At 40.8% G+C, this 72089-nt stretch overlaps 2 non-coding genes across 2 annotated transcripts; both read left to right on the top strand.

Annotated features, from left to right (window-relative positions):
- The first annotated feature begins 49734 nt into the window (after nucleotides 1-49734).
- Nucleotides 49735-49841, top strand: LOC112449152 (U6 spliceosomal RNA). The gene has a single exon (XR_003037644.1). It is a non-coding gene; the product is annotated as a U6 spliceosomal RNA (small nuclear RNA).
- A 16709-nt stretch (nucleotides 49842-66550) lies between these two features.
- On the top strand, nucleotides 66551-66623 carry TRNAR-CCU (transfer RNA arginine (anticodon CCU)). The gene has a single exon. It is a non-coding gene; the product is annotated as a tRNA-Arg (tRNA).
- Nucleotides 66624-72089: the final 5466 nt, after the last annotated feature.

The following is a 72089-nucleotide window of genomic DNA, read 5'->3' as shown; positions in this document are numbered from 1 at the left end:
CAACATGCTATTCTTTTTCAATTTTTTCCAGCCATTTAAACACCTTCTTAGTCATAGGTCCATGCTAAAACAGGCAGTGGGCAGGGCAGACAATTACCAACCCCCGAGCCACACTACAAAATCCAATCTATTTTATTGGATTCTAGTTTTTTATGGATGCTAGTTGGTTTACAATGTTGTGTTAGTTTCAGGTGTACAGCAAAGTGATTCAGATATAACACACACATACACACACACACACACACACACATGTTCTTTTTCAGATTCTTTTCCCTTATAGGTTACTACAAAATATTGACTATAGTTCTCTTTGCGATATAGTTGATTCTTGGTGGTTACCTACTTTATTTATATAATAGTGTGTATCTGTTCATTCCAATTCCCTAATTTATCCCTGCCTTCATTCCCCCAATCTTACTTTAAAATGCAGCTCCGATCCAACATCTTCCTCAGAGCCTTCTTTAAGAACCTCAGATTAAAGGGACGTCTTCTTCCTCTCAGTTCAGTTCAGTTCAGTCGCTCAGTCGTGTCCGACTCTTTGCGACCCCATGAATCGCAGCACGCCAGGCCTCCCTGTCCATCACCAACTCCCGGAGTTCACTCAGATTCATGTCCATCGAGTCAGTGATGCCATCCAGCCATCTCGTCCTCTGTTGTCCCCTTCTCCTCCTGCCCCCAATCCCTCCCAGCATCAGAGTCTTTTCCAATGAGTCAGCTCCTCGCATGAGGTGGCCAAAGACTGGAGTTTCAGCTTTCGCATCATTCCTTCCAAAGAAATCCCAGGGCTGATCTCCTTCAGAATGGACTGGTTGGATCTCCTTGCAGTCCAAGGGACTCTCAAGAGTCTTCTCCAACACCACAGTTCAAAAAAGTACATCTAATTAAGCAACTGACAATTGTTATTATCAATATCTTGCCTCATGTTCCCTCTTGTTGCCTGAATCTTCAAAAAGATTTAAATACTTTACCAGTTTTATGTTTTTCACATATATAAATTTTGTTTCCCTAAACAAGCTACAAAATTCTTGAGAACAGAAGCAATGTGTTACATTTGTTTATCCTCCTTGATGCCTTGTAGATTGTAGGTTTTCAATAAATCTTGGTTTGTGATATGTTAACACTAACAACATATTTTAAAACACCATGTCCTTAAATGAATGACTGGAGACCTAAGGATCAGCTCTATATTAGGTACTGGCTAAAAGCTTTCATATACATTAATACATTAATCATTTTTTTCCACTTATGCTCACAGAGTTATAGGTAGTATTATCCCCATTTTACCAAAGAGGAAACTGAGACTCAAAGGCAATTAACTTGCCCAGATCATCCAGATCTGCTGACTTCATATCCCTGCTTCTACATTTGTTTCTGTTCAGAAGGAATAATGGAAGTCTCTTTTCTATAATTATGGTAATCATCATCCCTTTTAGAACCCTACAGCCATGGATGAAGAGAGTGGAATCAAGTGTAAAGTCTGCAAGTGCTCGATGAGCTTGCTTCATCCTGGTTCTCCAACCAGACATCATGTCCATCCTTGACCCCTCTCTGTTCTTAACCCTCTAATTTTAATCTATCACCTACTGTTGCTTATTCAACCTTTAGTCCTGTCCACTTAACTCTTCTCTGCTAAACCACTTTAAAATATTCTTAGTTGGCCTCCCCACCTCAAGGCTGGCCTCCTTCCAATTCATTCTTCCCTCCATCAGACATCTTTCTAAAGCATGAATTTGCTTATGTTACTGTCCTGCTAAGCCCTTCAAAGATGTACCTTCACCTTTAGGAAGTGTCTACACCTCCTTGAAATAGTGGGTAAGACCCTCTGCCAGCTAGACCCTGCCTGAGCCCTAGGCCTCCCCTCGTCCCACATGTGCCCTCAAGCTCCATGCACCAACTTTTTGTAGCGCTTCAATCCCATCATGGTCTCTGTACTCAGCTTTGCTGGCTCACCCTCTAGGGAGTTTTCTATTATTCTCTTCAGCAAAGGGAACAAAAATGGAAGATCTGGATCATCAAGGGCCATGATAGAGAGCCAGGGCCCTGTGCCACCCAGCCCTCTGTATAGAATTTTCCTCTTTTTCCTCTTTACCTACCTAATCACCAGTCACCCTTCAAGGCTCACCTTTTGAATAAATGAATGAAGGACATCCTCTTCTCTTTTGGCCGTAACACCACCCTACAATGGACATTTCTTCATCTAGATTGTTTTCCCCATCCACACCTCTCTATTACCTTGTTTTGCAAAGAGATCTTCTGTCTCTACGCATTTAGTCACCTGGTTACTAATTGGATCCCCCAGTGTATATGTTGACTGCTTGAAGGGGCTGCTCTGTGCTTTCTCCAACTGTCCACTACCTACAGTCCAAGATAATCGATGGTGCACATCAAAAACTAGAAGAAAAACTCTGTATTTACATCTCCTAGATACAGCTTAGCCAGTCTACCTACCAATCAACTGTATTACCCACTCAGAATACTCCCTTACAACTTTCTCAGTTACCAGCGCCACCAACACCTCAACGTCCTTCCAGGATCTTAGGAATCCAGGTCAATGAAGTCAATCTCCTAGCACCTGTGATAGACACAAAGCTGAACCACCCAATCTCCTTTCAAGAAAGGATTTGCTGCCCAGCTCTAGGGGTATAACCAGCATATAGACTACAGCTGTAAACTTCTCCTGCAGAGAATGTCCTTGACTGAGGTCAGGACTTTGCCACAGGCTAAAAAAGGTGGGAATTAGAGGATGCAGTCATTTGTGCCCATGATGGAACAACTCAGTTTTATTCTAGAGCTCCCTGCTGGGTTAGCCAAGGCTTAACTGGGTCTCCATTACAACTTGATCTCTTCCTCTGCCCATTCCTGCTTTTCCCTACTTCCCTTTCTCAAGTATTAATTCCTAATAAACATCTCACACTCTAACCTTCATGCCAGAGTCTGTTTCTGGAAACCCCAATATGCAACACCACCTTATCAAAATACATCATCATGTGTGATGAGTATGGCAGTTGGTTCTAGGGTCCAGGGGGAGAAAAAGCATTCGTCTAAATGGAAGAGATCATTTGGCTCTCTTTCTAATATATACACACTATTCATCCCTGCCCAAAGTGAAAGGATCTCTTCAGGTGACAGAGATGATCAACCAGTGAATTTTCTCTCTTCAGTCAGTTCTCAGCATAATATGCAGTTTTATCACTCCCAACACCATCTTGTAGCCAAGACCTTTGCAACAATTCCCCACTCCATCCCCAAGGACTCTCACCTCCATCACCGACCTTATAGCATCAAATGAAAATTGATCCACTGGAAGAGTGATAGGCCAGCATAGTGGTCAGCGTGATTGACTTTCCCCTTCAGAAGGTGTGTAGGAGTGTGTTAGTCATGTCCACCATGCAAACACGGAGAATTCAAAGTTGGTTCCACATAGGGAAGGAGCTGGAAAGGTCACATTGAACAGACCCACCCTATCCCAACAATCTCAGAGTGCTTAAAATACTAACATGAATTAACATTTTAGGACTCATTCAGAGAACTTCTCATTTTCCTATTTTCCTATATGACCCACAATACCGACCTGGAACATGATACTTTTATTTGTGTCTTAAGGCTGCCATTCTCAAAGTGTCATGAACTGGGTGGCTGAAAACAACAGAAATCTATTCTTTCCCAATTCTTCAGGCTGAAGGTCCAAAATCAAGGTGTCAGCAGGGCCGTTCTCCCCTGAATGCTTTAGGGGACATGACTTACTTGCATCTTTTTGGCTTTTGGTGGCTGCCAGCTGTCCTCGGTGTTTCTGGGCTTGCAGCTGCGTCTCTGCCATCTCTGTCTCCACCGCCACATGACCTTCTTCCTTGTGTGTGTGTGTGTGTGTCTTTATGTGCCATTCTCGTCTCTGTGTATCTTTCCCTCTTCTTATAAGGACACCAGTTACATTGAATCAAGGCCCCACCTTAGTCCAGTATGACCTCATCTCAACTTGATTACATCCGCAAAAAAACTTATTTCCAAACAAGACCATAGTCACAGGTACCAGGGGTTGGACTTCCCAGGTGGCTCAGCTGTAAAGAATCCACCTGCAATGCAGGAGATGCACGTTCGTTCCCTGGGTCGGGAAGATCCCCTCAAGGAGGAAATGGCAACCCTCTCCACTATTCGTGCCTGGAAAATCCCATTTACAAAAGAAACTGGGCTACAGTCCATGGGGCTGCAAAGAATTGGACATGACTTAGTGACTCAGCCTGGTGGGCTGCAGTCCATGGGGTTGCTAAGAGTCGGACACGACTGAGCGACTTCACTTTCACTTTAGTGACTGAGCACTCACACACACCAGGAGTTAGAACTTGAACATATCTTTGGGGGAAACACAATTCAACTCATAAGAATACTATATCAGCAAAACCTAACATTCTTTGTTGGATACAATTCACATATTCTCTGTTTGCTAATACTATTGATGAGAGACTATAAGAAACACTCACACACACACACACACACATATATACACATATATACATACACACACATACACCATACATATACATACACATAATTACACAACACACATGCATGTACATGCATACACATACAATACACATACACAAACATTTTGGCCTCTACCTGAAAGACTGACTAGTTAGGCCTAGAATGAGGGAAGAGCTAAGTTTAGAAATATTTTAACCATAGTTCATCGATATTAATAACCATGTAGCTAGTATAATAATCTGAAGTAAGAATCACACCATGACATTTTATGGAAATTCTTGATGCCTCTAGTTCAATTCAATTCAGTTCGGTCACTCAGTCATGTCCGACTCTTTGCGACCCCATGAATCACAGCACGCCAGGCCTCCCTGTCCAGCACCAACTCCCGGAGTTCACCCAGACTCACGTCCATCGAGTCAGTGATGCCATCCAGCCATCTCACCCTCTGTCGTCCCCTTCTCCTCCTGCCCCCAATCCCTCCCAGCATCAGACTATTTTCCAATGAGTCAACTCTTCACATGAGGTGGCCAAAGTACTGGAGTTTCAGCTTTAGCATCATTCCTTGTTACAATTCATTAAATCTACCTGCCTGACCTTGGTATAGCTAAGCCAAGAAATCTACTTGAAATATATTAAAAAGGCTTTTTTTTTCTTTTTTTTACAAACCACATAATCATTAAATATTTCTAAGCTTTCTGGAACAATCTTCCATATACAATAAGCCCCCTACATATAAACCTTCAAGTTGTGAACATTCAAAGATATGTAACAAATGTGCGTGAGGTTATGCCATCACCATGAATGGACTTGGAAGAACCTTTGCTTGAAGCTCATTCACAATTTTCATGAATTTGAGAAGATGGTTGAGGAATCTAAAGAGGTCTTCAGCAACTTAGCGACTCTCAGCGAGACATTGGAGTTAGATCTACAAGAGGACAGCTTCACTGAACTCCTTGCTGTGCAACATGAGAAGCTGACTAATGAACTCTTGGAATTGGAAGCACAGAGAAAGGACAGAGAGAGACAAGAGGAAGATGTAATTGAACAACGGCAGAGATTCAGAACACAGAAAATGGCAAAGGGATTTTCTTCATCTGGGGAAGCACTGTTAGTTTTGAGGCCCAAGACCCAAACATAAAATGCACACAAAGGTTGCAGCAGCCAGTCAGAATCCAATCCAGCTCTACAATGTTATCTATGATGAGAAAAAAAAGAGCTACTACTTAAACATCACTGGATCATTTTTTAAAGAGGGTAGATAGAATTGGATCCAGCAAGAAAACAGAACCTGTGCCATCAGCATCTGGTGTGAGTGAAATTGCAGCTTGCCCTCCTTCTCCTGGTAGCTCAGTCAGTAAAGAGTCTGTCTGCAATGCAGGAGATCTGGGTTGGATCCCTGGGTAGGGAAGATTCCCTGGAGAAGGAAATGGCAACCCACTCCAGTATTCTTGCCTGGAAAATCCCATGAACAGAGGAGCCTGTTGGGCTACAGTGCAGGGGGTCACAGAGTCAGACAAGTGCTATAGACTAATATCAGTGCTCATTGTAATGCCCAGGATTTAAGTTTTCTTCAAAATCAGTGGCAACTTGGGATACAGGTTCAGCTGGAAATCACCCATGAATGATCTTCTAGGGAAAATACTTCTCAAAGTCTCTAGTTAAGCGAACCATTGATTTTGTTCCCATTGTCTATATTTTCATTTCATGACTTTATCTCTGGAACAGACCACTTGTATATGAAACCTGACTCTCCCACTAAGTACCCAGATGGACCCTGGGTGATGTTCTTAACATCTCTGAGTCTCAGTTTCCTCATCTATGAAATGAGATAACAATAGTATTTCAGAGGGCTAATTGAAGATTTTAAAAGTTCATAAAGGGGACTTCCCTGGTGGTCCAATGCCTAAAACTCGGAGCTCCCAATGCAGGGGCCCTGAGTTCAATGTCTAGTCTGGTAAGTAGATCCCACATGCCACAACTAAGAGCTCACATGTTCCGATTAACAATCCTGCAGGAGCAACAAAGATCAAAGAGCCTGAGAGCCACGGCTGAGACCATGTGCAGCCAAAAAAATTAACACTTTTTTTAAAGTTCATATATGTAAAAAGCTCAAATCAGTGCCTGAGAAATAGTAAGCAATCTATGTATTAGCCATCCCCAGTAAAAGCAGAACTTTTCTGTTTTGTTCCCAGCTCTGTAGGGAGCATGGAGAATATTGTCTTGTACACAATAAGCATGCTTTGATTTGTTTTTTGAAACTTAATGGATACTTGATCTTTATTAAATTTACTAGGACTTTACACTGGATACTAATGTTCTAAGAGCATAAATACATAAAATATTCAACCTTCCACATCACAGAAGTGACTTGGTTTTCACTAACTCTTGGGTACCAGATCATAACCTAACACATTGTTATCCATCACAGTAGATGTATGACCCAGACTGTATGCCAGGGATCATCATAGTTTCTTCTCTTGTGCCTACTTATGTGTGTATGACTACATTTCTTTGGAAAAGATTTCAGACGACTTCATAAACACATGCCAGTCAACCTGCCTTTGACTTTCAGTTCTAATAAACACTCTTAAATGATATAGAGACATTCTCCTACTTCTTAGGGAGATGTAAAACTTGTGCATATCTTACCTTACCTAGAGATTACTTGGACATATCTTACCTCTATCAACAGAGGAATGGATAAAGAAGATGTGGTACATATATACAATGGATATTACTCAACCATTAAAAAGAATGAAATAATGCCATTTGCAACAACATGGATGGACCTAGAGATCGTCATACTGAGTGAAGTCAGACAGAGAAGGAGAAATGTCACACAACATCCCTTGTATGTGAAATCTAAAAAGAAATGATACAAATGAATTTACAAAACAGAAAGAGACTCACAAACTTAGAAAATGAATTTGCAGTTGCCTGGGGGAAGGGACAGTTAGGATGGACATTTAAACACTATTATATTTAAAGTTCAGATCAGATCAGATCAGGTCAGTGGCTCAGTCGTGTCTGACTCTTTGCGACCCCATGAATCGCAGCACGCCAGGCCTCCCTGTCCATCACCAACTCCCGGAGTTCACCCAGACTCACGTCCATCGAGTCAGTGATGCCATCCAGCCATCTCATCCTCTGTTGTCCCCTTCTCCTCCTGCCCCCAATCCCTCCCACCATCAGAGTCTTTTCCAATGAGTCAACTCTTCTCATGAGGTGGCCAAAGTACTGGAGTTTCAGCTTTAGCATCATTCCTTCCAAAGAAATCCCAGGGCTGATCTCCTTCAGAATGGACTGGTTGGATCTCCTTGCAGTCCAAGGGACTCTCAAGAGTCTTCTCCAACACCACAGTTCAAAAGCATCAATTCTTCAGCGCTCAGCCTTCTTCACAGTCCAACTCTCACATCCATACATGACCACAGGAAATAATAACCAACAAAAACCTACTCTACAGTACATGGAACTCTGCTCAATGGTATGTAGCAGTCTGGATGGGAGGGGAGTTTGGGGGAGAATGAATACATGTATATGAATGGCTAAGTCTCTTTGCTGTTCACTTGAAATAATCACAATATTGTTAATCAGTTATATCCCAATATAAAATAAAAACTTCAAGCAAATCTAGAAAAACATGCATGTATTTTCCTTTTTAGAGGCCTAAAAGTTGTGAAGAATGGAGAGTGGAGATATTTAATACTTAAGAACAGGATGAGTGGAATACCTAGTGCCGTTTGGTAGCAAAGCACAAATTAGGAATGTTATTAACAAGGCATAAATTTCTGAATGATAGAACAGCCTTTCATAGAATGATGCTAACCGCATATGGAGAAAAAGAAACCTTTTTTCTAGTTTTGCACTTGTCAAGATGTGAATGAGAAAACCCACAGATCACTGAATAACTGGATGATATGGAAGATTTTTTCTTCATAGATGTATGAATTTTGGAAGAGACTGAATTCTGTCTACACTGTCATTCCATGTGAAATGACATAGAACGATATTACAAAGAATGAAGTCATTTCTACACAATATCTGTAATGTAGGAAAATTCTGAGGTTTGCCTCATACAGAATCAGAAATTACCAAAGAAATGGAAACTCACTATTACTCCAGTGATGGACTGGATTTCTCATCTTTCACTCCGTGTGAACCAGCCAAGCTGCACTGTACCACCCTTCTCCCAGTTCTCCGCAGCCCCTTCCTCAGTGGGGTGATGCCTGTCCAGATCTTCTCTTTCTCACCCCTCTCCTCTGCCTCCCTCCTGAGCTCTGAAGTGAAGAATTGAAATGTTCACTGAACTGCAGACCAACTTTATTTGGCAAATATTGAGCTAGATACAGCTGACAGAAGAAAATAACACACATACAAACCCACATTTTTAAGACGCATTCCTTGCTTCAAATCTTCCTGCACATGATTGAGAAAACATGAGGAAGAATGCTTAAAAAAAAAAAACTATACACTATAAGGTAGAAATCTAAAGAGAGCTATGTTGGTTCTCAGAGAATAAACACAAGATGCTAGTGGTATTTTCTTCTCACGGCTTCACATTCAGAAGCTCTTATTTTGCCACCTTTGGAAATGTTTTGTAGTGACATGGTGCCTTCCCTTTAGTTATTTTTCTGACGGAACTTTTTCACCACCAAATCCTTCCAAAGTGTTTAAAATATCCTTTTCAGTGGAAAGAAAATGAAGTGTGTTTGTTTTAACAGGCGACGATTTTCGTGTTTTAAAGGTAATATTTTAGAAAGGTAGATAGCAACTGTGGAGGGGATGTGTTGGAAAAGAGAAAAGTCAGGAGAAAAGAGACTTAAAGATGATTCCAATGTTTCTAGTTTAGCAAACTTGGTTTAAGCACAGTATTGCCATGAGGTGAGACAGAGAACACAGAAGGAGGGAAATTAGTGCTGATGGTAGAAAAACACATGTTATACTTCAGGATATGTTGAGTTCAAGACACCAAGAAGATATTCTTGTAGACATTTCTAGGAGGCTGATGAAAATTTGGGTCTGGAGCTCATTATATAAATTATATAAATTTTTAAATATAATTCATTGTACATATTTATATAATAAATATAAAATTCATTATATAAATCTGGACATACAGATTTTGGAACCACCCAAATATAGGTTAAGTATGAGCTTGGTGGTGATGATGGTTTTAGTCACTAAGTCGTGTCTGACTCTTCCGACCCCATGTAGTCTTCCAGGCTCCTCTGTCCATGAGATTTCCCAGGCAAGAACACTGGAGTGAATTGCCATTTCCTTCCCCAGTAGATCTTCAGAACCCAAAAATCGAACCCAGGCCTCCTTCATTGCAGCTGATTGCAGCTGATTCTTTACAACTAAGGAAGCCCAAGGACAAACTTACCCTTTGGCAAGAAGGTGTCAAAAGACAGCTCTTTTGAGAACAATGAAGAGCCCAGGCAGGATACTAAGAATAGCCAGAGAAGGGAAAAGAAAAAACACTTGCCACAGAATCTAAGTTTAGAGGCTGTTTCAAGAAGAAATTCAACCCCACAGAATGCTGCAAACACCAGGGAGAAGCAGCACTCATGAGAAGGCTTTTTGGCAGTTAAGAGCTCACTTTTGACTACCAAAAAAGCAATTTCAGTAGATGATAAAGTAGCTTCAGTAGATGATATAATAAAGTCTGATACAATGGCGCCCCACTCCAGTACTCTTGCCTGGAGAATCCCGTGGACGGAGGAGCCTGGTGGGCTGCAGTCCATGGGGTCCTGAAAAGTCAGACACGACTGAGCAACTTCACTTTCACTTTTCACTTCCATGCATTGGAGAAGGAAATGGCAACCCACTCCAGTGTTCTTGCCTGGAGAATCCCAGGGACGGGGGAGCCTGGTGGGCTGCTGTCTATGGGGTCGCACAGAGCTGGACACAACTGAAGCGACTTAGCAGCAGCAGCAGCATACCTCATTGAGAGGTAAATGTGAGTAAGAAAGTAAAAACAATTCTATAGTAACGTCTAAACCTTTGTCTCAGCTGTTTTTTTTCTATGATATTTATGTCAGTAAGTTTGCCTTACACTATAGAAATAGTCATTATAGGCTGATATTTAAAATACATTTATCTAGCTAATTGGTTAAATAAAAATATGGCAGGTACAAGAAATCAACATGATGGAAAAAACAAGACTGAGGGTAGGAACCTTAGGAAAACTGAAATAATGTTAGCATAAGCATATAAATAAGAAAAGGGCTGTTTTTAAAAAGTGGCATTTTAACCTCATTGCCATTTATCACGGGTTTACACTCAACTATATGATTTGGAACCACATTATGTTAAGGACTGCTGAAAAAATAAATGATTCTGACCTTCAGTCTTATTCATAAGATTAGAATTATCATGGAAGACCATGCCATTCAGATGCTGCCTTGTTAGGTACATAATAAGATATAAGCAAATCTACACATGAACATTTTTTTATGTTTTTTTGAACTTTTTCTTTTGTATTGAGACAAAGCCGATTAGCAATATACATGAACATTTTTCTATTTGTCTTTTGACAAATTCTGAGCACAGAAGCCTCACTTTAAAAAGAAAGGAAGGAAGAATAAATTTTTTAAAAAACAAAACTGTGGTGCAGGCAGAGAATAGAATAAGATTCCTTGATGAAAAGAGATGAGCTTTAAAGCCATGGGAAGACAGTTGAGCCACCAAGGAAGCTCAAGAATACTGGAGTGGGTAGCCTATCCCCTTTCCAGCAAATCTTCCCAACCCAGGAATCAAACCAAGGTCTCCTGCATTGCAGGTGGATTCTTTACCAGCTGAGCTACCAGGGAAGCCTGGGAAGTCATCAAGGAATCTTAAATGGACATTACTAAGCCAAAGAAGCCTATCTGAATCATACTATATGATTCCAATCGTATGACACTTAGGAAAGAGTTATGGAGAAAATGAAATGTTGGTCTCCAGGAGTTAGTGGAGGGAGGGATGAGGAGCTGGAGCACAGAATTTTGTAGGGTAGGGCAATGAAAGTACTTTGGATGATACTATGATGGCAGATACATGCTGTTATACGTTTGTCCAAACATAGAATATAAAACATCAAGAAGGAACCCAAATGAAAACTATGGGTTCTGGGTAAATGTGATGTGTCAATGTGGGTCCATGTCATACCGGCAGGGGATGTTGATAATGAAGGGCAAGAGATTTATGGGGAAACTTTGTCTTTTCTCTCAACTTTACCATGAATCTAAAACTGCTCGAAAGAAAAATCAAAACAAAAAGAGGAGGATAGCACTTAGGAGTAAAAACCTAAAAAGATGGTTGAACTGTCATATCAAAATATATCCATTTGTTCAGCTGACTTGTTTTTTAGCAAAGATGTTCTTCCACTCCCTATTCTGTTCCATCCACTGAGCTAATCATGGTAGAGGTGGGGACAGTGCAAAGCATAACACAGTCTTTAACCTCAAGGTGCCAGGCACTTTTAAAAGTTCTCTACATATATTAGCTCTTCAATTCTCATACAAACCCTATGAAGTTGGCACAGGAGCAGGCTAGGTTTAATTGCCCCTGAAGCTCACACAATTTGAGGAACACACTTTAAGAAAAAGAATACAATCAACCACTGTTATTAGTGTGTTCAATGGATCATTTTCCCCAAAAGAGTTGAAAGTCTGACATCAGAAGAAAATGAAAACACTAATTCAAAAAGATACATGTGGTATACCTGTGGTAGATTCATTTCGATATTTGGCAAAACCAATACAATATTGTAAAGTTTAAAAATAAAATAAAATTAGATTTTGCATAAAAAAAAGATTGCACATGTAAAAAAAAAAAAAGATACATGTGCCCCAATGTTCATAGCAACATTATTTCTAATAGCCAAGAAATGGAAGCAACGTAAGTGCCCATCAACTGATGAATGGATAAGAAGATGTGGGAAATATAATATGATGGAATACTACTCAGCCATAAAAAAGAATGAAATGTTGCCATTTGCAACAACATGGATAGACTTGGAAGGTATTTGCTTTTAGTGAAGTAAGTCAGATTAAAAAATAAATACCGTATGATATCACTTACGTGTGGAATCTAAAGAATAAAACATACTAGTAAATATAACAAGAAATAAACACACTCGCAGATATAGAGGACAAACTAGTGGTTACCAGTGAGGAGAGGTAAGGAAGGAGAGTGGCTGCTCACACCTATTAGCACCGACTATGTGCAAGAGAGTGCTTTAGGTCATAGGGTTAAACAAAGATCCTTGCCCTTGAGAGGTTTCCATTCTCAAATGGAAGACAAAAAATAAATATAGTGAATAAATAAATTATAGACTATATTAGAAGTCAATAAGCACTATTTTCAGAGAAGGCAATGGCACCCCACTCCAGTACTCTTGCTTGGAAAATCCCATGGACGGAGGAGCCGGTTAGGCTGCAATCCATGGGGTCGCTAAGAGTCGGACAGGACTGAGCGACTTCACTTTCACTTTTCACTTTCATGCATTGGAGAAGGAAATGGCAGCCCACTCCAGTGTTCTTGCCTGGAGAATCCCAGGGACGGGGGAGCCTGGTGGGCTGCCGTCTATGGGGTCACACAGAGTCAGAAACGACTGAAGTGATTTAGCATAAGCACTATTTTATACCAAAAAAAAAAAGGAGGGGGAGGAAGGAACAACATTATGAATCAACATATACTTCAATTAAAAAATATTTCTTAAAGAAATACCAAGGAAAAAAAGGACTGAAAGATAAGAGGGTCAGATGTTGGCAGGCAGTACAAAACAGCTCATAGTTTTAAGTTGCAAAATCAGGGTAAGTCTTGTTGCAAGGTGTATTTATGCAAAGATTTGAAAGGGCCAGGTGTAACCACGTGGATACCTGGGAGAAGTGAGTTCTGGGCTGAAGGAACACGTAGGTGTGTCTTCTAAGCTCAAGAAACAGCAAGTGGGAAGTAAGCTATTGAGTGAGCGAGCAGAGAGTAGCAGGAGACAAAGTATGAGGGATAAAGGACCACAAAAAAAAATCTGATTTTTACTCTGAGATACAGAGACATTGAAAGGTTTTCAGCGAAGGAGTGACAAGATCTGACTTACAATTTTGAAATATCATCTAGGCCCCTGTCTTGTGTTTGGGGTAGCCCAGACCTGAATGGCAGCAATACAGATGGTGAGACATGTTCAGATCTTAGATACACTGTGAAAGCAAAGCCAACAAGATTTGTTGGCATGTGATGACTGGGTATGAGACAAAGTGGGGAGTGGAGGCTGACTTCAAGAGTTTTGACCTAAACTGCTGGAAGGATGGAGCCACCTTTGAATGAGATGAGTAAAGATATAGGAGCAGGTTGGGCGGGGAGGAGGGAAATGGTTCATTTTGAGATGTGTAATGTTGGAGACATCTACAAGCTGTCCAAGTGGAGATAGCAACTAGACCCTTGAGTCCATGAGTCTGGAATTCAAAAAATGCCCCTACTGACGGAGTATCTGGAAGAGAGATGAAAAGCTGCCTGCATTAGAGGACACTCAACCTGAAATTTTCACATAGAGAGACCAGCCAATCTGAACTTCCAAAGAGATATTCCCTCAAATCCTAACCCCGGGAATTGTTGAGATTAGTCATTAGTAATGGGTTAATATGTCAAATACAAAATAATGTGTTACTCAGAAATGAAAGATGTGAGTGAACCGGGGACAAGAAGTGTCCTGAGAGGTGGAAAAGTGAGCTGGCTGACTTCATCCTTTACTTTGTCATCACTTGGTCAGAAGGAGGATGGACATACACATCTTTGCCACATGGAACTCATCTCCCATCCCTGAACTCTCCCCACATCTCTCTTCATTCTTCACCAGCCAAATCTTTCACTGAAGAAGCTGAGGTTCCACAATTCAGGACTCAGGAACTCTGACCTGCTCCCTTGGGAGGAAGATACATAAATCCCTGGTTAAGATAAGATGCAGAGTCCAAAGACAAGAGATATCAAACTAATAATTTGCTCCAGTGAGACCTGTAAATAATCTCCAATATAAGGGAGGCTCTCGCCTCACTTCTTCTATATATTCTCTCTCAAACCTACACTTTCTGGTAAAGGATCTGACAATCAGGCCTTGTCATATTTGTCCCTCTATTCATTTTCCATATGTTTGCTGGACGTGATCATACTGAAATTTTTGGTTACTTTCACAATATTCAAGACATGCTCAAACAGAAGATGCATACGTGCTCAGTCATGTCTGACTTTTTGCGATCTTATGGACTGTAACACATCAGGCTCCTCTGTCCACAGAATTCTCTAGGCAAGAAAACTGGAGTGGGTTCCCATGCCTGCCCTCTTTCAGGGGATCTTCACAATGAAGGGATTGAACCTGCATCTCCTGTGTCTCCTGCAATGCAGGCAGATTCTTTACCACTGAACCACCAGGGAAGACCTCTCAAACAGAACACAAGGCAAAAGTTGGGCACAGCTTAATGTAAATAGCTATTTGCCCCTATGATCTCTTCTCTGAGACTCTAAGCAAACACTCCATTTATATAATGCTCTCTAGTCGCATTGCTTGGGCTTCACACTGTGGTGGCTTCTCTTATTGTGGAGCATGGACTTTAGGGCACATGGGCTTCAGTAGTCTCAGCTCATGGGCTCAGTAATTGCAGTTGCTGGGGTCTACAGCACAGACTCAGTAATTGCGGAACATAGGCTTAGTTGCTCTGAGGGATGTGGGATCCTCCCAAATCAAGGATCAAACCCATGTCTCCTGCATTGGCAGGTGGATTCTTTACCACTGAGCCACCAGGGAAGCCCACTAGGTTGTTCTATTCATAAAGCATAAGTCTTTACTAGAGATGATTTTGTCCTTCCCCCATAACATTTGGCAATGTTAGGAAACACTTTTGGTCTTCCCAAACGGGGCAGTCAGTTGGAGGGGTGGGGTGTTATTGACATCTGGTAAGTAGAGTCAGGAATGCTGCTAAACATTCTTTGTTACATGGGATGGTGCCTATTTCCCAAAAGAAAAAATTATCCAGCTCTAAATGTCAATAGTTCTGAGATTGATAAACCTACTATAGATGGTCTTCATTTGGACCATTCTGGTCTTATAATATATCTCCTTTATTGATTCATTTATTGTCTTAGCAACAACAGCACTAGGAAAGGTTTGTGCCTGTCATCAAGATGTGTAATGTGTGTGGAAGAAAGGATCCCCCGAGGAATGGGATGGGGAGGGAGGTGGGAAGAGGGTTCAGGATGGGGACCACACATTCACCCATGGCTGATTCATGTCGATGTATGGCAAAAACCACTACAATATTGTAAAGTAATTAGCCTCCAATTAAAACAAATAAATTACTTTTTAAAAAAAAGAAAAAAAGGATATATTTTTCTCCCATGTCTTGCTTTAGCCAGCTGGAGTTCTTGCAAGAGTTTGCTTTCTTCTCTAACCAGATCTAGAAAACTCCTTCAAAAGAAAACAAAGAATCTGGTCCAATAATTGTATGGCAACTATTATTTTTCATCTTTCCCAATATTCTCTGTTAGTCCCCCACCCATATTCAGTATTTATCCCTTCTTTGAGTTTTCTCTCATGTTCCACCTATTGCTTGGCAATTTCTCCTTCCTGCTCTTCTTCAGCTCACCAAGTTCAACTGCTCCCTAAAGGCTTAACTCAAATGCTATTTCATTCTCTTCATCCAACTGCTCCAGGCAGCAGTGATCAACCAGCCTACTCCCATCAAAACATATTCCATCCATCTCACGGTAACCAAAGTGTTACTTTTTTGTGTGACTCCCCAGCTAATGACCCAGTGGGTAAAGAATCCACCTGCAATGCGGGAGACACCACAGGGCACATGGGTTCGATCCCTGGGTCAGGAAGTTCCCTGAGTCAGGAAGATCTGAAGGAAGAGATGGCAACTAACTCCAGTATTCTCACCTGAAAAACCCCATGGACAGAGGAGCCTGGAGGGCTACAGCCCATGGGGTAGCAAAGAGTTGGACACGACTGAACAATTAAGGATGCCCAACTAAATTATAAGTCCCTTGAGATCCAGTTTCCAATTAGGAAGAGTATGAGGGTTTTTTAAAATCTCATTTGACTAATAGTTATACAATCTTATAGCACAGATGAATGGAGCAAAGTGATACTACGTTTCAGAATAATAATTGCCATAAATATGTTAACTTTGGAGAATAAAGAACACTGATTTAGGAAGCTCCAAAGTCAGTCAAGGAAACTTCATATATCAAGTTCTGAAAGAGTCCTTTACCCTTAGGCTAGACCGAAAGAGAAAAGAAACATTCCCGCTTCTAAGCTGCTAGGTGAAGAAATTTTAAAAGTTTTATTTAAAATGTACATTTTAACAGGTTTATTTAAGGTAAGTGTGGGTTGTGGAAAACAATAAATTTTTCTGCACAAAAGGAGGAAAAAATCAGCTGTGACTTTATTAAAAATAATGGCTCACCATTGCTCACGCTTAGAGAAAAGCAAGATAAGTCTGTTTGCCCCACATTATTTCTTTTATCCAGATGCACAGAGAAGCTCTTCAGTTTGGCTTAGCCAACCAAGAATATCTAAATTTTCAGCATGACCAGCCACTCACTATCTTATCATTGAAAAGCCAGGCCAAATCCACAAAACACTTCTATTCTTCTGCCCTCCCAAGGTTAAAACTCATGGGAGCGGGGTTGTCGGAGCCCACCACGGGTTACATCAAGGAGATGGCTTTGGGATGCAGACTGAGTTGGTGCAAAACCACACTAGGCCAGAACTAGACATCCAGCTAAGTGTACAATTCCAGCTAATTGTACATCAACTAATTGAACTTGAGCAAGTCATTCATCTTTCTTAACCTATGGTCTTTATATTTCTAAGAGGCTCATCAAAGATTTAGTGAGATAATGTAGGTAAAGTGCTTAACAAAATTCCTGGTATCTCACAGGTGCTCAGAAAATGGCAGAGAGGAGTCTCTCTTCACTTTAAATGCACTTTCCCTCAAATCTATATTCCCTTCCCATAATTTGATAAATTTTCTCAAGATCTCTAGAAATAGAATTCCTCCTAGTTTGTTAAACATCCTCTGTCTCTCCTATGAAGGATACATTTGGCTTCCTTTTCATTGCCCATATCTTTCTTAAAATATACCTTGGGAGAGACAATGTTTAAAATGCAGTGAAGCAACCTGCTCATAAACTCTGAGGTCTGAACATAGTGAGAACATGATGAAGGAACATGAATTATGTGCTGAATTGCACGAGAGTTCCGAAACAGGAAAATTTGACTCTGCTGGGTGCGGTTCTACAATCATATAATGTGGTTTACAGTTTAAAATATCAACTATAAAACACCATCTCGAAGTGAGTTTTGGTTGGCTATAACCAGAGCAAAAAGAAAGCCCACTCATACTGAGAATGACCTTTATACCTGTTTGGGTTTCTTAGTAACTTATTTTAACAGATTGTCTATACAGGATGGAGTTTTATGACTGGTAACAGTCCAAAGGTGGAGAAAACGTGAATGCCATGTGTTTAGCCATATTTTTCTGTGCATTTTGTTCTCGTGAAATGTAACAACAGATGGATTCGTGGAGCGTGGAATTTTCTTTCTTTTTTGAATAAAATACCCAATAAGCAGAAACTATAAAATGAATGTAACTGTTCTTTCAAATGTCCCAACAGGGAAAATAGCCTTTAAAAAAGTATTTTCTCCAGTTGTCAAAAAATAAGAGCTTCCATCAAAAATGTCCTTTTCTCCGAAAGTCCCATTTGCTCTGTTTGCTTATGGTTTGACTTGATGAGCCTCTTCATAGAAGCATACAAGGCACAAACAGAGTGGAGAAAACTGCCAATCAGTAAAGATGAAAAGATTCAAGAAATTAGGTTCTGTCAAAAAATTTTAAAAATCACATTGGGAGACGAGAAACAGTGACTATTTCATCCTCTTTGAAAAGGATGCATATAAATTAGCTCTGCATCAGGTAGCAACTATTTGGGGCCCTTGTACATTTCAAGAAATCAAAGACGGATTCAGTGAGACCTCAGAGTTGGGAGGAGGGGCTGGGGAGTGGGCAGATAAGACTGACCACCCTCTGGATAGGAGCCCTCAAAAGCAAAAAGCTCTCCCAGATCCACTGTTACCTGCCTGGAAAGTGTAAACCAAGATGAAGAAAATACCTTAACCTCTCAAAAGCATGGCTTCCTCACACTAGAACCTTTCCAGGGTGAAGGAAGGGAATGGTTGAGTCAGTTCTGCGGGTATCTTGTTTGGTTTTGCATGTGTGTGCATCTGTACCCTCCTTTGTTTCCCTTGAAGTGGAAATTATCAAAATATCAAAAGAATGTCGAGTCTCACAAAGTTCCTCTCCACCCTGGACCAGGAAATAGGAAGAATATCAAATTGGCAGTTGTTTTGGAAAATTTGTAGAACAAAGAAAAGAAAGAAAAAACAGAAAAGATCAGATAAATTCCAATTAAGCAAACAAGCTTTATATTTATCCAAATTAAATCTCCTCACATGGATGTTTACCCATCACTAATTCTCACGTAATCGCATTGGGGGAAGAACACCTTCCATCAATGGCTGATGATGCTGGCTTTAGGAAAGTGAAATATTTTTCCTATAACAGGTCTGTGGTACGCTGAGACTAAAATTGGTTCTTGGAAAACTACTGATCAAATAGAGACCAGAGGACAGACCTGACCAAGACTTGAGGACCAAAGAAGGGAAGAATCAGAATCTGAAAAGCTACAAAGCCATCAAGTTTGTAAGACCCAGAGCAAGGGAAGATGACAATGACTGAAAAAGAAACCCGTGATTTCTTTTCTTTTCTTTTTTGAAGGGGATATTCCTTTCGGATCCATATTTTCTGTGAAAATGTCACTTAGTTGATGTCCCCAGAATTGCGAGGTGAGCACTCCGTGCAAACAGTTTCCTTTTGTCCCCCTTCATTTTATCAGGACTGTACTCTGGCCGGACAGGAGGAAAGCAACCCCAGTATCAACATGAAAAGAAGACAACCTTGCCTCCCACTTTGCTTTAACGATTTCCATATCCAGTATGACAAGTTTTCCTGGGACAGGCCTGCAAACACAGGTACATGTCTCACCTTGTTAGACCCAAAAGCAGGTAAAGCAACTTGAACTCCCCATGGAAGTGCTGGGCATGCAAACCTCCACCCACGCGCATTAGGGAAGGCAGCCAAAGTGGGCAAAACTTCCCACCCACGTGCCTCCGAAGCACATACGACTCTGGGGAAGGAGAGAGGGCAGTTCAGTATGCAGAGCCATGCTCAAACCTTCCCACGGACTTTCTCCTCTCCTGCTCCACACATACCCACAGGAATTTGAACAGGATGAGAGTTTAAACATATCACTTCAGAAGCTTCCAGGGATGAAAATTTACCTTCTCTTTTTAAAAATTCCTACTTTCCTCTCTGTTAAGGTTTCTTTTTTTTTTTTTTTTTTAAGCTAATCAGTGACATAGGCAATCCTTTCATCTCTTGCTACCCACACTGAAGGTTTCTCATCTCTTTCTGGTTGGTGAGGTTTGTTCTAGGACACGACCATCGTCTAGTTCTGTTTGTCACATTTTAACTCCACTCAGGTGGAGGAGGGGCCCTACACTCACTCATTCAGGCAACAAGCATAAAGTGTCATAGTTAACAATATGGACTTAGAATAAAGAAGAGAAATGGTTTGGAATCCCAGGTCCAACATTTCATTAGCTGTGTGTGACTGTAGACAAGTTAATGAACATCTCTGAACTTCAGTTTCCTCCTCAAACATGGATAGATTATATTGTTGCAAGAATTAAAGATGATATAACAGCCTATATAGAAAAAGAATCTAAAAGAGTGGATATATGTGTATATATATATATATGTGTATGAGGATATATGTGTGTGTGTATGTACACATGTATATATATACAAACTGACTCATTTGTCTATATAGCAGAAACCCATTGTAAATCCAATAAAGTTTAAAAAAAAATATTAAAGATGATATGGACCTAAATATTGTCGTACGAAATGAAGCAAGCCAAATAGAGAAAGACAAATATCATACAATGTGGCTTATATGTAAAATCTAAAAAAATGACACAAATGAACTTATTCACAAAAGAGAAATAGACTCACAGACACAGAAAACAAACTTATTTTACCAAAGGGGAAAGGGGGGTAGATAAGTTAGGAGCTTGGGATTAAAATATGCACATGATTATATGTAAAATAACTAGCCAACAGTAAGCTACTCTATAGCACAGGGAACCATAGTCAATATCCTATAAAAACTTATAATGGGAAATAATCTGAAAAAGAATATATATATATAAAACTTTGCTATACACCTGAAACCAACACATTGTAAATCAACTACATATCAATAAAAATTTTTTAACTAATTTTAAAAAATAAACGTTTTCAAGAGAAAGCATTCAATATGGCAATGTATACCAAGCAATTAGCATAGGGCCTGACTGGTGGTGAGCTGAGCAAAGTTAGCCATGACCAGCATCATCACAATCATCCTTGTAATTAAGCTACACAACTTGCCATGCCGAACAATGGGAAATAATGATGATAAGGTTTTAACTTCAACGAGCTCACAGACCACCCTGAGAGACAGACATGTGAACCAATAATCATACAACCAAATCTCAATCTGACCATCTGCCCCAGTTTTCCTGAATTCTTTGTGTTCAAAAAGGTTGAATCAAACAATGAACTGAAGTTAAATAGTTTTTACTCAACATACTCGTCAAACCTCTACGAACTTGATCTACAAGGTTTTCTTGGTGATGCTTTGTCATTCTTTTACTCTTAATTCCCCTAAATGGTTAATTGCTTTGTTTTTCTCATGGATGAGTACTACCCATAAAAAAATGGAAAGCTTTAGAAATCCTAAGAAGTTCATTCTCCTGGTTCAAATAAAAACATTAAAAATCACAAGAGCAGATTCAAGACCTCCCTGTCCCCCAAAGGACAAACAAATACATTTGCAATGCTATTGAAACAGGCAGCTTCTTAAAATCTGATATTAGTGGCCAACATTGCTGGCTCCCCAAATTGTTAATCATGTTAGCAAATGAATCATTCACTAAAGAGATCAGGGCTGGTATTCTGACACTAATTCCCAAGATGCAGAGTACAAAGCTGAATCATGTCTGCCATTTTTAGGTGACTCTGACAGTTGGGCTGAAAGTACTAAGTTTTGACAAAATACTGAGTTTCCCTATTCTGTGCCTTAAGCTTTATAGTACAGTAACAAGGCTATGCTTTTGTTGAAATTTAGCTGGAAACAAACAAAAAAATCTAAAAATTTTTTCCACATCTACATGCTCTAAATTTTATATAAGCCTTATGACTGTTACTTTGATGTATATGCCAAACAGGATAAACCATGAAAGGTAACACTGCTAATGAACACAAGGAACTTTATGTAATTGTAATAGCCAGTTTGGCTAGTTTTATGGGTGTGTGTACATTTAATTTTGAGTTGAGCAATATCCAATTTGGCAATGAAATAGAATAATATGAGTCTTTCAACTTGTTTGTTTTAATTACTAACAACCAGAGAAAAACTATTCACAGCAGCCAAAAGAATTTAAATCAGAAATGCACTCTACTATTTGCAGCCTGCCAGTAATATGCTTAAAATGGGTGTCGCTTATTTGGGAGTTGCAAAAGTCAAGAAGGGCAAATCTGAAGCTGCGATAAGTTAGGAAAAGGTATGCAGATAAATGCTGAGTTTTTTGAAGCATGAAGCAACTTTTCCTCTAAGCTGTGAAAGAAGTCCCAATACTAATCATTCACTCAATGATATTTTTGTGTGTTCACAGGCCAGGTCCTATCACAGGTGCTGGGGACACCATAATGAGCCAGCAAGCAAAGTCCTCTCTACACAGAGCTCACGTCCTGATGAGCAATACCCACAATAAACAAACAGACAAAGAATTAAAAGCATAATTTCATGTCATGCAAAGTGCATGAAGATAGCTAGATAGTTAGTCAGAGAATGGCTGTCTGAGGAGATGACATTTAAATAGAAATCTGAATGACATTCAAGGGAGGGGATGTGTGGCCATGCTGGAATCTAGAAGAACATTCCAAGCAAAGGAAACAGCAGGAGTAAAGGAATACACTACGACTAGACCGTTCGAGAAACAGCGCGAGGTAAATGGAAATGGAGCAGAGTGAACAATGGAGAGAGACGAGGGGAAGATCAGAGGTCTTGAGCAGGAAAGGGTATCCATACAAGGACTTGGGCGATGTGGAGAGGTGTTTCAATTTTAATCACAGGAGCCACTGAAGTGTATTATGAAGCTGAGTGGCAAGATCTGACTTCTGCTTTTATGATATTACTCTAGTTTCTGTGTGTTTATAGAAACTCAAGAATAAAAGCCATGAGTCCAGTTAAGAGGCTATGAAAGGAATTGGGCAAGAGATAATGGCAGCTCAGAACTGGGTGTTTTACAGGAGCAATGGAAAGGGCCCAAACCCAAAGATGTAAAGGTGGAGCCAGTAAGACAGGCAGTGGATTAAGTTTGGGGATGATCATTTTCCCTAAAACCATGTTCATTAATGGTTGTATCTACTGTACTTAAAATGATACTCAAAAATATGTCAAATGAACAAAGTGATCTAAGAGTCAGAAAACATAAATCCTAGTTCCACTCACTTACCATTTATTTGGTAATCGTTCTTTGCCCGTCTTACTTTCAGACACATGTGGTGGTCAAAGAGACAACAATGGGCATTGAAACACCATACCACAAGCTGTAGTGTTTACAACAACCAAGGCAAGGAAGCAGTGCAAGTGTCCATCAACAGATGAATGGATAAAGAAGATGTAGTGCGTATGTACAATGGAATATTGAAAGTGTTAGTTGCTCAGTCATGTCCAACTCTTTGCAACTCCATGGACCGTAGCCTGCCAGGCTCCTCTGTCCATGGAATTCTCCAGGCAAGAATATCAGAGTGAGTAGTCATTCCCTTCTCCAGGGGATCTTCCTGACCCAGGGATTGAACGCTGTCTCCTGTATTGCAGGCAGATTCTTTACCGTCTGAGCCACAACACTCAGTCATAAAGAAGACTGAAACAAAGCTATTCACAGCAACACTGACGGACCTAGAGATTACCATAGTAAGTGAAATAAGGCAGATGGAGAAGGACAAATATGCTATGATATCACTTATATGTGGAATCTAAAAAAAAAAAATGATATAAATGAACTTACAAAACAGAGATAGAATCACAGACATAGAAAACAAGCTTAGAGTTGCCAAAGGGGATGGAGAAGAGGGATAAATTAGGAGTCTGGGATTAACAGACACACACTACTATACATAATGTAGATTAACAACAAGGACCTACTGTGTAACAGGGAGCTATATTCAATATCTTGTTGTAATCTGTAATGGAAAAGAATCTGAAAAGGAACATGTGTTTGAATATAACATTTATACGTATAAAACTAGATCACTTTGGTGTACACTTGAAAAATAAGTAAATACATACCCGATCACAGCCTCCAATCTGGAGTCACAGTCAGGCAGTGACTATAATAGCCCACATTGGGCTTATCAGATCAGTTGCTCAGTCGTGTCTGACTCTTTGTGACCCCATGAATCGCAGCACACCAGGCCTCCCTGTCCATCACCAACTCCCAGAGTTCACTCAGACTCACATCCATTGAGTCGGTGATGCCATCCAGCCATCTCATCCTCTGTCGTCCCCTTCTCCTCCTGCCCCCAATCCCTCCCAGCATCAGAGTCTTTTCCAATGAGTCAAATCTTCGCATGAGGTGGCCAAAGTACTGGAGTTTCAGCTTTAGCATCATTCCTTCCAAAGAAATCCCAGGGCTGATCTCCTTCAGAATGCACTGGTTGGATCTCCTTACAGTCCAAGGGACTCTCAAGAGTCTTCTCCAACACCATAGTTCAAAAGCATCAATTCTTCGGTGCTCAGCCTTCTTCACAGTCCAACTCTCACATCCATACATGACCACAGGAAAAACCATAGCACTGACTAGACGGACCTTAGTTGGCAAAGTAATGTCTCTGCTTTTGAATATGTTATCTAGGTTGGTCAGAACTTTCCTTCCAAGGAGTATTCGTCTTTTAATTTCATGGCTGCAGTCACCATCTGCAGTGATTTTGGAGCCCCCCAAAAAAAAGTCTGACACTGTTTCCTCATCTATTTCCCATGAAGTGATGGGACCAGATGCCATGATCTTTGTTTTCTGAATGTTGAGCTTTAAGCCAACTTTTTCACTCTCTACTTTCACTTTCATCAAGAGGCTTTTTAGTTCCTCTTCACTTTCTGCCATAAGGGTGGTGTCATCTGCATATCTGAGGTTATTGATATTTCTCCCGGCAATCTTGATACCAGCTTGTGTTTCTTCAGTCCAGCATTTCTCATGATGTACTCTGCATATAAGTTAAATAAAGAGGGTGACAATATACAACCTTGACGTACTCCTTTTCCTATTTGGAACCAGTATGTGAATGTAAATGAAATAATAGTTGGCCTTCCTCCCAAAACCCCAATTTTTTTCTCCCCCACATCATACAGCTTGCAGGATCCTAGTTCCCTGAACAGAGATTGACCCATGCTTCCTGCAAAGGAAGCACAGAGTCCTAACCACTTGACTGCCAGGGAATTCCCCAGGGCCCCTATTTTCACTTGAATTGTATTTATTAGGTCTCCCCTTACCTACTGAATAGAATTTTTACTCCTTGGTAGGGCATTTCAAGTCCTCCATGATCCATCTCCCATTTTTCTTACTTCAAATACTCCCCTTCATATCCCCTATATTCTAGTGAAAATGAATTGCTCATGTGTAAGTCCTGCATTTTTCATGTTGGGAATTTCCTGCCCAGCCTCCTTCTATTTATTCTTTACAAGATCCACCTCAATCTTCATTACTTTTTCCTTAGCAAACTCTCCTCACTTCAAACCTTTTCATAGGCTGGATTCCTAAAAACTGCCCCACATGAAACTGCAAGGCAAATCTTCTCATCTGTCAATCAATTCACGGTTTGGGCAAAGAAGAGCCTTGCACACGTCATTGGCTAATGTATGTTAAGAAAAGCCAAGACATGAGCTTTTCTTCTTTTACTATCTCTGTCTTAACACAAAGGGTTTAGATCAGTGCTTTGCGAAACTCCACTCTTCATGTAAAAGTTAGGATAAAACAATCTACAGGAATAATCGCAGACCAATTTTCTTAGCCTTTCTGAAGTCATGGGTCTTAGCCTAAGTTTAGACACAGCCTTAAACCTACCCACCTTGTTTTTTCAACACAACAGACATCTTTATGGTCTTTGTAAGTTACTTGACCTCAGTTTTCTCATCTGTAAAAATCTGGGTAATCATTATACCTATCTTACAGAGTTGTTTCATGGATTAAGTTAGTTAACATAGATAATAGCGTCTAGCATATGTGTTTAACACTATCGTCTATATCAGGTCTTTTCTGAAAGGCGAGGGAGCCATGGACCTGACAACTCATAGCTGTTGATAAAGATGTTTGTTGTTTGTTGTTTTAGTCGCTAAGTTGTGTCTGACTTTTTGAGACCCCGTGGACTTTAGCCCATCAGGCTCCTCTGTCCATGGGATTTCCCAAGCAAGAATACTGGATTGGGTTGCCATTTCATTCTCCAGGGGATCTTCCCAACTCAGGGATCAAATCTGCATCTCCTGCATTGACAGGTGGATTCTTTCACCACTGAGGCAGCAGGGAAGCCCTGATGAAGATGCTGCTGCTGCTGCTGCTGCTAAGTCGCTTCAGTCATGTCTGATTCTGTGTGACCCCATAGACAGCAGCCCACCGGGCTCCCCTGTCCCTGGGATTCTCCAAGCAAGAACACTGGAGTGGGTTGCCATTTCCTTCTCCAATGCATGAAAGTGAAAAATGAAAGTGAAGTCACTCAGTCGTGTCTGACTCTTAGCGACCCCATGGACTGCAGCCTACCAGGCTCCTCCGTCCATGGGATTTTCCAGGCAAGAGTACTGGAGTGGGGCGCCATTGCCTTCTCAGTGATAAAGATGAATAGCCTTTTATTTGGTAGTCAGATGTTGTCCAGCCAAGAAAAGAGTGGATAACACGTGAACTGTGTTTGCAGGTCCACCTCATTTTAGATCCTAGACAGTAATGGACTTCAACACATCGCATAGGTCTGTGAACCAAGTTATATTCCATTCAGCCCAAATGTCCACTCTATCTAGAGCTACTGCTGTATAAGTGGGCACTGCTAATGGGCATTCCCAATGACTCATAAAACACACACACAATTAATCAATCAATCGAAACAGCGCAAGAGAGATCAAAGGGAGAAGCTAATTCTCTATGGCTTTTATCATGAAGGTTCTCATAGGCTGTGGCACCCTTGGCTGAAGACCCATGACCAGAAGGTTCCCACCCTACTCTCACGAGAACTCTGTTGCCAGCACTTGTCCCCTCAGCCAACCCTTTTCCATACTCTGGAATCCTATATAGTACACCACCTGTCAGGAGATATGTTTAAGCCACAAGAGATACACCCCCATGAATGAGTCACTCATACTATCTTGCAACAGGGAATCCTTGTAAAGGAGGCAGCACACCTCACTGCAGGGAATATGTATTATCTGATTTCATTCTCTTGCTTTTCCACTTAACCTCCTCTCATACCTCAAGCTATGAGTCCTTCAGTCTAGACACCAGTTCCTAACATCTATACTTCAAACCTCTTGTGTTTGATGATGATGATGGTGATGATACTGAATACTTACTATAAGCCAGAGACTGTGCTCGGGGCCCTATAAATATACCTCCTCACAATAACCCAATGAATAAGGTATTATTATCTTCATTAATATCATGCAAAAACTGAGGCTTTAGAGAGGTTATGTAGTTGGGTAAAGTCACAAAGTTAGGAAGTGGTAGAGCCAGAGCATAAGTCTAGAGCAATCTAGCTCCAGAGCCTATACATTTAACCAATTTGATCTACTTTCTTGCCTTCGGATGACCCCTTTGTACTCACATCCCAGTCTGCCATGTGTACTTGATCCCAGTCTGTGTGTGTGTGTGTGTGTGTGTGTGTGTGTGTGTGTGCGTGCGTATGAGTGAGTGGCTCAGTCATGTCTGACTCGTTGTGACTCCATGGACTGTAGCCCATCAAGCTCCTCTATCATGGGATTACCCAGGCAAGAATGCTGGAGTGGGTTGCCATTTCCTCCTCCAGGAGATCTTCCCGACTCAGGGATCAAACCCACATCTCTGGTGTCTCCTGCATTGGCGGGCAGATTCTTTGCCACTGAGCCACCTGGGAAGCCCTCTCAGCATGCCTACTGACCCTTTAATTTTGCATATCTCTCAGTTTGGGCACATTTGGCACATCCAGTAAATTCTCTTGGATCTAACCAAACAAAGAAGTGAGAATTCTGACTTCTTCCTCAGAGAAGATGGACCAGAAAATAAACAGAATTAGAAGTTGATGTGGAATATTACTTACAGGTATGCATATGTTTACTTCTGGGCTACATTACATTGAAGCTTGGCCAACTCAACACATGTTGAGTATATTTCTCTTTCCCACATCTACTATATAGGTTTAAAAAAAGGAGAGGGAAAGCTGTATAACTCCTTTTCTGTCCCTTTTCAAATAAGAGTTAACATTTGACACAGCTCTGACCAATGAGAAGTAAGAAATTTACAGGTTGGAAGGTGGACAAACTTCTAAAAAACATTTTCTTCAAAAGAAGGAAATAAGATCACCAGTACTGGTTCATTCCCCTCTTGCTGCCTAGAAACAAGGCCGCTATCTTGAAACAATGATTAAGCAGGATAATACAGAGAATGGTAGAGCAGACTGTTAGAAATACTTGGATTTTGAAGACACTGTTGAATTTCTGCTCACCCACTTATCTTTACTGCTTAAGCCTATAAAACAGCATATTTGTAGCATAAAGCATTCCTTACTGATACAATAGTAACAATAAATGGACTACATATATGGATTCAGTCATTTCTTATATATCCTTTGCTAGCTTCTAAAAATACCAAGTTAAGACTTCCCTGGTGGTACAGTGCATGACTCTGCCTGCCAATGCAGGGGACACCGGTTCAATCCCTGGGCCAGGAAGATTCCACATGATGCAGAGCAACTAAGCCTGTGTGCCACAACTACTGGACCCATGCCCTAGAGCCCATATGCTGCATCCATGGAAGCTCGTGCACCCAGAGCCTGTGCTGCACAGCAAGAGAAGCCACCACAATGAGAAGCCCGTGCGCTGCAACAAAGAGGAGCCTCTGCTCACTGCACCTAGAAGAAGCCTGTGTGCAGCAACAAGAAACCCAGCACAACCAAAATATTTATATGTATATATACACATATATACATAGGGGCTTCCCTGGTAGCTCAGCTGGAGACACCGGTTTGATTCCTGCGTCAGGAAAATCCACTGGAGAAGGGGCTTCCCACTCCAGTATTCTTGGACTTCCCTGGTGGTTCAACTGGTAAAGAGTCCGCCTGCAACACAGGAGACCTGGGTTTGATCCCTGGGTTGGGAAGATCCCCTGGAGAAGGGAACGGCTACCCACTCCAGTATTCTGGCCTGGAGAATTCCATGGACTGTATAGTCCATGGGGTCACAAAGAGTCTGACACAACTGAGTGACTTTCACTTTCACACATTTACATATCCATACTAAGTTAAACTAAACCCTCTAAAAATGGGCTAGGAGGAGCCGAATATTCTTACCATAAAGACTCCAGTAGCCGTGAGAAGACAAATCCTGGTAATCAACCCACAGAGACGGCAATCTGCTGAATTGTATATGATATATGATACCCAGAATATGGCATCTGGTCCCATCACTACATGGCAAATAGATGGGGAAAAAGTGGAAATAGTGACAGATTTTATTTTCTTGGACTCCAAAATCACTGCAGACAGTGACTGAAGCCAAGAAACTAAAAGACACTTGCTCCTTGGAACAAAAGCTATGACAAACCTAGACAGCATATTCAAAAGCAGAGACATTACTTACCAACAAAGGTCCATATAGTCAAAGCTGTGGTTTTTCCAGTAGTCATGTACGGAAGTGAGAGTTGGACCGTAAAGAAATGCTGAGCACCAAAGAATTGATGCTTTCCATCTGTGGTGCTGGAGAAGATTCTTGAGAGTCCCTTGAACTGTAAGAAGGTCAAACTAGTCAATCCTAAAGGAAATCAACTCTGAATATTTACCAGAAGGACTGATGCTAAACCTGAAGCTCCAAAAGCTTCAGCTACTGGAGCAATTTGGCCACCTGATACAAAGAACTGACCCACTGGAAAAGACTGATGCTGGTGAAGAGTGAAGGCAAAAGGAGGAGAGGGCAGCAGAGGATGAGATGGTTAGACAGCATCACCGACTCAATGGACATGAGTTTGAACAAACTCCAGGAGATAATGAAGGACAAAGAAGCCTGGCATGCTGCCATTCATGGGGTCTCAAAGAGTCAGACACAGTGACTGAAAAACAACCCAACCCAAAATAAAGCAAAATAGAAGAAAATGATCATTTCTATGAATTCAAGCCAGACAGTAGGGAAAAGTAGCAATACTATCCAGCACATAGAACCCTAATCCTGGATTCTGATTCCAGTCTTGGGCATATCATTTAAGCTCTCAGGGTCTCAGTAGTCTCATTTATGAAATAAGAGAAGTAAGGTAATTCTTCAGGCCAAGGCAAGTCTAGAACACTTTATTTCTTCAATGCTATATATTTTCCCACTCAAGGTGAAAGCCTATGACTTAAAGGTCAGTAAATTTTCCTCCTGACTATCCAGAGCATGAAATTACAACCTCATTCCTCTACCTTCTAGATACACTGAGTACAAAGGTAAATATTCGTTAGCAAATTATGTGGTAAGAATAGTAGCAGAAGGATCTGCTGACAGTATACATCATTATCCAAAGTTCAACCTAATCAGAAGACAGAATGAGTGTGTACTTCATTTAATGTGTTTGGTGACATAGGGCAACAAATGACTTCAGTTGTTCCATATCAAGGTGTGTGCAGAGGTGAGCCACTTGAGTGAGAGGTTACATAACTAAAATCAAATCTGCCCAAAGGCCAGCTCATAAAGTGAAACTTTTCCTTTGTCACTTTTGCCCTGTTACCCATCCTCTTCCATCCTTTCATTCTTTGCCTCAAACAAAATTAATTTCATCTCACTTTTTCCCCTTAGGTCACTGCCCTCTGCTTTCCAAGGCAATGTGATTCAGTTCAGTTCAGTTCAGTCGCTCAGTCGTGTCCGACTCTGCAATCCCATGAATTGCAGCACTCCAGGCCTCCCTGTCCATCACCAACTCCTGGAGTTCACTCAAGCTCACGTCCATCAAGTCGGTAATGCCATCCAGCCATCTCATCCTCTGTCATCCCCTTTTCCTCCTGCCCCCAATCCCTCCCAGCATCAGTGATTAGAATACCAAATAAACTAATTTTGTGTTATTACATCAAAAGGAGAGTTCTAGCCTCACAAACAAAGTTAAACCATGACTTCCCTGGTGGTCCAGTGGCTAAGACTCCAAGCTCCCAATGCAGGGGGTTCAGGTTCAATCCTTGATCAGGGAAATAGATCCCACTTGCTGCAGCTAAAGATCCCGAATGCCTCAGTGAAGATCAAAGATCCCAGATACTCAAACTAAGACCAGTGTTGTTGTTCAGTCGTTCAGTCACGTCCAACTCTTTGTGATCCCATAGACTGCAGCATGCCAGGCTTCCCTGTCTTTCACTGTCTCCAGGAGTTTGCCCCAACTCATGTCCATTAAGTCAATGATGTCATCCAACCATCTCATCCTCTGTCACCCCCTCTCCTCCATGAGGCAAATAAATAAATAAATATTTTTTAAAAGGAAGTTAAATCAATGGCCAAAAAAAAAAAATGATAGCATTTACCTGAGTGATAAATTCAATAAAATTAAAAATACTTAAATTCTAAAAGCCTATTATTCAATTCTCCATATTCTTTCTTCATATAACATAACACAATTCAACTTAATCAGTGGTTATCAAAGATGTTTTATGTTGAAAGCAGTTTTCAGACACTGTAAGAAGCTCACAAATGAGTAACACGTTCTCTGCACTCAAGGAGCTTACAATTTTTCATGGTAGTTATATCAATACCTCAAATACATGGCAGTCCCAAAGGCAATAGGGAAATGTTAAGAAGAAGGAATTAATTTCAACCAAAAGGCTTCAAAAAAGAATTTAAAACTTGGCATACACAATGGCTCATGTTTATGTTCTGTTCTGAAATACATGCTTTCTAGCTTCTGAACTGTCGAGCCATCAAGAACATAACTTAGATCAACAAGCAATATGCACTGATGGCGTGTTGAATGAGCTGGCTAGGCTTTCCAGTGCCAGGGCAAGATTCTCTTAAGGAAGTAGATTCTGCCTTTCTTACAACTGCCCTCTCGAGGCTTCTCTCCCCCACCCCCGGCCCCCACACAATCAAGGTCAGTAAGGAGAGATTGGAACCCAAGCTGGGAGCGCCAACGGCAGACACAGAGCCAGAATTCGCTTCTGCCCATTTCTACATCATCCTTTCTGCCTCTCCCTAATCCTACCAATGGTAGACAACAAACTGGGGTCCCCAAGTCTCAATCGTACCAGCAGTTGCTTCCATTCAGATGCCTTCTTCTCTCAGCTCCTGATTCCCACCCTCCTCCCTCTGCACCCCAGCCAGCATCCTGGCCTTTGCTTCTGAGATCCACCCTCTCAGTGCCTCCATGCATCTGTTTTGATAAAAGAGGACATCATGTTATAAATGGGACCATCTGACACTCAGGCAGTGAGTGGCTGAGGAGCCAGAAGGATCTGTTTAGAATCATGACCACTTAACAGGCACGCGGCCACTAGGACTTTCCGACTCTTAATTAGTTTATCCTTCCTGACTCCCTCGAAGGCATCCCTTATTATCCTCATTTGGTGAACAGAACAAAACTAAAACACGGTCTAATTGACTGAGTTGCAATAAGGGGAAGAAGATGGCAGGAGACTATTAAAACCAAGTCCTGTAAGGAAACTGGAAGTGTCTGAATATGTGCCTAGTTTTCCACAGCACATACAAGCTTTTTGAATCTGGAAGGAGATTCTTACAGATTCTCTGATTTACTTGCCTCCATTTTCCAAACAAGAAAATGAGTGCCTTCTGAAATCAAGAACTTATTCAAGGTCATGCTGTGACCAAGAGGAGGAGGTAAGACTTCCCCCTACTCCTACCCCCACCCAGGTCTCCTGACCCCAGACACAAGAAACCCAGATGCAGAGATGTGAAGTCACACAACTTGCTGATGGCTGCACTGCATCAGAACCCCAGGAGAGATGGAAGAACATGTGGCCATTTTCTGCTCCATACAAAAGGTGAGGAGGCAAGGTGGCCAAGTTGTCTGCTCTAGGAGGGGAGCAGCATCCACCCAAAAGAAGGGGTGTCAGCTGTTGCCACCCTAGGAAAACACCTGTAACATACACTGAGATGCCACAGAGACAAGCAGCTGCTCCCAGCCTGGGTCTCTTGACTCCCTCTTCTAGCACTGAACGGGAAAGATAAGTCATCTTTAGAGTATGGAGAAAAAAAAATCACCTAAGAATGATACCTGGCTTCTCATTCGTATGGCATTATTGTGCGTCCAGAAGAAAGCAATGAAATCAGATTACCTGGCTAACAAAGTGCCAGGATACTGCATCCTGCTCATAATCTAACACAGTAAATGTAGCACAAATGGTTCAACTTTATATTAATTAAATATGCTTTGGGCTTTTCAAAACATTCTTTGGAAACCGTGTGCCTTTAATCTGTGTGCCAAGTCGCTTCAGTTGTGTCTGACTCTTTGTGATCCTATGGACCAAAGCCCGCCAGGCTTCTCTGTCCATGGGATTCTCCAGGCAAGGGTACTGGAGTAGATTGCCATCCACTCCTCCAAGGGTTCTTCCCAACCCACAGGTCAAACCTGGGTTTCATGTCTCCTGCATTGGGTGGTGGGTTCTTTACCACTAGTGCCACCTGGGAAGGCCTTGGTCTAGGTCCTGCACAAAGGAGGATAAACTCCTAAATCTACAAGAAGCGCAGTCTCCTTTGTGTCTACCCTGCCTTGACTGCAACTGAGTCTTCATCCTGCCAAGACTGGCGGTGGAGGAAGAGGGCAGAACTGCTGGCTCTGGAGGTAAAGCTACACATTGGCTGGAGGCCTAGCTACCCGTTCTTTTCAAGAACGTGTCAGTACCCCAGCTGCAATGGTCCCAGTGGCCATGCCTCTATGAGAGTGGCTGCAGGAGATCCATTGGTATCCAGGCGCCCCCCTCTTCAGTGCAATATCTGCAGCAGTACAGGCTGGTAAGTGAACATGGGGACCAACCATGAAGGGAGGGTCAAAAGGAGCCTGAAATTTCTTTCTTGGCCAACTGGGCACTTGGCAATACCAGTAACCAACATGAAGACAGGAGAGAAAAGGGGAGTTTCAAGTGGAAGAAACTGAATTCTGCTTTGGAAATATTGATAACCCACTGGAAATGAAAGTCTGAAGCTCAGAAAGAGGCAAGGCAGAGCCAGAGGGGCAAGGATCACCATGCTCCTTCAGGACAGCTATCCTGAGGCTTCCTTCTCTTGATCTTTGCACTGTCCACAGAGCCCTTCATGTTTGCTAGAAGGAAGAAGGGGTGGGGGATGGCAAGCAAGACCACTCTCAACTGTGTTCAGTTCAGTTCAGTCGCTCAGTCGTGTCCAACTCTTCGTGACCCCATGAACCACAACACACTAGGCCTCCCTGTCCATCACCAAATTCCAGAGTCTACCCAAACCTATGTCCATTGAGTCCATGATGCCATCCAACCATTTCATCCTCTGTCATCCCCTTCTCCTCCTGCCCTCAATCTTTCCCAGCATCAGGGTCTTTTCAAATGAGTCAGCTCTTAGCATCAGGTGGCCAAAGTATTGGAGTTTCAGCTTCAACATCAGTACTTCCAATGATCACCCAGGACTGATATCCTTTAGGATGGACCGGTTGGATCTCCTTGCAGTCCAAGGGACTCTCAAGAGTCTTCTCCAACACCATAGTTCAAAAGCATCAATTCTTTGGCACTCAGCTTTCTTTATAGTCCAACTCTCACATCCATACATGACTACTGGAAAAACCATAGCCTTGACTAGATGGACCTTTCTTGGCAAAGTAATGTCTCTGATTTTTAATATGCTATCTAGGCTGGTCTTAACTTTCCTTCCAAGGAGTAGTAGTAGTAGTCTCTCAGTCGTGTCCAACTCTTTGCGACTTTGTAGCCTGCCAGGCTCCTCTGTCCATGGGGTTCTCCAGGCAAGAATATTGGAGTAAACTGCTATTCCCTTCTCCAGGGGATCTTCCCAACCCAGGGATCAAACCCAGGTCTCCTACATTACAAGCAGATTCTTTGCCATCTGAGCTACAGGGAAGAGCTACTCCAAAGAGTAAGCATCTTTTAATTTCATGGCTGCAATCACCATCTGCAGTGATTTTGGAGCCCCCCAAAATAAAGTCAACCACTGTTTCCACTGTTTCCCCATCTATTTGCCATGAAGTGATGGGACCGGATGCCATGATCTTAGTTTTCTGGATGTTGAGCTTTAAGCCAACTTTTTCACTCTTTTCTTTCACTTTCAAGAGGCTCTTTAGTTCTTCTTCACTTTCTGCCATAAGGGTGGTGTCATCTGCATATCTGAGGTGATTGATATTTCTCCCAGCAATCTTGATTCCAGCTTGTGTTTCTTCCAGCCCAGCGTTTCTCATGATGTACTCTGCATATAAGTTAAATAAGCAGGGTGACAATATACAGCCTTGATGTACTCATTTTCCTATTTGGAAGCAGTCTGTTGTTCCATGTCCAGTTCTAACTGTTACTTCCTGACCTGCATACAGGTTTCTCAAGAGGCAGGTCAGGTGGTCTGATATTCCCATCTCTTTCAGAATTTTCCACAGTTTCTTGTGATCCACACAGTCAAAGGCTTTGGCATAGTCAATAAAGCAGAAATAGATGTTTTTCTGGAACTCTCTTGCTTTTTTGATGATCCAGCAGATGTTGGCAATTTGATCTCTGGTTCCTCTGCCTTTTCTAAAACCAGCTTGAACTGTGTTACTGATCTATTATATCACAAACCACCCCAAACTTTGTGGCCTAGAGCAACGGCAATTAATTGTTTTTCACCATTTTAAGGGCTGGCTGGGTGATTCTTTGGCTCCCTGTTGGAATGCCTAGGATGGCTGGAATATCCAAAATGACCTCATTTCACATGGTTGTCAAGAGCTGGTAGATGCCAGCAGGAGCACAGCTGGGGTTGTCAGCCAGGTGACCTCCTCTTCTCCATGGACCTTTCTCTGTAGTTGCTTGGGCTTCTTCACAGTTGACAGTTGGGTTCTAAGAAAGAGAAATGCACCAGTGCTCAACAGGCTTTCATTTACATGATGTCTGCTAAAGAACTGTGGTGTTGGAGAAGACTCTTGAGAGTCCCTTGGACCGCAAGAAGACCCAACCAGTCAATCCTAAGGGAAATTAACCCTGAATATTCATTGAAAGGACTGATGCTGAAGCTGAAGCTCCAATACTTTGGCCACCTGATGAGAAGAGTCAACTCACTGGAAAAGACCCTGATGTTGAGAAAGACTGAAGGCAGAAGGAGAAGGGGATGATAGAGGATGAGATGGTTGGATGACAGCACCAATTCAATGGACATGAGTTTCAGCAAATTCTGGGACATGGTGAAGGACGGGGAAGCCTGGCGTGCTGCAATACATGGGATCACTAAGAGTCAGACATAACTGACATAACAATTTAAATAGCCAACTGAAATCAGTGTGGAGGGAAGCCACAAGTAAATGAACATGCATGGTTCATGGAGCACCACCAAATTAAGAGTCTTTCACACTTTCTGAAGTAATCAAGGGTTCCCCATTGCTACTAATACCACGATTAGACTTTTTAAAGTAGGATTCAAAATCTGATTCAATCTCATCACTCATGTTTCCACATGAGCTCTCAGCTCTGGACAAACTAAACTTCATCTCTGGACTTTTCTCAGACACTTCTTCTTTTGCTCTTTCTAAAACCTAGCCTTTTATTTTCTTGTATCCTGCTCCAGGATCAAAACCTTTAACTCTTTACACTGCTCTTCACAGAGGCTTTATGTGCTTGAGTCTTTCTGATTCCATATAAAAGTTCATTTTGTACTTAGGGAATGAATAAAGGAAGTTAGGAGTAGCAGAAAAGTAGATGTTATATAGCTCTGGCCTTGGAACAAACCAAGGATTGAATCCTGGCTCTGCTTGTGACTTTGCACTAGTGTTTTATTCTCCCCTTTTCTTTGAGCCTTAGTTTTCTTATGTGTAAAGTGAAGATGGTAATAGTAGCCATTTGTGGTGATTATTATAAGGGCTAAATGTGATCACTAATGGAAAGCCTTTCACATGATGCTGGACAGAAGGCAAGCACTCAGCACGTATCAGCTGTTACTTGCTATGAGGTCAAAGATATGTGAACAATCTGAAAAAGAATAGATTTATATACATATATATATGTGTGTATAACTGAATCACTTTGCTGTACGCCTGAAAATAACACAACTTTGATGCTTCAATTAAAAAATAAAGGGGAAAAAAGTCAATGAAAACTCAAAACAAGATATGTGAACAAACAGGTTACAACAGGGCCCTCAAGGCAGACAGATGTGTACTAGGGGGCAGGGGACTAGATGTAGGATTTAGTGGTTCAATAAATGAAAAGTCAAGGTGCCTAACAGGACTGAAGGTTTTGTCTGTTTGTTTTTGTTGTTTTCTGTGGCTTCTGTCTTTGGGTTCTGCTCTGTTTTCCTCACGGGTGTCATTCTGAGGCTCCCTGCGGAGGCAGCGATATCACTTTCCTGGCCTCTCATTGTAAATCCTGGAGGAGAGACTGTGAGTCTCTCAGAAGTCTTAGCCAAGGATTCAGTGCATGTAATTGGCTCTGACTGGCTCACAAGCCCGTTGCTGACCCATGGACTAATGTAGGCAGGGGAAGCCGGTGAGCAGACCATAGGCTCAACTCTTGAGCCCTATTCTGAGCACATGGGCAGAGGGTGAGGAAGTGGTGCCCTGAGCATATCAGACTACTACGACCAGAAGAATAATTCGGGGTGGAGGCAGACAACCTGATCCCACAACCCTGTAGACCACAGCATTGTTTCTAATGGCAAAAATCTGAGAAATTACCCACAAAAGAACTTGCTGCTATGCTCTGCTCAGTCATGTACATGAGTCCCATGGACTGTAGCCCACCAGGGTCCACAAAAGAGTTTAATGAATGATAAGGTATACACATGGGACTCTAGGGAAACAGTCATTTTAAATGAAAATTTGAATGATGTGGGGAAATTGACGATATGTTTAATGAAAGAAGCCAGAACATCAATACTCACTCACATAGCCACATCATAGTCCTTAAATATTAACAGGAAACAGAAAGCATTGCAAGAGTAAAGCTACTAACCCAACTGAACCAGAGAGCAGAGGAAAGAAGGATGCTGTGAGAGGGACATCAGCATTACAAAGAACAAACACAACATGACTAGCTAATTGCCACAGATATCCGTATGCAGGTCAAGAAGCAACAGTTAGACTGGACATGGAACAACAGACTGGCTTGCTTCTTGGAAGAAAAGCTATGACCAATCTAGACAGCATATTAAAAAGCAAAGACATCACTTTGCCAACAAAGGTCCGTCTAGTCGAAGCTATGGTTTTTCCAGTAGTCATGTATGGATGTGAGAGTTGGACCATAAAGAAAGCTGAGTGCTGAAGAATTGATGCTTTTAAATTGTGGTGTTGGAGAAGACTCTTGAGAGTCCCTTGGACTTCAAGGAGGTCAAACCAGTCCATCCTCAAGGAGATCAGTCCTGAGTATTCATTGGAAGGACTGATGCTGAAGATGAAGCTCCAATACTTTGGCCACCTGTTGCAAAGAACTGACTCATTGGAAAAAACCCTGATGCTGGGCAAGATTAAAGGCAGAAGGAGAAGGGGACGACAGAGAATAAGATGAGATGGTTGGATGGCATCACTTGATGAACGTGAGTTTCAGTAAGCTCCAGGAGTTGGTGATGGACAGGAAAGCCTGGCATGCTGCAGTCCATAGGGTCGCAAAGAGTCAGACACAACTGAGCAACTGAACTGAACTGAACTCAACAGATATAAACCCAGAGTACATCAAGAAGTAAGTCAGTTTTCTTTTGCCTATCAATATTTTTAACATTGTCACAGTCAACAAAAGCCTCCAAGACATGCCCTAAGCATGCATCAGCCCCTTTATTTTTCTCATCTTCCCAGAGAAAATGCAAAGAAGACATCACATTCCTATGTCAGAAAGAACCTCTGGGTTTTTTATTAAAAGCAAAATCTGTGTGCTGTTTCTACATGAAATTTCAACACTGTACAATGATTACAATAATATATGAAGTAGAAAGACACAGAGAGATTAATAAGGAATTGAAAATGAAAGTGAAAGTCACTCAGTTGTGTCCAACTCTTTGTGACCCCATGGACTATACAGTCCATGGAATTCTCTAGGCCAGAGTACTAGACCAGGTAGCCTTTCCCTTCTCCAGGAATAAGAATTGAGGCTGCCCCCAACCTGAGTTTTTACTTTCCTGGTGGCTCAGATGGTAAAACCATCTGCCTACAATGCAGGAGACCTGGGTTTGATCCCTGGGTTGGGAAGATCCTCTGGAGAAGGAAATGGCAACCCACTCCAGTATTCTTGCCTGTAAAATTCCATGGACAGAGGAGCCTGGTAGGCTACAGTCCATGGTGTCGCAAAGAGTCGGACACGACTGAGCGACTTCACTTCACTTCACTTCACTTCACTTCACTTCCAACCTGAGTTTATCACCTTTCTGCTTCCAAAGTTTTTAAGGAGTCCTCTTCACACTCACACACAAAAATATCTATTTTATTATTCATTAAGGAAGAGATGTATAGATAGATAGATAGCGAGAAGTCACGTGACTTCCAGCTTCCCAGGTGGCACATTGTAAGATTGTGCCTGCCAATGCAGGAGATGAAAGAGATGTAGGCTCAGTCCCTGGGATGAGAAGATCCCTTGGAGAAGGAAATGACAATCCACTTCAGTATTCTTGCCTGGAGAATTTCATGGACAAAGGAGCCTGATGGACTACAGTCCATGGGGTTGCAAAGAGTCTGACACAACTGAGCCACATGACTTCAGTAATATTTTTTATTTTATTCAGGATTATATCTTAATATGGATTATAGATTAATATGGATTATATCCATAATCCTTATTCTGTTGAAAAATAACAATACAAATTATGTGCTTGGCATACATGGAGATCCCCAGATCCTTGCCAGCATCCACGCTATTGGGTGAAGTTGGTAAAACCTATGCCTCTCCGAGAATTCCTAAAATTTCCTAAAAATCCTCTTTAGACACTTCACTCCTTCTCCCCGGGTTTCCCTTTCAAAGGACTTGGGAAACTCTCTCCCTCTCTGCACACTCTTCCAGCACTCCTCTGGGGCCATCTGCTCCTGGGATACTCAGTGTATGTCTCTACCTTTACCATGAGAGACAGCCCCTTTAGAATTCTCATGAAAAAAGTCCTCCACATCATTACACTTGATTTCATTTTGGTGCCTCTCTCGTGGCCACCTTCCTCCAGTTACAATTTTTTCAGCTCTTCCAGGTATGTAGGACTCATCAACCCTTTCAAGGCTCATATTGGGCCCAGACTATTGTCAGTTTTTATTAAGCTTCCCCAGGGTCTATTCCTTCTTATCTTCTCTGTTCCCTGCCAAGGTGAAAACTAAGCAGACTTCAAACTTGCTCTTGCTGATCATCAGTCAATGAGAAAAAGCTTTACAAGAATATAAGGGGTGGTCTCAGTCCTTCGCTGGCCACACTGCTCTGTAAGAGTAGCATTCTGAGAGGAAGATGTGGTGTGTACATGTACACAATGGAATATTACTCAGACATAAAAAGGAATGAAATAATGCCATTTGCAGCCACATGGATGGAACTAGAGATTATCATCCTAAAATAAGTTAGAAAGAGAGAAGGACAAATACAATATGACACCGCTTATATGTAGAATCTAAAATGTGACACAAATGAATCTACAAAATGGAAACAAATTCACAGACATAGAGAACAGACTTGTAGTCGCCAAGCCAGGAGAGGGAGCAGAGGAGGAGTGGATTGGGAGTTTGGGATTAGCAGATGCAAACTATTATACGTAGAATGGGTAAACAACAAGGCCGTGCTGTATAACACAGGAAACTACATTCAGTATCTTATATATCTTATAATAAACCATAATAGGGATGGATATAAAAAAAGAATGTATATATGTATGACTGAATCATTTTGCTATACAGTAGTAATTAACACATCATAAATCAACTGTAGTTCCATAAAATAACTTTTTTTAAAAAATAGTAACATTCTGAACTGATAAACAGCTTTTACTATTGTGATTACGTAACTATTCACTTAATAACATTCTCTCATGACTGGTCAACAGAAAATAATAGAATTCTATATCACTAAGACTATCATTTAATAGGGAAAAAATAGAAGCATTCTGAAAACAAGACTCTCCCCCTTCTCCACATCTTTTTTGTAGAAACCCAAGGGATGACTCAGTGGGAATTTCAAGCCAAGGAAAAAAGAGATGGCAATCTCTTGATGATGACGCCATTTTAGGCTCCTGTCTAGATCAACCGTTTGACCTTACTTTTAGAGATGTCTTGACTCTATTTGGAGTTTGAGGTTTGTTTTTTTCCTCCCAGCACTGTCCTGGGGCAAATTTCCTGACAGCCCTAAATCTCTGTGAGCCTTTCTGCTGATGCTCTGAATCCCATCTATGTGATTTTGTGTGAGGTTGCTTCAGTCGTGTTCAACTCTGTGCAACACCGTGGACTATAGCCCACCAGGCTCCTCTTTTCATGAGATTCTCCAGGCAAGAATGCTGGAATGGTTGCCATGCTCTCCTCCAGGGGATCTTCCCGACCCAGGAATGTCTCCCGAATTGGCAGACAGGATCTTTACCATTAGCACCACCTGGGAAGTGTAATACCATCTAGTCCACTATTAATTACAACCTTCTTTCTTAATTTAAATGGAAATTACTTGCATTCCCCAGGGTTAGTGTGATCAGTTAACATACTGTCCTGATAAAAACACTTTAGATTATGAGAGTATTTTAGAGTATGAGAGTATTTTTAATAATTCATTTGGCACAATAGTCATAAACCAGGCCTTTCCTGAGCAAACACAGATGTTTGATCACTAGTCTCCGACCCTAACACAGAGCCTGGTCCATAATAGACACTCAGCACTTCACTGATTGGCTCCAGTGTGTTACAGCATATCTTGATGTTCAGTTAATGTCATACATTTTAAAGTTCCATCTTTTGTCTTTTTTTTTTTCTATTTTGTAACTTCAGTAATATGCAGCAAGATACGACAGCAGGTTCTTTCCTCATTCACTTTAAACTGCCCCCGCCAAGCCTTTTTCTAAAAAGATATTTTTTAACAGGTCACAATCTGTGATATTAAACTACAAGAACTCATTCACTCATTCAACAATAATATATTCTTTATTTTTTGTGTCAAAGTATAGTTGATTTACAATGTTGTGTGAGCTTCTGGTGTTTAACAAGGTGATTCAGAAATATATATTTGAATATATATATATACATATCAGAATGTATAGATTCCTTTTCAGATTCTTTTCTATTACAGCTTATTACAAGCTATTGACTGTAGTTCCCTGGGCTACATAGTAAGACCTTGTTGTTTATCTATTTTAGAGCAGTTTCATATTAGGCACTTGGAGTATCCCAAGCCCTGTGCAAGCAGAAGGGTATCCAACCATGAACACCATAGACACGTGCTCAGTCCTCGCCCCCCCAGAATCTGCAGTGTCTGCTGTATGGGTTACACAGCTAAACACGTGACTACAATACAGTGCAGTGAGCACTCTGATGGGGACTGTGAGGTGTGCAGTGTGATATCCCAACACTCCTCCCCTCAAGTTCACACACGCACATACCACCTGGAGCTAAAAATGTTAGCATTACCCATCACTCTTCATGCTTCCTTTCTCTGTTCTCATCCTAGAATCTAGTAAATCGTTAAGTTCACTAATTTTCTTCACTCATGCTCAGTGGCTCTGCCAATCATATTCTGTGTGACCCCATGGACTGTAGCCCACCAGGTTTTTCTGTCCATGGGATTTCCTAGGCAAGAATGCTAGAGTGGGTTGCTATTTCCTTCTTCAGGGGATCTTCCCGATTCAAGGATTGAACCTGTATCTTCTGCATTGGCAGGTAGATTCTTTACCGCTGAGCCACCCAATTCCAGCTTCCAAATATCTCTCAAATCTCTTCCTTTGTCTTTCTTCCACTGTTTTGCATGCCCGAGAAGACTTTAAAGTTGAACCATTTTTATGCATTCCCAGGCTTCCAAAATCTGACTGTAAGAGATAATGACAGTGATCTGTGCCTGAGAAGATGGACACCAGGGAAGGGAAGGGACAGGGAGGATACAGAAGTAAGAGGGGAAAGGGTATTAGGAAGAGCCCCAAAGAAAATCAACAACAAAGAGAAATTACAAATCTGACTAAAAGTGAGAAAATTAGGGAGAAAACCCACAGAGTAGACTGTCATGAAAACCAAAGGAAGAGTTGCCAGAAAGAGAAGATGGTTAACAGTGTCAATGCTGGGAATTTTCTGGTGGTACAGTGGCTAGGACTTCATGCTTTCATTGCAGGAGACTAAGATCCTGCATGCCGCACAGCACAGCCAAAAAATATTAAAAAGTAAAAACAGTGCTGATGCTGCCAAGAGATCAAAAATCTAAGAGCTGAGAAGTGAGCACTAGGTTTAGCAATGTTCATCACTTGAGTTAGTTTCTCACAATCAACTATCAGAAGCCTACTCGATTCTGCGCCTTCAGGTCCAAGTTGCTGCTTTCTCCAGGGCTGATCATCTAGTTGACAAGCAGATGCAGAGGCATAGTCCCTCCTTCCTCTGTGCCTAAAGAAACTCTGTATATGCTACAATATGTAATGAGCCAAATGAGTGGCACAAGCATAGCAAGTTCTCTGGAATGAATGCTATGGATCAGGAAAGTTGTGTTTTTCCTGGACTCTCTATTTTAAGATTATTGTCAACACTCCTGGTACACCTCCAGATGAAAGAGTCAAGATGGGGAATTCCCTGGCTTTCTAGTGGTTAAGACTCAATCCCTGGTCGGGGAACTAAGATCCCACAAGCCATATAGAATGGCAAAAAAAAAAAAAAATTAGCCAAGATGGAGGGTGATTTCAAAACCACTTTAATACAGAAATAACTGGGGTGGGACTTCCTTTGTGGTCCACTGGTTAGGATCTGCCTGTCAATGCAGAGGACACAGGTTTGATCCCTGATCTGGGAAGACTGCACATGTCCCCGGAGCACCTAAGCTCATGCGCCACAACTACTGAAGCCCATGCACCCTAGAGCCTGAACTTTACAACAAAAGAAATCACAACAGTGAGAAGCCCCCACACACTGTAACTAGAGAGCAGCCCCGGCTTACCTTAAGTAGAAAAGCCTATGAAGACCCAGTGCGGCCGAAAATAAAAATAAATAAAGTTGATTTATTGTTAAAAAATAAAAGAACTGGGGTGGGGGGCTGGAGGGTACAAACCATTGGATGTAAGATAGGCTCAAAGATGTATTGTGTAGCACAAGCAATATAGCCAATATTTTGTAATAGCTATAAATGGAAAGTAATCTTTCAAAATTGTATCAAAATGCCATTTAAAAAATAATTGAAGAAATGAGGTTGCATTTGGATTAATCAAAATAGCTATGACACCTTTCAACAAATATTTGAAAGGCTTTGATATAGGAAAAGGGTGGTATTTTTGTATTGCTCCCAAGGACAAAACACACATGAGTAAGATACAAGGAGGCAGAAATTATCCCAGAGAGAGAGAGTAAGATAAAGAAATTCCCATTAATAATGTGCTCAGTCACTCAGGTTTCCAACTCTTTGCGATCCCATGGACTGTAGCCCTCCTGGCTCCTCTGTCGATGGGAATTTCCAGGCAAGAATACTGGAGTAGATTGTCATTTTCTCCCCCAGGGGATCTTCCCAAGCCAGGGACTGAACCCACGTTTCCTGCATCTCTTGCATTGGCAGGTGGATTCTTTACCCTAGTGGCATCTGGGAAACCCCCATTAATAACATTGGCCCCCAAATGCAAAGAACTGCTATGTGTGTTCCCCGTCTTGGACATGCTCAAGCAAAGGTCAAAGTATGTGCTTCAGGGTAAAAAGTAGGACTCAGCATCCTCCAGATGCCTTCAAACTCTAAGATTCTGTGACTCCAGATCAAAGATGGCCACTTCCTTCCAAGGTAGTCAGAAAAACCTTCCTGGAAGAATTGGGATGTCTGATCTAGCCTTGAGAGATGGTTAGGACTTTGATGGATGAGCAAGAGGAGGAAAAGCATTTCACGCAGAAAGCCAAGAGACCCAGCTTCTTGGAGCTGACTCTTCACTTCAGGCTCCAAAGTCATCAGAACCAAGCTGACAAAAGCTTTCAACACCAGGGTAAAGGATTTGGGCAAATCTTTTTGGCAGCAAGAAGTTGTAAAAGATGTTTGTGCAAAAAATAAAATACAATTCAATTAAGAAAAGCATCAAGGAAGGTTGTTCTGGCATTTACTTTGGACAGATTAGGAATGGGTGACTCTTGATTTGTGACTAGGTCATGGAAGCAACCTGAAGGTCCATCGACAAATGAATGGATAAAGAAGATATGATACATATATACATTAGGATACTGCTGCTGCTAAGTCACTTCAGTTGTGTCCGACTCTGTGCAACCCCATAGACGGCAGCCCACCAGGCTCCCCCGTCCCTGGGATTCTCCAGGCAAGAACACTGGAGTGGGTTGCCATTTCCTTCTCCTGAGCCATAAAAAAGAATGAAATTGGGTCATTTGTAGAGACATGGACCCAGAATGTGTCATACAGAGTGAAGTAAGTCAGAAAGAGAAAAACAAATATCATACATTGACACATAATGTGGAATCTAAAAAAATGATACAGATGAACCTATTTGCAGGGCAGGAATAGAGATGCAGATGTAGAAAATGAATGTATGGACACAGTGGAGGGGGTAAAGGAGGTGGGATGAACTGGGAGATTGAGGTTGACACATACACACTAGCATGTGTAAAACAGACAGCAGGTGGGAAGGCAGTGTGTATCTCAGGGAGCTCAGTTCAGCGCTCTGTGATGACCTAGAGGGTTGGGATGGAAGGGACGGGAGAGAGGTCCAAGAGTGAGGGCATGTATATAGACAGAGCTGATTCACTTCGCTGAGCACCAGAAACCAACACAACCAATACAAAACAAGATCAATTTGTGCAGAAAAAAGCCAAACGGATGAGACTGAAGAAAGCAGAGGATTATTAAGAGGGATAAGAAACTAGGAACCCAAACTCAGGGAATGGGAATAAAATAAAAGATTAGGCAAGGGAAACTTTGCAGGAAAAAGAATCCACAGGACTCAGTGACTGGGTATGCTAAGAAAGAGGCAGAAGGAAAAATAAGATGAATGAATGAAAGGTTTGGGTTCATGGGGGAGGGGTGATGAGAGAAACAGTGCCTTTAAAACAACATGGTCAGGGGGTGTCATCTGAGAGACCAGTAGTGATCCCAACGTGGGAAACCCGTCTAAGGAGAACTCCAGCCAGGACGGCATCTCCAAGTCAGGCAGCGTCTCGCGTGCATCCAGTGGAATATTACCAGCTGAAATCTTGGAGGAAATTGGATTTCTTGATTTTCCAAATGAGCCAAGCTGTTGTGCTGGCAACCAACACACATGACAGGCACTTAGCCAAGCATAAAGCAACAGGTTTAAAACATGAGAGGGTGGAGATAAACCATCTCCAGCCTTTAGCAACCTGCTAAGGGGAAGTCACAGAAACAAACGAAAAAGAAATCTCTCTGAACCCCAGAGCCATCTACTTTTTATACTGTTGTTTTATAGAAAAATATGTATAAATCTATGGTGAGATCTATTTTCTTTCTTACTGGGAAATAGGGCAAAGAGGAATACTTTAAAGCAAAGGCATTTGGGAGGTAGTACTTGAGATAATATTGGGGGAAAAAAACTCTTCAACATAACTTAGGCTCAGTCTGTGTAGAAAAAGTAAATATAGATGCAGAGCTGGTGAATTTGAACAATGCAGAGAAACAGACTGGATCGTTCAAGTTCCTAATGCTGCTTTTTTCTCTTTTTTCTCCCCCTCCTCAACAGCAGTGGGTTTTATTTTGTTTCTCTTTGGTTTTTCTTGGATTATCTAGACAATTACCTCAACTCTGCTTTTCACTCTGATTCTAGAGACGTAGTCCTCTAAGTGTTCTATTTTTTTCTATTTTTATCATGTTCTCAAGTAAGGACTGAACACAATGGAGCTCATTGAAACCAGCCTTACTGAAAGGATTAAGCCAGTTGAAAGGATACATTTCCAGCATATCCTCTATTTTCCATGATGTAGAAAAATGAGCAATTCTCTGCCCTCAGTCTGCCCTCTCCACTAACAATGCTTTCCTCCTCAAAAGCAAGGATAAAGCAGAGAGCCACCTTTGGGCAAACACTCGTGTTGATAAGGGCAAAAAGAAGCACAGACATTTGGAAAGCACGTCTAATTGCCTAAGTAATGCGGCCCCCAGTCCATAGCTCTGGAAGTTCCCTAGAAGGCTGAATAGGGTTTCCCCTGCACCGTGACCTTCTCAAAGAAAAATTCAGTGACTCCCTTCAGTTGTCAGTGCCAACTGGAAGACTGCAGCCAGGGGCTTTGGGTTGGAGTCATTTGCAGATGTAAACTCTGGCTACCAACAGGATCCAGTGGCTGCAATGGCTGGAAGCTTTGGAAGGCAGTTTTCTTTCTCAGCTCTTTTTTGGTCTGATGATCTTGGTCTTGGTAACTCCATATAAAAATCACTCTCCTTTTAAGTGAGCTTAAGACAAACAGCATAGGTGCTTCTTGGAATATTATTCTGCAGCACTTTTAACCCAGAGAGAAAAGGTAGTGAAAAGGGATTGAACAGCTTCTGGTTGCTGCTGAAAAAGAGAAGCAGGTACAGAATGGGGAGGTCTCTTCTCCAAGCCCTGTCTTCGGGGCCTGGACTCTTCCAACCAGCTCCATGAAACTGAAACGTTTAACTCAAAGAGTGTGCACCTTACAAGCCTCACTACCAGAGTGACCTGGGACAAAGACTGAACACGCAAAAATTACTTTAAGACCTTAGAATCACTGTTACCCAGAGAGGTAGAGACACTACAGCCCTCTAGACTTACTGGCCTCCCAGTTAGAGGACTTTGCCTCACAATTTCCATATCCAGTAGCCCCTCCAGAATGGCTTCAGGCTAGCAGTGTAGTTGGGAGGGCTGGCACAGAGCTTGCCACAACTCAGTTTTCATAGCAATCACCCTGCTTTTATTTAGATTGAATTTTAGAATCAATAAAACTAGCAAAAGACTTTCTAAAGATGCTTTTATTTAAAATCCATGTAGACTTCCCTGGCGGTACAGTGGATAACAATCTGCCTGCCAGTGCAGGGGACACAGGTTTGATCCCTGGTCCAGGAAGTTTCCACATGCTGCAGAGCAACAGAACCCCGGGCACCACAGCTACTGGGCCTGCGCTCTAGAGACTGTGAACTACAACTACTGAGCCCAGGCTCTGCAACAAGAGAAGCCACCGTGAGAAACCCCTGCTCACCACACTAGAGAAAGCCTGCACACAGCAGTGAAGACCCCGCACAATCAGAGAAACAGCTGGTCTGGGAAGGAACCTGCCTATTTATGATGGCGACACACTTTACGAAAGCTCTCAGAGAGGGCTGACAAGGCAAGCAAAGAAAGAACTTTCTTAAGTAAATATCAAATCAATTAAAGAAACAGATCCATGGAAATCAATCATTTACAGAAACAGGTTGTACCTGGGGTTCCTAATGCAAAATGCACTGCATGCTACATTTCAAGTAACTCAAGAAAAATGGATTCCAAAGTGATTCAGTCTCCACACACTGTGAGTAAGAGGCAACCGGCTAAAGCAAACCCTGCAAAACAAAGGTTTTAAAGATATAAAAATGCATAAACCTTTCTTATCAGAAACGAGGCGAATGAATATTATGGTATTCTTCCAGTGTGTTTGCTTTAGTATTTGTCATGTAGTTATTCTGTGCAAAGGTAAGGCCTGGTATGCAGTGTAATTATTTTCCCACCTCCTTCTGTCACAAGGTCGACTTAAAGGGCAATTTCTTTCCTTAGTTCTTTAAATGCTTCCAAAAAGATATCTTGAGGTCAAGAAACAGCCAACAATGTGCAAATATCTTGCAGGAGTAGTCGATTTCCCCCTAGTACCATTAGGGGAAATTTTATTGTTGTCAGTCTAAAGCAAGTTAATGGAGGGTCATATTTCTGTTTGCTCTGGGACAGTATTAGTAACCGGAACCAAGAGGAAGTCAGGCCTCACGGGCCTGGAGCTCTGACTTTCCCGTCAGGCTGCCTCCATTCTCTGGTCTGGATCCCAGCGGATGTCCAAAAGACATTTCACATAACTTATCCATATGGATTTCATGTCATTTATTGAAAACTTGTAACTATATGGACACATTGTTTATTGAGGTGTATTGAGGCCTCAAGAGTTGTAAGCTTTCCAGGTTGGCAAAGTTTTTTTGTTTTTTTTTTTTAGTTCCCCGATCAGAGATCGAACCTGTGCCACCTGCAGTGGCAGTGCAGAATTCTAACCAGGGGTCCGCCAAGGAATAGTCAGCAAAGTCTTGATTACAAGATTCAGGTTAATTAGTGATGCAACATTTCTATGAGATTTGGTAGCTGAGAATTTTGTGTTCTTTGCAAGTCAGTCATCATGAGATGGAATTTGTTAAAGAAACTGAAGTCTGGTAAACATATTAATGTTTCTTTATCCAAACAAATTGGGTACATTCTCCTAGTCCTATGTAGTCATGTACTGGTATATTTAACAAACATTTTATTGGATGTCTGTCATGTACCTGACATAGTGCAGTGCTTTGGCAGGACAAAAGTAAATAAAATAGTTTCCTCCTAAGGGGATAGCAAGACAGTGCCTTTGTAATGATGGAACCATTCTGTATCCTGACTGTGGTGGTTACATTAATTTATATATGGGATAAAATTTCAGTGCTCGCTTCGGCAGCACATATACTAAAATTGGAACGATACAGAGAAGATTAGCATGGCCCCTGCGCAAGGATGACACGCAAATTCGTGAAGCATTCCATATTTTTTAGACATTTCTCCAAAGAAGACATACAAATGGCTAACAAACACATGAAAAGATGCTCAACATCACTCATTATCAGAGAAATGCAAATCAAAACCACTATGAGGTACCATTTTACACCAGTCAGAATGGCTGCGATCCAAAAGTCTACAAATAATAAATGCTGGAGAGGGTGTGGAGAAAAGGGAACCCTCTTACACTGTTGGTGGGAATGCAAACTAGTACAGCCACTATGGAGAACAGTGTGGAGATTCCTTAAAAAACTGGAAATAGAACTGCCATATGATCCAGCAATCCCACTGCTGGGCATACACACTGAGGAAACCAGAAGGGAAAGAGACACGTGTACCCCAATGTTCATCGCAGCACTGTTTATAATAGCCAGGACATGGAAGCAACCTAGATGTCCATCAACAGATGAATGGATAAGAAAGCTATGGTACATATACACAATGGAGTATTACTCAGCCATTAAAAAGAAAACATTTGAATCAGTTCTAATGAGGTAGATGAAACTGGAACCTATTATACAGAGTGAAGTAAGCCAGAAGGAAAAACACCAATACAGTATAATAACGCATATATATGGAATTTAGAAAGATGGTAACAATAACCCTGTGTTTGAGACAGCAAAAGAGACACTGATGTATAGAACAGTCTTATGGACTCTATGGGAGAGGGAGAGGGTGTGAAGATTTGGGAGAATGGCATTGAAACATGTATAATATCATGTGTATGAAATGAGAAGCCAGTCCAGGTTCGATGCACGATACTGGATGCTTGGGGCTAGTGCACTGGGACGACCCAGAGGGATGGTATGAGGAGGGAGGAGGGAGGAGGGTTCAGGATGGGGAACACATGTATACCTGTGGTGGATTCATTTTGATATTTGGCAAAACTAATACAATTATGTTAAGTTTAAAAATAAAATAAAATTTAAAAAAAATTTCATAGAACCACACATGTGCACATAGAGACACACACACACATATATACACACAAATATATGTAAACTAGTGAAATTTCCATAAGGTCAGTAAGTCTAGAAAATGGTGTTCTAGCAATGTAGGTTGCTATAATTAATATTTCTACATTTAAAAGTCTGAACATACTTGGTTACTTTAAGTGTTGATAATGTGAAAGGAAATTTGACCTACTGGAGTAAAAAGTCAACCCCATAAATTTAAAATGTATAATTATATAAGGCATTTAGACTAGTTGAAATCTAACTTTATATATAAGAATATTTAAGTTTATCCACATTTATATTCCATTAGACTTAGAACAGTTAAGAATCTGGGAAGAATTTTCTTTATTAAATCACACAAGTGTTTGATACAGCATTTAATAGGAAAATCACATGTGTTAAATGTATAAATGCTTTTTAAAGGCTTAAGGGTGTTTATTTTAAAAACGTTTTTAAAGTTCCATACAAGTAATGTCCAAATTTAGTAGACTTTTAATTAGGATAATATTTACAAGCTAAACTTAAGAACCAAATATTTATCACATAAATGTATAGTATATTTAATTTTAATATGATGAATATTAATTTTTATATACTAAACTATGAATAATCATTTTTATGCATAAAAACTACCCTTAAAAATGCTCTCATATTTATAACTTGAATACAAAGCTATTGAAAAAATTTCTACCAGGGAACAGGCCCTATGAGCCCGGGAAAAAAAATTGTGACATAGATTCAGTGGAAGAAAACAACTTTTGCCTATGTATTAAAGAAAGTGGTTTGTCCTGAGGACATCTATGGAGTTAAATGCCAAATCTGAGATATAATCTTAAAAAAGAGAGAGAGAAACTTTTCTTAACAAGCATCCTCTCAAGGTCACCACAATTTCTCCTAAGCACAGGCATCAGCTTCCATGTCTGGATCCCTTAGTGCTATAGGCATGTTTCACTATTTCACTTCTTACGGTGAAGTCTAAGTTTTTGTTGCATATCTATTTTCCCACATGACTCTGAGTTCCTACTAGATTAGGGATCATCCCCTATTCATCTTTGTATTACAGGGTCCATAACAGTCTGAGCATCTCAAACTTCATGAAAAGCTGCCATAGCTGTCTCACATGGACCTGGGATTTTCTTCCCGCCAGCCTCTTCAAAAACCCAGATACCAACACAACTGGTTTCATGCTTTAGCTCCTAGATTCAGCAGCCCAATTTGGATCCCTGACCTAGTTTCAAATTGTTTACCCTGGCCATGACCTGACACTCACAGCCTTGGGACACAGCTTCTGGCATTTTCCCATTACTCCACCCACTTGAAGGCAGGACCAAGTCTGTCAAGGAAGAACATCAAACATTCAGAGCTTGGGAGAATGTCTAGAAATCACAGTGACCCAGTAAGTGTCTAAAGACTAAAGTCATTCTACAATCATCTAACATTTCCTGAACACCAACAGTGTTCAAGTTGTTTGCTGAGAACAGGGATATTAAAAACTAGTAAGATGTGGCAACTGCAGTCAAGAGGCTAGTCAATGGAGGTTCTTTTATACAGTTTCATATGCAGTGCCATGGATTACATATGACAAGAGCAAATAACAGATTGGAGAGAAAGGGTAATACAGAAAAGATTTCTGAGCATGTGGCCCTGTTAACTTTTGGTGGCTAGATCAACAGGGTTTTGTGATTACTCCAATGCTGGGAAGTGAAAGGGGTCTAAAAGAACTTAGGAAATAATGTTTAATGAAGTCACTCACTGAGGTGAGGAATACAGAAGGATGTGCTGATCTTTGGGTCATGTTGACTAACTCAGTTTGAAACACGTCTGTATCTACATCCAATACACAACGATATGCAAGTCTACAGTTTGGAGAACTCAGAGAACTGGAGTTGTAGATTTGGAAGTTGGTATATACAGCCTCAAAAGTAAACCAATTGGAACTCTGCTCTGTGTTATGTGGCAGCCTGAACGGGAGGGGAATATATGTGTGTGTATAGCTGAGCTTCTTCGCTGCTCACCTGAAACTACCACAACATTGTTAATCAGCCTTACTCCAATACAAAATGAAAAGTTTTTTGTTTTGTGTTTTTTTAAGTGAACAAATTGTCTTGGGGGATAACAGAATGGTGGGAAGAAAGCAAGAGTGAGACTCTGGGGACTGTCCACATAGAAGGGCTGGGCAGAGGAAGAAGACATCATGGAATGCAGAAGAGCAACCTGCAATTAAAAAAAACAAACAGAAAAACCCTGGGAGGGTAGTTGTGGTGTACATTGCTGGTTTACTAACAAGTATCAATTGCCTGCTCTCTGTCTTTACATAACTCCTCCCCCATGAAGTCTCTGAGCCTCTAGGGAGGCTAAGGGTTGACACACCAGTATAAAGATATCCCACCCACTTTGCTGGGTTGACACACCAGTATAAAGATATCCCACCCACTTTTCTGGGGACTGTGAGGGGCAAGTCACCCAGTGAGATTCAGGAAAAGTTTGATGAAATAGATGAAGGTGGTCAAAAGACACAAATTTCAATTATAAGATAAATAAGCCCTAGACATGTAATGTGGGCTTCCCAGATGACACTAGAGGTAAAACAAACAAACAAACAAACAAACCCTCCTGCCAATGCAGGAGACATAAGAGACAAGAGTTCAGTTCCTGGGTCCCCTTGAGGAGGACATGGTAACCCACCCCCAGTATGCTTGCCTGGAGAATCCCAAGGACGGAGGAGCCTGGTGGGCTACAGTCCAGAGGGTCGCAAAGAGTCAGACATGACTGACATGACTTCGCACGCAGCACGCACAGGACTGTAATTTACAGGATGGTGACTACAGTCAACAACGTTGTTGTTTCAGTTGTTAAGTCATGTCTGACTTTTTGCGACTCCATGGACTGGGAAGTTCCATAGTCAACAATACTGTGCTGTATATTAGAAAGTTGCTAACAGAGTAGATATGAAAAGTTTCTTAACACAAGAAAAAAATTAACTATGTGAAGTGGTGGGTATTAAGTAAACTTATTGTGATAATCATTTTGCAGTATATACATATATCAAATTATCTTATACACATTAAACTTACACAATGTTATATGTCCACTGTGTTTTAATAAAACTAGGAAGGGCTTCCCTGGTGGCTTAGTTGGTAAAGAATCCACCTGCAATGCAGGAGACCACCTGCAACACAAGAGACATGGGTTCGATCACTGGGTCAGGAAGATCCCCTGGAGAAGGAAATGGCAGCCCACTCCAGTATTCTTGCCTGAGAAATCCCATGGACAGAGGAGCCCTGGGGACTACAGTCCATGGGGCTGCAAGAGTCAGACATGAATGAGAGATTAAACCACCACAAAACTAGAAAACAAATATGCACTTCCCCAGTGGTTCAGTGGTAAAGAATCTGCCTTGGATGCCGGAGGCTGGATTTAATCCCTGGGTCAGGAAGATCCCCTAGAAAAGGAAATGGCAGCCCACTCCAATATTCTTGCCTGGGAAATCCCATAGACAGAGGAGCCTGGCAGGCTACATGGGATCACAAAAGAGTCTGACATGACTTAGAGACTAAAAGTAACAATTACAACAAGAAAAAATATATTTTAAAAAAAAGTGTAATGGAACACTAGACATACTCTTCATTAGCCTCTTAGAAGAACTTTCTGAAGTAATGCCCTCTCTTCTTCCATATGGGCTTTGAGGCTTGCTGCAGCCCCTCTCCATGCCAACCTGAGAAGGAAACCAACTGAAGGAAGCCAACTAGCCAGGAGAACCACAGAGATATGGAGCTGGAGCCAACCCTGACCCTTCCTCTCTCTCTCTAGACTTGCATTCCTGAGACCTATGAAGTTTCTTATCCCTTAAACCAGTTTGGGTTGAGTTTTCTGTTACTTTCTTCTGAAACAGAAGCGATAGATACAATTGTGTCACAGAAACCAAAGGAGGTGAGACCTTCAGCCAGAAGTGATCAAGAGTATTTACAAGGCAACAATGGAGAAACAGACATAGAGAATAGACTTATGGATGTGGTGAGAGGGGAGGGGAGGGTGAGATGTATGGAAAGAGTAACATGGAAACTTACATTACCATATGTAAAATAAATAGCCAAAGGGAGTTTGCTGTATTGCTCAGAAAACTCAAACAGGGGCTCTATATTTACCTAGAGGGGTGGGATGGAGAGAGAGATGGGAGGGAGTTTCAAAAAGGAGGGAATATATGTATACCTATGGCTGCTTCATGTTGAGGTTTGACAGAGAGCAGTAAAACTCTGTAAAGCAATTATCCTTCAATAAAAAATAATTATATTTTTTTTTAAAAAGAGATTATGGAGTCGTGAAACATCCCTGATGGTCCAGTGGTTAAGATTCCACACTCCCAATGCAGGGGGCATGAATTTGATCTCTGGCCGGAAAATAAGTTCCCACGTACTGGGGGACATAACCAAATAAATAAATTTTTTTAATAGGCAAGGATATTGAGTGGTACCTAGAGGCCAATGATGAAGGGCTTAAAATGCATCCAAAGAATTTAGTAACTGGAAGGTCTTGAAAGGAGCAGTTTCGATAGTGGTAGCTGCAATAGGGCAGAGCCCAGATTGCCGTCAGGGAGAACTGAATGGGAAGTGAGCACTCAGAGAAAACAAGCAGAGATTCTTCTGTAGTGAAGTTTGACTGCAATGGGATGCCATAACTACAGAGGAATGTAGTGTTGAGGGAAGTATGTTTGTGTACTTTGAAGATGAGACCTACTTAGCAAATGAGTTAACATATGATTCTTTAAGTTTCTTGCCATACCATATTCTCCCCTCCCCCCAGCTCATCTGTAAAATTCCAGAAAAGTTAAAAGTAGCACCTTAGGAAATTATTTTCAATATTTTGTAATAACTTCTAAGGGAAAAGAATCTGAAAAAGAGTGGTGGTGCCGTGGTAAAGAATCCGCCTGCCAATGTAGGAGACACAGGAGATGCAGTTCAATCCCTGGGTGGGGAAGATTCCCTAGAGTAGGAGTGGCAACTCACTTCAGTATTCTTGTCTGGAAAATTCCATGGACAGAGGAGCCTAGCAGGCTACAGACCATGGGATAGCAAAGAGTCAGACATGACTGAGCACATACACACACACATATTTAATTGAATCACATTGCTGTACACGCAAAACTAACACAATATTGTAAATCAACTATACTTCAATTAAGAATTTAAAAAAAGAAAAGTAGCACCTCAGCATTTCACATTCCAGCTTTTACATTAGACATACAGGACACCCAAAACGTAGAATGAGTCTACCAAACAATTCATAAGAAAAAGAAGAAGGAAGCATTTGAAAAAAAAAATGTAAAAGAAAGTTCATGGCAGCATTTTTTGTAACTGAAATATTGGGAGAAAACATAAATGATTTACTAATAGAGAAACAGTAAAACCAAAAAAAAAAAAAAAGGAATTGAATAGTGTTTTATTAACATTTAATATTTACTCTACAGCATTTAAAAAGAATGAGCTGCTTCTCTGCACTGATATGGAAAAATCAAAGTGAAAACAGTAAATTATGGAATAATATATGTGATAGAATCTCACATGTGAAATTTGAAACTGACAGGATTGCTTATATTTGGGCAGAGAAGAAAAGTCAAGAACATATAACAAAGTCTCAACAGTAGTTATTTCTGGGATTGAAGTGGGATATGGTATTGAGGGCAGGGAAGGGCGTTTTATGAAAGTGCAATTTGTACATGTTATATACTTTTATGTAAGTTGAATTCTTACCGAATTATCTTAAGGATAATGTTTTTTGCATGTTCAATGAAAAATGAGTACTTGAAGAAAAGTGAGGCAGTTGCAAAGCAGGAACTCAGTTTGTACCCACCAGGATATTATTCTCCCTTAAACAGGGGAAAGGAAAGACCACAAAACTGATCAACTTTAATGTCTTTATGTCACATTATTAATGCCAAATGGATACAGTTTTGTATACTATTTTGGGGGAGTGTTTTTGAATTAATTAGTTGTTGGATGTGTGTAAAACCATTGGCATCAAGTTAAAGTTATCTATAAGTAACTCCATACTCACCATCTGGTTAAATTTGGCACCACTTTCAAATTGTAAGGCTACTCAAATAAAGCTGGCTGCAGTTTCACAAAGATACCCATATGAGCACATTTGCATGTGTGAAATATACATTGTGAGGCTCCCTGAGAAGACCAAGAGGCTCTAGAAATGAAACACTGAGAATCCGGTGCTTAGATAAAGACTTTGTATACCTTCCATGTAAACATACAACCATTTTATAAATATATTGTCCAAAAAACCTTTCGAGGGCTTCGCTGGTGGGTCAGTGATAAAGAATTAACTTGCCAATGCAGGAGACACGGGTTTAATTCCTGGTCCAAGAAGATCCCACATGCCTGAGCAACTAAGCCCTTATACCACTACTACTGAGCCTGTGTTCTAGAGCCCAGGAGCTGCAAATACTGAGCCCATGTGCCTAAACTACTGAAGCCCATGCACCTAGAGCCCATGCTCTGCAACAAGAGAAGCCGTGGCATTAAGAAGCTTGCACTCTGCAACTAGAAAGTAGCCCCCACTCACCGCAGATAGAGAAAAAACCTGAGCAGCAAGAAAGACCCAGCACCTTCAGAAAGAAAGAAAATTATTTTTAAAAAAAAGGAACATTTTGATCTCTCTGCAACTATAGTTACGATTTCAAATCTAACATATCTAAAAACACATATAATTAAATTAACCCAATAATGCCCTTTAGTCATAGGTTATCAATGGTTTACCAAACAATCAACCCTTGCACATTGATTAGTTATCAGTTCCTAGTTTCAAAGGCCAGTGTTATATGGTTTCCATATAGTTAATTTAACAAGCTGTCAGATGCCAACTTCTCAGAGGAGAACCCTCCCCTACTGCTTGAGCAGACAATTTAACATGTCTATGTATGGCAAAACCAATACAATACAATATTGTAAAGTAGTTAGCCTCCAATTAAAATAAATAAATTTATATTAAAAAAAAAAAGATGTGCCCAAATGTGAATATAGGTCTAAATTATTTTGAGTCTGGAAGAGAATAAAAGGTGCATCTAATCTGGCCCTAAATCTGGAGAGATTCTTTTTGAAACATCAACTGTTTATTGGATAGAGAATCTTACAGGTACGAAGCAAGGTCCTGCAGCAACACCCCACAATGTATGGCAGAGTGCAGGCAGGCAGTCTTTACTCAGTTTGGTGATATTTTTTAATCAAAGAGAAAAAGAAGAAAAATGGACAAGAGAGTTAAAAACTAGGTAAGAATTATTTAACTATAGTCAGGTCAGGTTTGGGAATAATATCTTAGTCAAAATAAGGCATAAAGCCCAGAAGATGTGAATCAAATAATTTTGGTATATAATGATCCACAATCATTGTACCAATGAATATAAAGAAATATTTTCAGTGGAAAAATATGTCCCTAGTCACAACTGAACATGTATAAAGCAAATGCCACCTACAAACTGATCACACAGCAGTAAAGAGAACAGATAAGACCTCTGTCCTTAAAGAGACTCCAAACTTTGAAAATTGAAAAATATTATCCAAGGAAATCAAATCTCCTATTTTAATTCAGGATAGCTTTTGTTAAAGATTTATTTCATTTGGTTTTTTGTTTATGTAATTAGTTTGGTTGCACTGAATCTTCATTTCTTCACTCAGGCTTTCTTCAGCTGCAGCTCTTTATTGTGGTGCACAGGCTTCCCATTCCAGTTGCCTGCCTCCCTTGTTGCAGCACACGAGTTCCAGAAGGAGGCCTCAGTGGTTGCGGCGCATCGGCTTCTTTTTTGTAATGGCATATGGGATCTTCCCGGACCAGGAATCGAACCCATGTCCCTTACATTGGCAGGGGTGTTCTTAACCACTAGACCACCAAGGAAGCCCCTGGATAGCCTTTATTTTCCATTTTTACTTGCTTCTACAAAGAAATAAATCAACTTTTTGTTTATTTTTCTTAGAAACTAAGTAGAAGTTTTTTTTTCATTTAAAATATTTTTTCCCAATAAATTCTCTATACACACACACAAAAAGTTTAGTAAGATATAAGCAAACAGCTTTCTGATAGTACTATAGCATCATATTTAAAATAACATATAGAATATGCTTGTTCCATAAGATCAGATAGAACCAAGCTCAACTTTTCAAATATAAAATTCAAGTGATAATCTCACTCAGTTCATAAAAGTTCTTTATAAAGCAGCTCTGTGAGTCTTACACTGCTGCTGGATGGCATTTGTATACATTTCTTTGTTACTTTTGAAGTATATTATATTTATTCACTAATCATTCAAGTTTAAATTCTTCTCAATTTTGACTACTGGGAAACTCTCTTTCTTGTAGCAATTACTGTGATACAAATGGCAACCCTGATTATGAACACTTAAAATTCAACTCCATAAGAAACATATTTTGTTGAAGAACTATAGAAAGAAAAGCTATGTCATCTTTCTACAAGCTCTGTATTTTGTGGATTTTGCTTTAAAGTATTCTGCAGAACATTGACTATAGGTTGTAATTTGATATTCACAACTGTGTAACAATTGGCATAACTGTCAGAAATTGTCTCCAAAGAAACCAAGCAATGATCCAAGAACAGGAACAAAAAAACATGGGTCAAAAATTAATGCTAAGATACTTTCTTTGTAATACTTCCAAAGATTAATATGAAGAAGTGACCCAAGAAGAGACAGATGGGCAGGGAATTCACCCCTTATTTAAGGGATGAAAAATATGAGGAGTACCACACAAAATAAGTCTCCTGACCAGAGATAGGGAACTTGGGAAAATGAATAGCTGCCACACCAAGATGAGGGGAAGTAATAAAAAATAGAGAATGGCTCAATCACCATCACCCCACACCACCCTCACACGCTCACATCCAACGAATCTTCCGTGATTCTTCTCCATTTTCCAAATTGTGGTGCCTTCCCCACTGCTTCTATCTAAAGTGACTATTGTACATTTCTTCTCTTTCTAATATCTGTCTATTGGTTTAGGCAAGATGTGCATCTCTAAACTTCAATTTGATGTCTGTTTGTTTTTTTAAGTAAGACTCTAAAGACCTGCTTTTTAACGTAGAAGTAAAAAGTAACATTAATTCTTTTTTAATAGATTTTATTCAAGTATGATTGATGTATAATGTGTTAATTTCTGCTGCACAGAAAATTGATTCAGTTACATATATACATATATATATTCTGTTTCATAGTCTTTTCCATTATGGTTTCTCACAGGATATTGAATATAGTTCCCCGTGCTACACACTGGACCTTGTTGTTTAACCATTCTATATATAATAGTTTGCATCTGTCAATTCCAAACTCCCAATCCATTCCTCTCCTCTCCTCAGCAACCTCGAGTCTGTTGTCTAAAAAGGTAACATTAATTCTTAAATGGAGCCCAGTGATTTAGGGTTGATTCTATTCCATTTAAGTTTTATTAAAAAAGTAAAACTAAGCATGCTGTTAAAAACAATACAACAATTTTAAAGAAAGCAGGGACCATAAACATAGTAATCTTTCCATCTTTCCTGAGTATTTTCCAATACAACATGTAAATAATTTCTTCTCAGCACTTTTTTCCCGTTTGTTATACTTCCATAATGGGTTGGGTTCTAAGAAGCAACAGAAAAGAAAACATGGTCCTTTTAAATCAGAATCATCATTTAAATTTTAAACACCAAATTGGAATGTCCCCTGAGTGTGGTTTTTGCCCCCTCAAAGCAGGGCTCCTTTTGATGTCCTGGGAGAGTTCAGTGCATGGGGATGCAGGAGTGAGGAAGAAAAGGAGAAAAGATGAACAGTGAGTGGAAGCTGGCATCAGATTTCAAAACCAGGATGCTGAATTGTCCTTACAGCCCCGAAATCATATTCTGAAATGTATGAGCCTGCTGATTCTGAGCGCACTTGAAAGGAAAAAGGCTAAGTCCCCAGACTCCTGAGGGCTTTCATTGATAATCAGGAGAAAGATTTTAAGGCGATCAAACCAAGAAATTTTGAAATGTTAAATCATGTGATTTTTTTTTTTAATGTGAGAAACTACTTTCTAGAAAAACAGCACTTCCAGAAAACATTACAATTAGGAAGACAGAATACTGTGATGATCCAAATGTTTGAAAAAATGAAAAGAGGCTTTTTGAATATAAAATTTTTTCCCTTCAAAATCAGATTTTTTTTATAAGCCGCGAATATACACAATACTAAATACTAGTGTTTTCTCCTCTCTCAATCAAGGACAAAAGATAGAAACATATTCTTGGCCTTTTTATTCTAATTTTTAAGCTTTTAGGAAATCGTATAATTTTTCTCAGGTTGATCCAAAAATTAATATCATGGGACACATCTGACATAGCCAGTCCAAGTTCAAAGTCAGGCCCATCTCTTTCTTTCCTATGGTTCCTCTATGGTTCTTCTGTGGTGCAGGAGAGAACCCGGTTGGGTGGAGGCAAATTTGACTCTCGGATTCTTCCTACCAGGTAGAGCCCCGGGATGTTGTAAGGATGGCCTCATCTTTTTCTTTAATTATCTAATATTTCCTTTTAATCTCTTAATTCTGTCACCCTTATTTTCTTTTTTTGTTTTGTTTTTTAATTGGTGGAAAATTCCTTACAACTTTGTGTTGGTTTCTGCTATTGTTGTTGTTTAGTCACTAAGTTGGTTCCAACTCTTTGTGACCCTATGGACTATAGTCCACCAGGCTCCCCTGTCCATGGGATTTCCCAGGCAAGAATACTAGAGTGGGTTGCCATTTCCTTCTCCAGGGCATCTTCCCAACCCAGGGAATGAACCCATGTCTCCTGCATTGGCAGGTGGATTTTTTACTGCTGAGCCATCAGAGAAGCCCTGGTTTCTGCCATACAACAACTCGAATCAGTTGTAATTATACACATATCCCTTCCCTCCTGAGCCTCCCTCCCCTCCAGGTCATCAAAGAGTACCAGGCTGGGTTCCGTGTGTTATTTAGGAACTTCCCACTATCTATTTCACACATGATAGTGTATATATGTCAATGCCACTTTCTCAATTCATGTCCCACCCTCACCTTCCCCTGCTGTGTCTACAAGTCCATTCCCTACTAGGTTCCTCAGTACCGTTTTTCTAGATTTCATATATATGCCTTAATATACAACACTTGTTTTTCTCTTTCTATTTATTTCACTACAACTGACTCAAATTCATTCTTTTTTATGGCTGAGTAAAATTCCACTGTATAAATATACACAGCTTCTTCTGGATGTCTAGGTTGCTTCCATGTCTTGGCTATTGTAAATATTGCTGCAATGAACAGTAGAGTACATGTGTCTTTTAAAATTGTATATGCCCAGTATATGCCCAGGGTATATGCCCAGTAGTGGGATTGCTGAGTCATATAGTACTCTCGCCTGGAAAATCCCATGGATGGAGGGGTCTGGCAGGCTGCAGTCCATGGGGTCGCTAAGAGCCGGACACGAATGAGCGTCTTCACTTTCACTTTTCACTTTCATGCACTGGAGAAGGAAATGGCAACCCACCCCAGTGTTCTTGCCTGAAGAATCCCAGGGACGGGGGAGCCTGGTGGGCTGCCGTCTATGGGGTCACACAGATTCGGACACAACTGAAGCGACTTAGCAGCAGCAGCAGCATGGTAGATTTAGTCCTAGTTTTTAAAGGAATTTCCGTACTGTTTTTCGATAGTGGCCCTATCAGGTTACATTTCTACCAACAGTGCAGGATGGTTCCCTTTTCTCCATATCCTCTCCAGCTTTCATTGTTTGTAAATTTTTTGATGAAGGCTGATGTGAGATGATACCTCATTGTACTTTTGATTTGCATTTCTCTAAAAAACGAGTGAGGATGAGCATCTTTTCATGGGTTTATTGACCATCTCTATGTCTTCTTTGGAGAAATGTCTGTTTAGGTCTTCTGCCAATTTTTTGACTGGGTTGTTTGTTTTTCTGATATTGAACTGTATGAGCAGCTTATATATTTTGGAGATTAACCCTTTGTCAGTGGCTTTGTCTGCAATTATTTTCTTCCATTACAAAAGTTGTCTTTTCATTTTGTTTATAATTTCCTTTGCTGTGCAAAAGCTTTTAAGTTTAGTTAGGTCTCATTTGTTTACTTTCATTTTTATTTCCATTAATCTAGAAGGTGGGTCAGACAGGATCTTACTGTGGTGTATATCAAACAGTGTACTGCCTATATTTTCCTCTAAGAACTTTATAGTTTCTAGCCTTATATTTAAGTCTTTAATCCATTTTGAGTTTATTTTTGTGTATGGTGTTAGGAAGTTTTCTAATTTCATTCTTTTACACATAGCTATCCAGTTTTCCCAGCACCACTTATTAAAGAGGCGATCTTTTCTTCATTGTATATTCTTGCCTCCTTTGTTAAAGATAAGATGTCCATAGGTGTGTGGGTTTATCTCTGGGTTTCCTATCTTGCTCCATTGGCCTATACTTCTGTTTTAGTGAGGATGGTCTCATCTTGGTGGCTCAGTCAGTAAAGAATCTGTTTGTGATGCAGGATACCCAGGCTTGATCCTTGGTTTGGGAAATGGCAATCGACCCCATGGACAGAGGACCAAGGAACCTGGTGGGCTACAGTCCATGGGGCCACAAGAGTTGGACAGGACTTAGCAAGTAAACCACCACCAACTCATCTTCATTGCATCTCTTTCCCTGCAACCTTGATAGTCCAAGGACTGTAGCCCATCAGGCCTCTCTGTCTATGGAGTTCTCCAAGCAAGAATACTGGAGTGAGTAGCCATTCCCTTCTCTAGGGGATCTTCCCAACCCCAGGGATCAAACCCGGGTCTCCTGCAGTGCAGGCAGATTCTTTATCATCTGAGCCAACAGGGAAGCCCCTTTCCCCACCCAGATGACTGTATCTGCTGGAGCCCAAGCTTCATACAACCAAAGACTGATGGTGGAAGCATCACTTGCAAGTTGAAGTCAGGCTAGACCACTGAGGCAGTGTCACCTGAAGGAAATGCATAAAAAGAACACAGGCTGGGCATTCAGGCCACAACTGGACACAATGCCAAGAGGTTCGAGACACACTAAGAATTCAAAAGCATTTATTGGTGTCTCATATTGATAAGAAGCCATGATAGGGACTGTAGACTAAGCTGTTGAGAGAGAAACAGAGATAATGTGTGATTAAATCACACTAAACCATTTGGAGCTGTCTTAAATGATAGGTTAGTAACAAGACAGGTATTTCTAGGCCCTAGCTGCACAGGGTAGTCATAGACGGAAGTTACAGCAAACTAGGCCAGCCACGTATTTCCATCTAGTCTAATTTAGCCCTTACAGCCTTTCCTCATGTTCCACCTTGGAAGAAAGAAAGAGGAAAAAGATTGAAAGGTGAAACAAAATAATGGAATCATACTAATCATTTTTCTGTCTGAAGGAGGGAAAAGTCAGCTTGTATCTATACATCCATCTGACACTTGTTCAATGTTTTATCATGTAGTATTTCATAAAAATAAATATATCAGATACTAATTTGAATACTAAAAGTCATCTAAGCAGCTACGGCATAGCCCTACACACATCAGAATTAGCCTGGCACTTTGCACTAAGATTTTTTATTCAAAAATCCCCTAATTCTATGCTTTTATCTTAATGGGTTTCATAGAACCAAAGTAGCTAGAATTTTTCTTTAACTATTTGATTTTTTTTTTTTTAAAGGATCAGCTAGTCTGAAAAAAAATCTTTTTTCTTCTTTTGGGAGATTTTTTGTTAAGTCTGTGTCATAAATAACTTTTAAAGGACTGCCAAATATATCATTGTGGGGGTGACTCAAAGGTCTTCTGTTATCTAATATAACCAGGTACAGAAGACTTGAACGCTTGAAATTGCAGATGATGCTAGGCTCTCTGTTGGAAGAGGGGAAAAGAGACATCTGTAACACCCCCGAAATAACTCGTAACTGTAAGGGCATCCTAAAGGGCAATCATTGTCTTAAGTGCTTTACCTACCCTGGTGACTCAGAAGATAAGGAGTCTGCCTGCAGTGCAGGAGACCCAGGTTCAATCCCTGGGTTGAGAAGATCCCCTGGAGAAGGGAATGGCAACCCACTGCAGGATTCTTGCCTGGAGAATTCCACGAACAGAGGAGACTAGCGGGCTACAGTCCATGGAGTCTGACTCCAAAGAGTCAGACACGGCTGAGCGACTAACACACACAGACATACATTATCACATTTAATCTTTACAGTAACCCGTAGGGCAGGTATTAGCTTTCCTCCCCTACGGGTGAGGTAACAGGAACTTATAAAGATTAGGCATCTCGTGCAAGTCAGTCCCAATAGTAAGTGGAGTGAACCCAAGTCCATGTGACTTCAAAAGCTATGTGTATGTTCTTGGCCAAATACTTCCTCATACCATCAGGTGCAGCAAAAGAGAAACCTTGCTAAGGGATGCACCTTCAGATGTGCAGGTTCCCATGGCATCATGGAATCTCGAGCCATCACCCTTATTCCATAATTCAATTTCCTCAACATGCCAAATGTTATTTCTATTAAGTGTCTAGGCTCAGCTCCCTGTTGGGGAGTGTAGCAGGGAAGAAAAAGAAAAAGGAGAAAAGACATGCAGATTATCACAGATGACCTCTTTGTGATACCCCCTTTATCTGTATACTTATCTGGAAAGACAGTAGAAAAAACCAAGTAGAACCAAATTAGAGTTCCAGAGGGTAATAAAAAATCAGCTTTCTCTTCAGCTATAAATAAATGAGTTCTAAGACAAGTGGGAACCTCTTATTAATTAAAATGATTCCCTTACAGATGCTCCCAGATGTGGGAAAAAAAAAAGAATGGTCCTAACAAGCCCCAGACTAGAGGAAATGCTGGAAATTGGTCAATAAAATATGACACTTGTTTCATTTGCATAGGGAGAGTTGAAGATAGAAATGTATGAGCCCAGGTTACCCAAACCTGGAAAGGCAAGCAAGTCACTTTCAGCTGGGAAACAAAGTCCCATCAATCGTGTACTGTGAACTATATTTTCAAGGACTCTGGGGACAACAGTCAGAAATATCTAGTGAAAAAATCAAGTAGGGAGGGTTTGTAGTTAAAGATGGTGGATGGGCTAAACACTTGCTCTCTCTCCTGAAACTCCCTAAAACTACAGTAAAAAGATTTTGTCAGGCCCACCAGTACCAAGGCCAAAGAGAAGGGGAGATAAAATAGAAAAAAAATAACTATCAAAGTAGAGGGTGGGAAGAGGAAGAACAAATTCAATTAAAATAATACAAGGAGTCCGAGAAAGCAGAATCCTAAAGTCACAGCTGAAGGAGCCTAGCATCAGCCTGGTTTGCTTTGCACACTGCTTCTTTTAATCTTCAAAAATTGGCAGAACCAATCTTCAAAAATTGACAGAACCAAGCTCTGGAAGCAGGGGCAAAGATAAAGCAAAACAGAATTGGTAAAAAGTCTGTTTCAAGGCAAGCAGACTCCCTGCTGCCTCTCCCCTTTCTCCCTTTAACCAAACAACTGCCTCCTCCCCCTTCCCATTCCCCAGCAGAGCAAGGGAGGAGACTGTTCTGGAGAAGGTGAAGCCCAGGCTATGTGAGCTGGGCCACCATTGTGCTGAAAGCAAGGGAATTGAGTCTCTGTGCTAAGCAAGCAAACATCACATACAGAATGTTGCGACCTCCCAGGTCTTTTCCCCAGAATGACTCCCAGAATTAGCAGCCAAAAGGATCATAATCTTTTTCCATGTTAATCAAGATGCATCCATAGGACTTCCATGGTGGTCCAGTGGTTAAGACTCTGCACTCCTAATGCGGGGGGCCTGGGTTCAATTCCTGGTCAGGGAACTTGATCCCACATGCTGAAATGAAGATTGAAGATCTCGCATGCCACACTAAGATCCGGTGCAGCCAAATAAATAAAAATTTAAAAAAAAAGAAAAAGATGCATCCATAGGACTTCTGTAATGGTCCAGTGGTTAAGAATTCACCTGCCAGTGCAGAGAACACGGTTCGATCCCTAGTCCAAGAAGATCCCACATACCGCAGAGCAACTAAGCCTGCGGGTGCAACTACCCAGGCCCAGGCACCCTAGAGCCTGTGCTCAGCAAACAGAGAAGCCACCACAGTGAGAAACCTGTGCACAGGAGGAAGAGTAGCCTCTGTTCACTACAACTAGAGAAAGCCCACACGCAGCAGCAAAGACCCAGTGCAGCCAAAAATAAAGTAATAAGCTTTGAAATTTTAAAAAAGATGCATCCATAGAAAATGGCAACAGTTGGAAACTAGACACAGGATCTCAGCCCTATCTAAGACCTCCTGAATCAGAATCTGCATTTCAACAATTCCTTGGGTGAACTGTATACACATTGAAGTTTGCGCAACACTGCTCTGGCAGGAGATTGAACTCTTCGCTTTGGAAAATTTTGAGGAAAAATCTAAGGAAATCAGGGATATTATCCCCCCTCCAAAAAAACGAATCCAAGCAGAGCATTTTGTGATGAAGCCCACAGTCAAAAAGCTCACCCACATGTGTAGAGTTTCCAGTCCCCGCTTTTTAGTATCCAGTGTTAAATTGATCATCAAGGTGTGAGGAAAATCTCTACTGTGAGAAAGAACAAATAATCAGAAGAAACAAAGACTGTGCAGAAAAAAAATAAAACAAAGCCAAAGAAAGACTATTATCAATCTCCTCAGAGAAATAGGAAAATATACTACATTCATGAAACGAGTAGATAACTTATTTTTTTTTAAATAAACAGAACAAAGAGAGTCTATAGAAATTAAATGTAACAGCAAAACATGAAAAACTCAAGTAGGATTAGAAAATACAGTTCCAAAAAAATCCCCCAAAGAAGTAGAGCAAAAGACTAAAGGATGGAAAATAAAAAAATTTTTCAATTATAAAAGTTGGAGATAATACACATCGTACTACATCCAAATAATAGGCATTCCAGAAAGAGAGAATAAAACAAATGGAGAGAAAGTAATCAAACAGTAATTCATAAAATTCCCAAACAATTGTGTTTCCAAAAAAAATTGAGCACCTAGCATAATATATTAAAACAGAGCTATTGTAAAATATATCCTTATGAAATTTCAGAAAAGTGATATAAAGAGAAAATTCTGGAAGCATTGGGAGAAAATATATATGTAGTGAGACAATTCAGTTTGGTCACTCAGTCATGTCCAACTCTTTGCAACCCCAAGGACTACAGCACACCAGGACTCCCTGTCCATCACCAACTCCCAGAGTTTATTCAAACTCATGTCCATTGAGTCCGTAATGCCATCCAAACATCTCATCCTCTGTCATCCTCTTCTCTTCCTGCCCTCAATCTTTCCCAGCATCAGGGTCTTTGCAAATGAGCCAGGTCTTTACATCAGGTGTCCAAAGTACTGGATTTCAGCTTCAACATCAGTCCTTCCAATGAATATTCAGGACTTATTTGCTTGAGGATGGACTGGTTGGATCTCCTTGCAGTTCAAGGGACTCTCAAGAGTCTTCTCCAACACCACAGTTCAAAAGCATCAATTCTTTGGTGCTCAGTTTCCTTTATAGTCCAACTCTCACATCCATACATGACCACTGGAAAAACCATAGGCTTGGCTAGATGGACCTTTGTTGGCAAAGTAATGTCTCTCCTTTTAATACTCTAAGTTGGTCATGATTTTCCTTCCAAGGAGTAAGCATCTTTTAATTTCATGGCTGCAGTCACCATCTGCAGTGAGTTTGGAGCCAAAAAAAAAAAATAAAGTCTGTCACTGTTTCCACTGTTTCCCCATCTATTTGCCATGAACTGATGGGACTAGATAGCATGATCTTAGTTTTCTGAATATTGAGATTTAAGCCAACTTTTTCACTCTCCTCTTTCAGTGTCATCAAGAGGCTCTTTAGTTCTTCACTTTCTGCCATAAGGGTGATGTCATCTGCGTATCTGAAGTTATTGATATTTCTCCTGGCAATCTTGATTCCAGCTTGTGCTTCATCCAGCCAAGCATTTTTCATGATGTACTGTGCATATAAGTTAAATAAGCAGGGTGACAATATACAGCCTTGATGTACTCTTTCCCTATTTGGAACCAGTTTGTTGTTCCATGTCCAGTTATAACTGTTGCTTCCTGATCTGCATGCAAATTTCTCAAGAGGCAGCTCAAATGGTCTGGTATTCCCATCTCTTGAAGAATTTTCCAGAGTTTGTTGTGATCCACACAGTCAAAGGCTTTAGCATAGTCAATAAAGCAGAAATAGATGTTTTTCTAGAACTCTCTTTCTTTTTCTATGATCCAGCGGATGTTGGCAATTTGATGTCTGGTTCCTCTGCCTTTTCTAAAACCAGCTTGAACATCTGGAAGTTCACTGTTCACATATTGTTGTAGCCTGGCTTGGAGAATTTTGAGCATTACTTTACTAGTGTGTGAGATGAGTGCAATTGTGCGGTAGTTTGAGCATTCCTTGGCATTGCATTTCTTTGGGATTGGAATGAAAAGTGACATTTTCCAGTCTTGTGGCCACTGCTGAGTTTTCCAAATTTGTTGGCATATTGAGTGGGGTACTTTCACAGCATCATCTTCTAGGATTTTAATTAGCTCAACTGGAATTCCATCACATCCACTAGCTTTGTTTGCAGTGATGCTTCCTAAGGTCCACTTGACTTTACATTCCAGGATGTCTCGCTCTAAATGAGTGATCACACCATTGTGATTATCTGGGTCGTGAAGATCTTTTTTGTACAGTTCTTCTGTGTATTCTTGCCACCTCTTCTTAATATCTCTGCTTCTGTTAGGTCCATATATTTTCTGTACTTTATTGAGCCCATCTTTGATTGAAATGTTCCCTTGGTATCTAATTTTCTTGAAGAGATCTCTAGTCTTTCCCATTCTATTGTTTTCCTCTATTTCTTTACACTGATCACTGAGGAAGGCTTTCTTATCTCTCCTTGCTATTCTTTGGAATTTTGCATTAAAATGGATATATCTTTCCTTTTCTCCTTTGCTTTTCACTTCTCTTCTTGTCACAGCTATTTGTAAGGCCTCCTCAGACAACCATTTTGGTTTTTTGCATTTCTTTTTCTTGGGGATGGTTTTGATCCCTGTCTCCTGTACAATGTCATGAGCCTCCGTCCATAGTTCATCAGGCACTCTGTCTATCAGATCAAGTCCCTTAAATCTATTTCTCACTTCCACTGTATAATTATAAGGGATTTGATTTAGGTTATACCTGAATGGTCTAGTGGTTTTCCCTACTTTCTTCAATTTAAGTCTGAATTTGGCAATAAGGAGTTCATGATCTGAGCCACAGTCAGCTCCCTGTCTTGTTTTTGCTGACTGTATAGAGTTTCTACACCTTTGGCTGCAAAGAATATAATCAATCTGATTTTGGTGTTGACCATCTGGTGATATCCATGTGTACAGTCTTCTTTTGGGTTGTTGGAAGAGGGTGCTTGCTATGACCAGTGCGTTCTCCTGGCAAAACTCTATTAATGAGACAAGCATCAGAATATTTCCAGATTTGTCAACCTACAAGATTAGAATTAGGAAATAACCAAACAACTCCTTCAAAAGTCTGAGGGACATTATTTCCAACTTGACTATTCACTTAGCCAAAATATGAATTCAGTGTGAGGGCACTTGAGTATTTCCAAGTAAGCTTATCAAGTCTATCCTCTATGTACTGTTCTCAGGAAACTACTGGAAGAAGTGTTCTACAGTAACAAGGGGAAAACCAAGAAAGAGAGAGACACAGGATCCAAAAACCAGGGGGATCAAGAGTGAGGCAAAGGGGGTCCCAAAACACTGGTGAAGGAGAAGTTCAGGGTGGCAGATGTACGCCAGAAATACAGGACACGGTTTAGACTGGAAGTCAAAAGATTTATAAGAAGGGTGGATCCAAGAGGATAAAACTGATAAAACATCTGTTGGAAAAAAAAGAAAAAAACATCTGTTGGGCTGGATACAATCAGAAAGGAGTTTAGAAATGATGGAGGGGAAAAGAAACAGAAATGAAAGCAAACTAAAGAACAGGACAGTTTTATACTTCATTGAAATTTTTTCAAAATGGTACAAGAAAGGAAAAATAATCATAGAATATCACATAGCTCACATAATAGTCACATAGTCTGTCACACAGTCCTAAAGTTGTAAACTTATGAATAGTTACACATCTTATAAACACTGAAGATTAAACAAAATTATGACATATCTATATAGGGTAAATGTGGAGGTGGTGTGCACATTTGAGAATAGTGGATAAGACTGCTAAATTCTCATCTTCCACAGCAGGAAGTGAATAGGCAATACTGAAAAATCAAGATGTAGCAGTGTTAGCAAGTTGTTTAGTGATAGGGATGTAAGTATCAAAAGCAATAGAATCAAGTTTGATGGAGGAGGCTTCCAGAGAGTTGGAAAATGGAAGGCAGAGGGCAGATGTGAATAGGTAGAGCGATTTTCATGATAAGACTTATGGGACTATCTAATTCCTTAAATTCAATGCACTCTGATAAAACAAAGATTAAACATCTTAAACAAGAGAATGTTAGGGTGAATTCTCATGTTGATAAAAGGAAGAGGAAATGAAAGTTTAATTGCCTAAGAGGGAAAAAACATTTAAATTGTAAAGTGTCAGAAAGTTAACAAATAAGAGGGAATTTTTTTTTTTTAATTTGAAGAATGTATATTCCAAAGATGGTGGAGCAGTCTTCTCCTCAGGTGTCATCTAAAACCAACAAAAAGAACAAGAGGCAATAAAAAACTTTTCATCAGTGGCACTAATACATATCCATTGCCCCAAACAGTGAAACATGCAGACAGAAAGTGGATGGAGAGGCAGTAACTAGTTTGGCCAGGTAGGGGAAGGTGAAACCTAAGAACATTCAGGGAGGATAATGACCAGAACTCAGCTGCTGTAGCCCTCAGGCTCACATGCTGGAAGCATCAGGTACTGAAGATGGAATAAGTGGGGAGCTGAGAAAAGAGAGGGCTAGACTGAAAGTCTGCACAAAGAGCATTTGGACCCCAGACCCCTACCCTACTCTGTACCATCACAGAGCTACCCCCTCTCAACCCTCAAAAGATGTGAAAGCTTTATTTTCTGCCACTGAACCAGGTTTTCAATGTATGCTCTTTAAGCAGTAGCCATGGTGTAGGGCAGAGATCGGTGAGTTTCCAAGGTGGCTCAGTGGGTAAAGAATCTACCTGCAGTTCAGGAGACGTGGGTTCAATCCCTGGGTCAGGAAGATCTCCTGGGGGAGAGCATGGCAATCCACTCTAGTATTCTTGCCTGGAGAATCCCATGGACAGAGGATCCTGGTGGGC

This window comes from Bos taurus, chromosome 12, assembly GCF_002263795.3.
Source record: "Bos taurus isolate L1 Dominette 01449 registration number 42190680 breed Hereford chromosome 12, ARS-UCD2.0, whole genome shotgun sequence".
Taxonomy (NCBI): Eukaryota; Metazoa; Chordata; class Mammalia; order Artiodactyla; family Bovidae; genus Bos; species Bos taurus.
The sequence above is the reverse complement of the archived record's forward strand: the minus strand, read 5'-3'. Positions and strand labels throughout refer to the sequence as shown.